Source organism: Lactuca saligna, chromosome 3 (genome assembly GCF_052625555.1).
Source record: "Lactuca saligna cultivar CGN05327 chromosome 3, ASM5262555v1, whole genome shotgun sequence".
NCBI lineage: Eukaryota > Viridiplantae > Streptophyta > Magnoliopsida > Asterales > Asteraceae > Lactuca > Lactuca saligna.
The window spans coordinates 118,985,769-119,057,857 of record NC_136419.1 but is presented as its reverse complement, the minus strand read 5'-3'; the positions used below and the strand labels follow the sequence as shown (position 1 = coordinate 119,057,857).

At 34.5% G+C, this 72,089-nt stretch overlaps 6 protein-coding genes across 6 annotated transcripts in view; 3 read left to right on the top strand and 3 right to left on the bottom strand.

The window, feature by feature from the left end:
* The window catches only part of LOC145037174 (thyroid adenoma-associated-like protein), a 9,454-nt gene extending 7,718 nt beyond the window's left edge, over nt 1-1,736 (top strand). Inside the window, exon 4 of the mRNA XM_078985767.1 lies at nt 1-1,736. This exon is cut by the window's left edge and continues 559 nt beyond it. Within this exon, the coding sequence (XP_078841893.1) occupies nt 1-1,587 (1,587 nt within the window). The 3' untranslated portion in view covers nt 1,588-1,736.
* A 3,534-nt stretch (nt 1,737-5,270) lies between these two features.
* LOC145035921 (non-specific lipid-transfer protein AP10-like) lies at nt 5,271-5,719 on the bottom strand. The gene is made up of 2 exons (XM_078984421.1): nt 5,385-5,719; nt 5,271-5,280 (listed from the first exon to the last, which is right to left on the bottom strand). Exons 1-2 carry the CDS (start codon nt 5,717-5,719, stop codon nt 5,271-5,273), a joined length of 345 nt encoding a protein of 114 aa, XP_078840547.1.
* A 20,860-nt stretch (nt 5,720-26,579) lies between these two features.
* LOC145035920 (non-specific lipid-transfer protein AP10-like) lies at nt 26,580-27,012 on the bottom strand. Its single transcript, XM_078984420.1, has 2 exons — nt 26,678-27,012; nt 26,580-26,589 (listed from the first exon to the last, which is right to left on the bottom strand). Exons 1-2 carry the CDS (start codon nt 27,010-27,012, stop codon nt 26,580-26,582), a joined length of 345 nt encoding a protein of 114 aa, XP_078840546.1.
* Nucleotides 27,013-32,185: 5,173 nt separating this feature from the next.
* Nucleotides 32,186-33,126, top strand: LOC145035919 (uncharacterized). The gene is made up of 3 exons (XM_078984419.1): nt 32,186-32,190; nt 32,414-32,711; nt 32,785-33,126. The coding sequence occupies exons 1-3, from the start codon at nt 32,186-32,188 to the stop codon at nt 33,124-33,126; spliced, it is 645 nt and encodes a 214-aa protein (XP_078840545.1).
* A 1,126-nt stretch (nt 33,127-34,252) lies between these two features.
* Nucleotides 34,253-34,874, top strand: LOC145035917 (uncharacterized). Its single transcript, XM_078984418.1, has 3 exons — nt 34,253-34,322; nt 34,408-34,655; nt 34,728-34,874. Exons 1-3 carry the CDS (start codon nt 34,253-34,255, stop codon nt 34,872-34,874), a joined length of 465 nt encoding a protein of 154 aa, XP_078840544.1.
* A 15,912-nt stretch (nt 34,875-50,786) lies between these two features.
* Nucleotides 50,787-56,177, bottom strand: LOC145037173 (uncharacterized). The gene is made up of 6 exons (XM_078985766.1): nt 55,537-56,177; nt 55,067-55,411; nt 54,328-54,968; nt 52,018-52,431; nt 51,229-51,431; nt 50,787-51,092 (listed from the first exon to the last, which is right to left on the bottom strand). Exons 1-6 carry the CDS (start codon nt 55,641-55,643, stop codon nt 50,832-50,834), a joined length of 1,971 nt encoding a protein of 656 aa, XP_078841892.1. The 5' UTR covers nt 55,644-56,177; the 3' UTR covers nt 50,787-50,831.
* Nucleotides 56,178-72,089: the final 15,912 nt, after the last annotated feature.

Below are 72,089 nucleotides of genomic sequence, written 5' to 3'. Positions count from 1 at the left end.
ATTGCGAAAACGTGCGATGGAAGCAAAAGCTTTGGCAAAATTCGTGATCTTCTTTCGAATTTATCTTCTAGAAGCTTGGATATGGAAGCTTCTTTTGGATTACCTTATTTCGATCCAACAATATCCGAATGCCGAAAACAAGCTGCCACTTCGTATTTTAATTCGATCCGACGAGAATCACAGATTCAAGATCGATTAATCCGGTGTTTTTCCGATCCATCTTACGAAGTTCGAATCGCAACGTTCAAATGGCTTCTTCTGTTTCTCAAATCATCGGAATCCAATTCCGGAATCTTGATCAAGTGGATGAATCTCCATCTCCATACGGAAATGGTGAATCTTTTGTCTTTGGAAAGGAATCACAAATGCGTTTACTACGTTTTAAAAATACTCTTCGCTTTCCACAAGTCATCTCCGGAATCACGATTCCCGGGAATCACTGATTCCGATTCCGGTTCCGTACTCCTTTTCTGGGAAAAACTAGTTTCGTTATACAAACTCACCCGACACATGAAGACCCGCGAAACGATTCTATGTTGTATGGCAGTTTGTGTAAGGCAGTTTGCTAACATGTTCATGAAGAATAACCATGAAGTGTATGATAGCATCAGCTACTATGTTGACCTGGTCAAACTACATTCAAACGCGTCAGAGCCTGTTAACATTCGGAAAGCGGTTTCCGAATCGATAATCGCATCTGGGTTACTTCAAACGGTTGACTTCATTGGTCAACATGTTGACTTTAATCGGGATCTAGACACTTCCATTATTAACATGTATGCTTCTAGAACACTTGATCTGTGGTCTGTGTGTATAAAGCTTCTAGAAGATGAGGATGTTTCTCTTAGAAGCAAATTGGCAACCGATGTTCAAAAATGTTTCACCAAGGAAACATATGGAATCCCGAGCCAAGTTGATAAAGTGATAATCTCGAGTTTTGAGTATTTGACTTCGGTTTTTGGTCAATGGGTTAACTACTTTGACTATCTTTGTGATTGGGTGTTAAGTGGTTCAGACAATGTTGTGTCACGTGGGGATCTTGTGAGACGTGTTTTTGATAAGGAGATTGATAATCATCATGAAGAGAAGTTGCTTATTTGTCAGATTTGTTGTTTGCATTTGGAGAAGCTTTCGGTGTCCGGAGGTTTGGATTTGTTATATGAATGGCGGAGGAGATTCTTGCGGCGGTTTATGGTGGTTTCCGGCGACCTTGGCGGGAAGCAGGCGGTGAAGTGGATTGGCGGTTTGGGTAACCATAAAGATGCGTTTTTGCCGGTTTATTCGAATCTTCTTGGTGTTTACGCTTTGTCACGGTGTATTTTCAAGTCAAAGTCAAACAACATCGGTTCCGATTCCAATTCCAATTCCAATTCCGATTCCGGTTCCGGTTTTAGTTTGTCAGAAATGGTTGATCTTGGAGATGCAATTAAACCGTTCCTTGGTAACCCTCTCATTCATAACTTGTTTTTATCTGTTGTTAGACTATATGAGGAATCATCGGGTGAAAATGCTGGTTGTTTGACCGCTGAGTTGACCGGGGATGAAGCTGGGTGGGATCGTTTCGATCCTTATTTTCTTCTTAGGTAAGAAAATTTATATAATTTATGGGATTTGTTTCTATGCATTGCATAATTTGATCCGGTTTTGCAATTAAAAAGTAACGAGAGAAAAATGGTTGTAAAAGTGGAACGTTTTAAGAAAGAAAAATCCGACAGATTTTATTCTCATGTTTTTAATTTTTTATCAAAGTTTGGTTGAATAATATATTACCAAAGCACATACTATACACCCAAAGATATAGAGAGAAAAGTACACCTATAATCACCAATGAGCTAAAACACTAATTAACAATAAAGTCAAAAAACATTTTGGAAGATGAGACTTGTTTAGGAACTTTGGACAAATCATGACTTGAAATAGAGATGTGTATGGATCCCATCCTTACTTAATGAAATATGGAAATATATATTGTAGTAACTCATGTATAATGAGAGTTTGATACCCAAATAACCCAACTAATTAACCATGATTCACATTTTACATAATACGAAGTGAGACCCCAAATCAAACCAATAGCACACACAAAATGACACCTTTTAAGAATATAACTTTGACAATGGACATTATTTCACTTTTGACTTTTTATACAAAGTCATCACTGATCTAAATCTGAAAAATGAAAAGCAAAACAGAAATTAGTAATAACAAAAACATTAAATAATCACAAAACAAAACACAAAATCAGAAATTAATAATAACAAAACCAATAAAACCAGATGCTGGGAAGCAACCAAGCGGGTTTAAACTTAAGCAATCAATCCAAAGGAGCGATCGTGGAAAAAACACAGATAAATTTTGGTAATGGTAAAGCTGTAAAGGGATAAGGGAGAAGGAGAACTGAAATATTATATCACTTTGATATCTTTTTGTAGGGGTGAGCAAAAACCGAACCGCAAACCATAAAAACCGAAAAAACCATATAAACCGAAACCGAAAAACCAAAACCGAAATGAAAACCGATGGTGCGGTTTTTAGTTTTGCAAAAACCGAAAATACTCGGTGCGGTGCGGTTTCTAGTCTCGCAAAAACCGCAAAAAACCGAACCGCACCGCATATATATATATATATATATATATATATATATATATATATATATATATATATATATATATATATATATATATATATATATATATATATATATTAAGTGTTGATATTTGTAACAACCAAAAAACTTATGACAATTAAAATTTCTATAAACGTAAATATCTATCTTATCTATCGGAGGATGATTGTATATTTTTAAGCATACATTCAGTGGTATTTACAATAACAAATAATGTTTATGATATTTTTTTTAACATTTAAATATGAAGAGTATTAGTGATATAGTATCATTTTTATGAATACATTAATTGATATTATCGTATGTACTTGTGAAACAAATATTATATTAAATTCGCATTATATTGAAGTATTAGAAACATGTTGAATGAGTGGTTAAGTAATTTGAATTTAAACCAATAGGTTGTGATATAGATTTATCTCCAATAAATGATTACCACTCCTCATTTGAGTCAAAGTAACTCGCTGAGTTACTTGAGGTTTAGTAAAAAGGCAAAATTAGAAAAAAAACCGAACCACAAAAAACCGCAATGAAAAACCGCATAAAAAAGAACGGTACTGTTTCTAAATTTCAAAAAACCGAAGTTGCGGTTTTCGGTTCGGTTTTGATCAAAAACCGCCCCAAACCGCACCATGCTCACCCCTATCTTTTTGTTAGCTTACCACTGTTAACAACGGCGACTCAAACAATTTAGGGGCTCTAAACGAATAAAAAATTTGGGGCCTTTTAGCCTTTACTATACTTTATTTAGTCTGTAAGTCAATCCATGCTCTTGACTCGTATTTTCTCTTGAATATGATTATTAGTTATTTGATTAATAAAAACAATGAATAGTCACCACCACACCTACAAATGAATAAATTGTAAAGTTGAAGTAATGGATTATGGATTAATAGAAATACCCGTTGGCTTGAGAATAGATGATATATAATGGAAAACTCGAATTCGATCAAACCTTGATTCTATATTCTATAATAGAAAAAATATAAAAGTAAAGATTTATTTATTTATTTTTTATATATATTTTTTATTTTTAATTTTTGGTTTAAACTTGCAGTTTTTAATTAAAATGAGAACTCAAACTTATAGGATTATAGTAATTACAGTCAATTCAGTAAACACAAAAACACAAGACGTAAACAAATTAAGGCATCAAGTAAAAACATATTAAGGTATCATGTAAGTTGTAATACCTTGTAATTATGCTAGAAACCTTTAACATTCTATAATATTCCTAAAAAAATGAGTGGAAATACCAACTCAAAAATCAAAAATCAAAAATCAAACAGAAAAATCCGAGAATAGAAGGCATAAAGTGAAAACAAAAATGAATAATGGAAAAATCTGCAATTAACCCTAATAGATACGAGAAGAGAAGATACCTTGAATCATCAGAGTCTTTAGAGAAGTCAAGAATAGATAAGAAAGAAGAACATAAGGCATAAGCTATCAGCTCTACAGGAATCACCGAATCAGACAACCTTTCTTTCACTCTTCAACAGTTCAAGAACGAGATTGGAGATATCTACTAGAATCGAGAACAAAGAACTAGTCAATCAAAGGTTTAAAGTACAAGCCCAGGAGAATGGAGAAGGAAGGAAGAAGAACAGAAGTGTAATCGTCGTTTTAATTTGAGATGTGTGATGTATGAGCAAATGCAAAAACGAGAAGAGAAGTTGAGAATGTATGGAATATTGGAATAATCGACATTAGCGGATTAGGGTTAAGTGTGGTTCTTTACAAAATGGGACCCTAAGCCCTAACTTATATTTTCAATACATTAATACGACATAAATTACAAGTGTAGGTTCAAGCGACAAAAGAAAAGAAGTAGATTATCTTATAGGTGCCATGTTGTTTAGACTTTAGAAGATGTCTTTTGGAGGTTTGATGTAGTTTATATCAACACTCGAATATGCCAACTGCTTGGTTGGTATAATTATGGCATGCATGATAATATTATATTACTTCGATATCTTTTCGTTATTATGAAAGTACACCATTTTGTATAAATGATGGATTGAAATGAGTTTTTATTTTTTTGTTTTTGTGTATTTTTATATTCATGTTGCTATCCAAGCCATGGTTAAGTGAACTAGGTGTCTAAGGATATGAAGTTCAGACTCAACATATTTGCTTTCATCTTCATCTTCAAGTTCTAAAGCCACGTCTTCATCTAATACATATCAACATATGCGTGTAACACTCGCATTTTGTCATCATACAATACAATGCGTCTTCATCTAACATACTATACATTTGCATTATATTACACAATATGATTTTAAAAAATGAATATCTAACGATATGTATATCATGTGTGATGTTATTTATCTCGTTGTATTTTTTTTTATTTTTACTTTAGATTAACCTTTCAGATTTAATGTATTCTCTTAGTCTTCAATTATTTTAAATAAAAAGGTGTAAGATGATAAACGTGACAGAAATATACGACAATTTTATTTAACAAGGCAAGGCCATAGAGGGCATGACCTAGCCTATATGTAGACACAATACAAGACTCAACACAACATATAAAACAAAACAAAGAAACAACTACACACGTTTATTTATTCCGGCGGCGATACACCATGCACACCACGTCGTAGCTCCTCCATTATTTATTATTCATGTAACCACCACCTCAAGGAATGCTGCATGCACCATTAATTAAAGAAATCCAGTCACAAAATTATTCATACATTAACCATCAAACCAATTAAACAAACATTATTCCACGCAAGTATCCAAAACTCACCTGTTACAGTTGACGTTAGGATTGATGGGAATGGTGGTGGAGATACCACACTTGCTCGGCAGACTAGAGGCGGTATCCTGTCTAACCTTGAACTGTCCGGCGGCGCTTTTGGCACAATTGCAAGCTGTTCGCCTGTCAGATTGGCTGTGGGTGGCACCCTGAATCTTCCTGGCGCCATCACAACATTGCTTCGGTGGTGAGCCTCCTGATTGCAGGTACCCTAAACATGGGCTGATCATGTTAGCAAGGTCACCGCAACTAATGGCTTCGGTTTGGTGCACCATGAGTAGAGCCATGGCGATCATTGCCAACATTGCTACAGCTGCTCTTTTCATATTTGGTCTTTTGCTTTGTGTGTTGTGTTGTGTTGTTTTGTGTTGGTGATGGGGTGGGGTGGGGTGGGGTGGGATTGGGTGGGTGATTTATAGTACGAGGTGATCGGTGATGTTGGGGATATTGGATGTCATCTTTGTGGGTGTATTTGGGCACGTAGGAAGTAAATATGACAAGTGTCTTTAGATTCAAATGTTCATCAAGTATGGTTTCTAAAAGTAGCAAGTTTGATTCGACTAGACGATATATCTTTGAACTTAGTTTTATCCATCATCATATTGCTTGATTTTCTTATATCATGTATTCATGGTGGTTGTGAAGATCATTAATTAAATGGGGTAAAATAATCGAGTTAAAACTTAATTAAAACTAGGCTTTGTAAGTTAATATTTGGTTTGGAACCGAAAACATAGCCATAAACGCATTGGAAGTTGGAACCGGCTATATTGGGTCTTCTTGTTAGTCATAGAGTGACGAGTCTAGAACGTAAAATTAAATGATTCGTTATTTAAATGAAATTGATATATATATAAAAAAAAATACTATTTGTGGTTAGGGGTCGTATAAGCAAAAAATAAAATTAAAGTTTTTACAATTATTCGAAACAAAGTCTTAAATATTGATATAATTTCACAATTGTATCGTTACTAAAACTCTCCTAATCTAAAAAAAAACCGGTTAAAAATTAAACCGGTTTTTAAAATAAACGTATTTCGGTTAAAACCGACGTTTGTGCACCTCTACCTTGGATAGATTATTATTATAATATGAAATATGAACTTTAAAAATTTTAATTTATTCATATGTTTTGTTTCCAAAAGATTTAAGATACTTCATTATCTTTAATTTTAAAAAAAAAGATAGGTCAAGTGACCTACCTTGACAATTCATAAACTCGCTTTGTTATAAAAGTACTGGTCATCGTTTATAGAGTTTTTTTTAACAAATTGGGTTTCGATTCTTTTAAAAACTGTTTGAATATGAAAACCGAATTGATTTTTATTAAAAACTTAAAATATACTAAATATCAAATGTTATAGTTGATTATATTTTCAAAATAGAAAATCTCAAGTTTATATTTGCTTCACTGGCTTGTTTAAAACCAAAGCACATCTAAACTATAATTTAATCGGTCTCATGTGAGATAAGAATAGTTTATGGTGATCATACTATTTAATATTATTTGTTTCCGGTCTAGTTTCCGCGAAACTAGTCCTGTAGTCCATATGCACACTTGTAAGTATACACATAATGACAAGTGTCTTTAGACTCAAATATTCATCGAATTTGGTTTCTAAAAGTAGTAAGTTAGATCCCATTAAACGGCACACCTTTGAACTAACCAGTTTCATCACATTGCTTGACTTTCTTAGATCTACGTATTCATGGTTGTTGTGAAGATCATAATTAAGCTGAAATCTACTATTATATTTTTATTTTATTTTCAAAAAGAAACTTCTAATTTCTTTTCGTGCAAACAATTTGAAACCGGTAAATATTTGTAAAATAATCATTATAACTGATTAGTGCTGGTTTTCAGGATTAAATTGCAAAAAAAAAGCATAATTTTTTGGTTAATAAAGTTAAAGTTTAATAACTTTTTTTTGGAGATTTTATATTTATACATACTAAATTTATTTGAAGAAAACTTATATTTACTTATTAAACAACTTAAAGTAAAGATACCGACATCCCTTTGACTAATATATATATATATATATATATATATATATATATATATATATATATATATATATATATATATATATATATATATATATATATATATATATATATATTAAAAAACACAATAACAATAACCTATATAAATTTGGGATTTTTTTGTGATCATTACTATAGCCATAAACGTATCACGTGAATACAATTCATAAATAGAGCTTCATTATGTATGTGGCCTAAAACAATCATTACCACAAATCAACAAAAATCAAAAATCATATTAATTGTATTTTGCATGTGTTTTATAACTATTGTAGCTCTTTTATTAATACAAGAGCTTCAATAGTTATAAAAACAAATGATAAATATAATGTAATCCTGAAATTTCCAGGTATCATATTTGAGAAATTCATGTTCCTTCGCAGAGCAACTCGACGAGTTGTATGCCCAACTCGGCGAGTGCAGTCGTTTTGGGCCATGTGGGTTTAGTGACCAACTCGGCGAGTAGAGAGACCAACTCAGTGAGTTGGAGCTGCTTGGAGAAACCCTAATTTTTCGGGTTTGTGTCCTATTTAAAGGGCCTTAAGCCCTCATTTCCGCCTCCCATATCTCAAGAGAGCCCTGTGAGAAACCCTAGATCGGTTCCATCCATTGTGAGAGAGAAAGAGACTATTTTGGGTGTTCTTATGCAAATTTGGAGAGCATCTTGGCTTGGTGCAAGGAGGGACGTTTGGATCCAGAGATTCTTCAGTGGTTAGCTTCTGTTGGAGGTAAAAGATGCTAACTTGATCATCATTTGTGTATATCTTGGTTTGGGGAAGTTTTTAGGTGTTTCTCCCATCCACCTTGTGTTATTGAGTCCCTTGAGCATATCTTGAGGTTGAAACCTAAGATCTGGACCTTGTGAGGTCCAAAGAGTCCAAAGGTCCCAACTTTATTCAGCCATAGTAGAGCTTTTGAGTGAAAAACCCTTAATGGATCATGTTTTTGGCATTTCAAGCCCTAAGTGCTATTCATGGACGTAAAGATTGTGGCTTTATGTGATATTCGAGCATTGGGAGGTTAGATCTAGAGTTTGGGGTTTCTTCTGCCTTAAAAACATCTGAATGAGAAAAGAGTTTGAAAGGACTCAACGAGTCAATGAGCTAACTCGATGAGCCGGTTAGGGTTTATCCCGACGAGTCTGAGCTTGCTGTAGCTCAGCGAGTTGAGTTGGTTTTCATGAGGCTTCTGAGGAAACAAGGGGACTTGATGAGTTGCTTTGATGCACTCGATGAGTTGGGTCAACATGCACTGTTGAGTCGAGTTGTGTCACAACTAGCTATTTTGGCTAAGAAATTCTATCTAGGTATGATCAACTCTCGATGTACCTTGTAATTCAAAGTTTGATGTTATGCATGTTATTCAATTCAAAAACAACTATTCGAATCAAAACTCACTCGTGAAGCCCAAAAATTTAATACAATACATTTCATACACTCAACTGTGGGTTTGCAACCCTAATGTCTTGGTTCAAACTTTGATTTGGGCTAGGATCCTCTTATTGGGCCTAATGGACTAGTAAACTCACAACTTGATTCTTTTGGGATAAGAATCTTCATTTGGGACTTTATTGGATCCAAATTCATTAAACTATAACATTTTGGGCCATATTGGGCCTAAAATGGCTCACATTGTTTTATGGACCTTATGGGCCGAAAACCCATGTCCTTTGTCATTTTTGGGCCACAAATGTAAATTTTCGGTCTTAATGCGCCTAAAGTGTCATTTTTACTAAAAATATGCCTTAATTGTAAATTTTCGGCTTAATGGGCCAAGAATGTAATTTTTACAAAAAGTGGGCCTGTTATATCATTTTGGTAAATACTTAAGCTAAAACAAACAATATAATAACAAATTGGCTAATTACGTCATTCTCACTTTTACTGGACATTGTATACCCATTTTCATGTTATTGGGCCTTCGGGGTCCATTTGCTTATTAGGCCTTATACTTTCATTACATGTTATTGGACCATAGTGACCCATTTACATGCCTAATAGGCCCTGTATACTCATTACATGTTTCTTGGGCCTTGTTAACCCATCTACATGTTCGACGAACATTGTATACTCATTTCATGCTTATTGGGCCTCATTTATTCATGTACATATACATTGGGCTTTGTAACTAAATTTCATACACGATATCATTATTTAAAAACATTAAATAGTGTGTTACAATAAGGTTCTTGTGAGACATTTCATTTGTTCGCACCTATTTAGTGTACAACCGTAGCCTGTAGTTGAATTGGATGCTTATTGGTCCACTAGGCCCAATAAGGAACTCCTAGTCCAATATGGACTCCAACCGGGATTCTTAGGATTTTCAGGTTCTTTGATGAATATAATTGATAAATCTAAACGAGCATTGAGTGAGATTTACTTAAAGTGCATATTTTACAATATTTGAATGGTTACATTGGACTAGAATTTCTTAGCTAAATGCTAGTTGTGACATGATAGGTTTGTTACTATACCTAACGGCTAGTCAACCTGATATTATGTTTGTTGTGTCAATTCTGCTAGTTACCAATCAAATCCCAGGGAACCACATCTTACAGCTATCAAAACCATTTTTCGTTATCTTAAAGGCACAATTTCGTTAGGATTGTGGTATCCTTCGAAAACATGATTTTTCATTCAAGCATTTTCCGATGCAGACTTGGGAGGTAGTCAACTTAATCATAAATGCACAAGTGGAGGATGTCATCTTTTGGATAGGAAGCTTGTTAGCTGGCAATCAAAAAAGCAAACTTGTGTTTCGATTTCCATAGCAGAAGCAGAATATGTTGTTGCTACTGCTTGCACTTCTCAAATCATATGGATTAAAAGCCAAATACGTGATTATGCAATCACCATGCAGAAAATTTCGTTGTATTGTGCTTTACAAAGTGAAATTCACATCTGCCATAATCCAGTGCAACATTCGAAGACAAAACACATTGCACATCGTGACCAATTTATCAAAGATCATGTTGAGGAAGACAACATTGATGTTCATTTTGTGAAAACTACTGATCAACTGGCTGATATTTTCACAAAACCGTTGGACGAGAAAACTTTTCTAAGGATTTTATCGGGATTAGGAATGCTTAATGCGAATGCTATTCCAAATCTTACTTCGTCATAAAGTCAAGTTGTGTCGACAAATTGCTAATTCATTCAGAGGTTATTGTTCATATTCAGTGCTTTGATACGCTTCGCATTCGGCATTCCTCTGAACGATTCCACACACACTTCGTTAGTTGATTTTTAACAATGATGTCGACACATCACATCTTTACGCTTTGTTAGTATGACCTTTATACTTCGTTTTACATTTCGTCTATTTAAGTACAATTTTTGTTTCAAAATCAAAAACACTAAAAAGATTTTCTTTTGTTTTGTCTTTTCAATTAAAAAATCTAAAACACCAAAAAAATTTCTTTTGTTTGTCTTTTCAATTCAAAAATCAAAAATATCAAGAAGATTTTCTTATTTTTGTTATTTTCATTAAAAAAATCAAAAAGTTAAAAATATTTTGTGTTTTGTTTGGTTAACTCTATTTGTGAAGTATGCTAGCGAAGATCTCTGATGATTCACGCTTTGGAGCTTTAGGGAAAGGTATTGTTTCAATACGTTGCACTAGTTAGGTATCCCTAGAAGCTTGCTGCAGCATGCCAACCTAAGCCTCCATGACTCAATGTGTTTCAAAGCCTTAATGGATTTCTCATCACGAGAATTTCTTCCCAATCAGACTATATTCACATTAGTCTTTGAGCTACCTTACCATCCTCAAATGAGTTAAGAGTTTCCTGAATGGTCCAATAATATCATAGGCATTTTCGATTATCTAACCAATATTTTTCATCGAATATTCTTACACGATCACACACAATGACACATACCCAAGACATCTCTAGTCCAAATCAACCAGGTTATATGTATGTAAACAATCTGTGTTTATGATTTGGATTCATGAGCCCGTGATGAAGATGAAAGCCAATATTTCGAAACATTTAAGGAATTGATGGAGAACTTTTTTGCTAGAATGTAACAAAATTTGTTTCAGTACCTCACTTTGATATTCAATATCATATTCTTTCTTTTTGCGTGTTCTTGCTAAAATGTTCGTAACCCACGATATTTTTTACCCAAGAAAATGTAGGACTAACTTTTTTGAAATATGATTTTCGTCTGAATATTAGTTCGATACTTCGTTACTTGAAATATTTTTCCAAGCATACTTATCACTAACTACACTAGTCAAATAGGTAATTTCGTTTATAATTTCTCATACTTATATTGAGTTGTGATATGTAATACAAATTTTTGTCCACCCGCGACGTTTTATAAAAAGAAGCCCTTCGATACTTCTCTATAAGTATTCGATTGTAGTTGATGGGAAACCACAGAAGCTGTTCGACATCTCTCTTGATGTTGCGCAAAGTGATCTTTGCCCAGGATCTAACTGCCTTTATGTCAAATTACATTTGACATCACATAACCAAAATTTTCTTATATTTGTTTCTTATCTTATTCATTGGCACACATTTGCACCCATAAAATCCTTGAGGTTCTGAGTAATATCAACTCAGGCTGAAGATTTCACAAGTCTGGCATATGACTTCGCTTTTAAACCTCAAAGTGAAAGTGCCCAACCTCCATGCCGAAGGGTTACTGACGGTTCTTATCTTATTGAGGGCAATCGAACAGACTGATTAATGTGATGTTTTGGTTACCATGCGCCTTTCAAGGAAAAAGTGATCATCACTTTTCAGACGTGGCTACTTTTACGGCTACTGGTCCGGTTTTCAAGGTGACATGTGGCTTGCATTTAATACTTAAACCACTTCAAATTCAAATTGGGGTTTACGTATAAAAGGGTTTTGGGTTATCTCTTTCCAACTTTACACGATCAAATTTTCCCCAATATTTTATTACACAATATGTTATGTTCTTCAAAATTCTTACAAACCCTAACAATGGTGGCCACTCATGACCATGTTGATCCTTCCCAAACAACAGACGATGTTACTTCTCAACCTTTAATGAAGATTCAAAGCACTAATTATCGAGTTCAACCGGATGCTACCCAGTATCCTGACGAATTGAAGATGCGTATATTTCCTTTGAACCACTCTATTTTATCTACAACAATGTCGACATATTTTTCTCTACCGATGACATGGTTGTCTCTTGCTGGTTCTACTGCAGTATTCAACAAGACAATCAAGGTGGTTATCTTTCAATTAACTATTGAGAAGAAGTTCACGTTAATAAAGAAGTTGTTTGCTTCATATGTTCAATGAAATGGGTTATCAACCAACATTAACAAAGATAAGTGATTTCAAGAAATCTTCTTTGCTTTGCATCTGGAATTTTTTGTTTGGTATTTTTCTTCGATGTCTGGCGGGTCGAACTGTTGGATTATAAAAGGAAAATTTGGAAATTTATGCCGTAATAGCAGGGATTTATTATGATTTACAGGTGGATTATGTGACACAATTGTGGGAAGAATTTGTGAAAAACATTAGTAACACAAATGTAGTGAATGGAATTTCTTGTGCTCGTTACTGGAGTTTAATCTTGCAGTATGCGTATGAAAAGGAAGGTATTGCTCTTCCTGATGATGAACCTAAGGCCAAATTTGCTCTGTATCATCATCCAAAGGCGGTGGAGGATAATTCGACTGAGTTTCCATCAATTACATGCATTCGTGATGCTATGCTTTGAAAAGTTGATCCTACAAATCCTATTTTGCTGGCTTATCTTACAACTATCAATCCTTCAATGAAACTGGCATATTGTTATCAAAATCTGTTGGTGGTCCATTGAAGAAGAGTAAAGGCTCTAAGAAAGAAGTCAAGGCAAGTCCTTTGAAGCCTAGGTCCTGAGGAAGTTGAGAAAGTTTTTCTCGTCTCTCCAAAGAAAGTTACCAAGAAAGTTACTAAGCCAATTGTCAAAGATATGTCTATTCCAGCCAATGAAACCATGCCTTCGAAGTCTGGGGGTACTTAAGAAGTTAAAGAAAATGGCTCATCAACCTTGTCATTCACCTGAACATAATGATTCCCGCTCAAAGGAGATTCATAAGCCTCAAATCACTAGTAAGGGAGTTATTTTTCGTGAGATTCCAGCTCATGTTTCTCCTGCTTCTAAGAAGCGAAGAGCTCAGGACATAGTGATGAAGATTCATAAGAAGAAGAAGAAGATTATTGATTCTCGGGATGAGGTAGTTCCTGAGATTGATTTTGAAAAATCTCCTTCTCCATGACAGGATGATAATTTGGGCTTTCCATTATCGTCGAGGGGCTCTCTAATCAAGTCTAATATAGAGAATATTGGAGGTCCAGGTGGCTCTGTGAAAACATCTAATGTGGACACAACCACTAATCAAGGTGATCCTTCGAAAGTATCCACTCCTGAAAAGACTACTATCACACGACCCGAAGTTTCGCATACCAAATTAGTTTCTGAGGAGGTTCGGACTTCAATCATCATTGCGAACATATCTAATATAGATGCAAATGTTAACATGGATGATGGAGTGTTGATGAACGAAACCCAAGGTACTTCTACTATTATCATATCAATTTCCTTCAAAATATCTACCATTAATACCGATACTTCTCTACCACCAATCAATTCCACTATTTTCACCACATTGCCTCAGCCCACACATTCTCTGAATTTTGATAATATCATCAATCATCCAATTACTTCTTTATTCCCATCACAATCCACAGAAGGTCACAAATCTGTTCCAGAGGATGATACTGATGGGTTTTGAGCATTCTAACACTTCCTAAGTGTACATGCAACCCTAATAACCTTGGATCTATGTTTGTCTAATTATCATGCAAAGTTGATTTCCAAGGCTATGATCCTATCTAGCATACATGGGGAACAATTTTAACTTAAATAATAGATAGAACTACATACCTTGTTGTTGTAGGTGTTCCTTGAAACCTTGTGAGCCTAGCACTCCAACTGTGATGCCTCAAATGCTTCACACAACACCAAATGCTATGGAGTAGACTTGGAGAGAATGTATAACACTCAAAATCGGCTCTAGCCCTCTTGTTTCTTGTCTAACCGATTTTGGGGAGAACACATGAGCTTTATATAGTGTTGACACATCTAGGGTTACACCCTAATGTGTCATGACTCTTCATTTCCATGACCCATGGGTTTGTAACTCCCATGGAGCCTCCATGGACCATCCAATGGGTATAACCCATCTTGATTATCCATGGAGTCTCTTAGCCCACTATATAAGTTATGGATGATTTACATAATCAATCCATACATTTAATTAGTTGTCTTTTGATCACTTAATTAATTCTAAATTAACTCTTGATCAAACTAATTAAATAATATTATTAATATATTAGAACTTATAATATATTAATAAACCATATGTGTTATTTCTCTCATTTAGTTTATCCAATTGCATGGTGCCATGCAACCCAAATGGACCATGCCGGGTCGTGTCAAGTATTTACCAGAAATAGTTATGGACTTAGACACCTTATCCAACAGTCTCCTACTTGGATAAGTCTAATAACTATAACTGCAATACTTCAGGAACCGATCGGCAATCGTATCTCTTTCAAGGTCTCTCGGAACTGAGAAGATGATGGTACGCCATTTCAGATAAGGGATCATATAATCCTCTGTTCTAGATATCCGCCGGAAAAACACGTGGAACATGGTCTTGCTTATTGTCCAGTAGTTTGTTTCCCGATTTCTGATTTGTTTGACAAAGAACTTAATTGAACACATCAACTTAGTTTTGACCGGGCTCGGTACATAGGTCAAAACAAAATCATCGAGGGGCCCAGATATCAGCCTCTAATCCAAGAAGGAGCATATAAACTTCGACTCATATGCTTGTTCTACTACTTGTTAAATTACACACAAACGCACGTTTTATAACATCGAGTTACCAATGCGGTTTCGCACGTTCAATGCGTAACTAACTCATAGTTAACAAGTCATATCTCTAGGTTTGAAGACTTATATGATATTACCGTCTCACGATCACTCGAGACAAATTCCATGAAGTGATGCCAACGAGCGTGGGTTGAATCCAATACTCAGAACTTATGAGAACTCATGAGTGTTGAGGCCATGTCCAACATCTTAGATCTCTACAACCAACTCATGACAGTCTTATTTCATATCTACTTCCAACATATGACCGACTGTGGATAATTTGAATAATATGTAAAAGAACATAAATATTCTGGAAGCCAAAACATGCAAAAGAAATAATAGTAAATGATTGACAAGTGATAGCTACACTTTACTCATAAATAAACACAACTTTTATTCATCATCAAATATCAATTACATTTTACAAATTTCAAAATTGTCTAACTACTAAAACTAATATCATCCTTCAACCCTGTGCATGCTGGAGATGCTTAACCCTACCCAGTCCCTTCGTGAGGGGATCTGCCGGGTTCTCATCCGATGATACTCTCTTTGCCACGAGAAGTCCTTTTTCTATACGATGTCTGATGAAATGATATTTTCTGTCGATGTGTCTGGATCTCCCATGATCCCTTGGTTCCTTTGATAAGGCAACTGCACTTTCACTATCATAGAAAATCTCTATAGGTTCCGATATAGCTGGTACAACTCCAAGGTCTCCAATGAAGTTCTTTAGCCACATAGCCTCTTTTTCCGCCTCGCTTGCCGCTATATACTCTGATTCACAAGTTGAATCAGCCACTGTCTCCTGCTTGGAACTTTTCCAAGAGACTGCTCCTCCATTTAAGGTAAAGACCTAGCCTGACTGAGAGCGGAAATTATCCCTATCAGTCTGGAAGCTAGCATCACTAGACCCTACAACTCTCAAGTCATCACTCCCACCAAGGGTAAGGACCCAGTCCTTAGTCCTCCGCAGGTACTTGAGAATATTCTTTACCACTATCCAGTGAGCCTTTCCAGGATTCCCCTGATACCTGCTAACCATGCTTAAAGCAAAGGCTACATCAGGACGAGTACAGGTCATAGCATACATGATCGAGCCTACTGCCGAAGCATAGGGTATCCGACTCATTTCTGCTATCTCATCCTCAGTACTCGGGCTCTGAGTCTTACTCAGTCTAGTGTTACTATGGATGGGTAACTCTCCTTTCTTGGAATCTTGCATGCTGAATGTCTTCAACACCTTGTCCAAGTAGGTACTTTGACTAAGTCCAATTAGTCTTTTACTCTGGTTTCTTAAGATCCTTATCCCTAGAATATAAGCAGCTTCTCCTAGGTCCTTCATAGCAAAACTCTTCCCAAGCCAAGACTTAACTTCCTTCAGAGTTGGGATGTCATTTCCTCTGAGTAGTATGTCATCCACATACAGTACCAAAAAGCTAACTATACTCCCACTAGCCTTGACATATACACATGATTCATCTTCACTCCCAGAGAAGCCAAACTCTTTGACCTTCTCATTAAATCAAAGATTCCATCTGCGAGGTGCTTGCTTTAATCCATAGATGGATTTCTCAAGCTTACACACTCTATTAGGGTACCCAGAGCTGACAAAACCCTCTGGCTGATTCATGTAAACATCCTCAGCCAACTTTCCATTAAGGAAAGCGGTTTTAACATCCATTTTCCATATTTCATAGTCATGAAATGCAGCTATGGCTAACAGTACCCTAATAGACTTAATCTTGGCTACTGGAGAAAAGGTCTCATCATAATCCACTCCAGGAGTTTGAGAGAAGCCCTTTGCAACCAGTCGTGCCTTATAAGTGTGTACATTATCATCCATGTCGGTCTTCTTCTTGAAGATCCATTTGCACCCTATAGTCTTACGACCTGGCACATTGTCAACCAAGTTCCAAACTTGATTGTCATACATGGATTGTATCTCGCTATCCATTGCCTCTTTCCATTTAGCAGACTCAGGGCCTTCCATGGCTTCCACATAGCTGTTAGGTTCATCTAGACCTACTAGTCTTTCATCACTAATAAGTGTCTCACCTTCCGCAGTAATATGGAAACCATAGTAATGCTCAGGTACATTCCTAACCCTTGTGGAATGCCTCAGAGGTACAACTGGAGGTATAGTTGGGTCAACAGGAGATTCCTCCTCTAGTTAACTGCTAGGGTTTAAGGTTCCTTCACCACTTGACTCTTGAAGTTCTTCAAGGTCAATTAGCCTCCTACTGTCTCCTTGTCTTATGAACTCTCTCTCTCTCTCTCTCTCTCGCTCTCTCTCTCTCTCTCTCAAGACAACCCTCCTTGCTACAAAGACCACATTCTCACTAGGTCTGTAGAAGAGGTAACCAAAGGATTTTTGTGGGTAGCCGATGAAAATACACTTCTCGCTTCGAGGTTCAAGCTTGTCATGAGTCTCGCGTCTCACGAAAGCCTCGCAACCCCAAACCTTGATGTGGGCTAGATTAGGAACTTTTCCAGTCCACATCTCATGAGGTGTTTTGGCAACCTTCTTTGTAAGGACCAGATTAAGGATATGGGTGGCAGTCTCTAAGGCATACCCCCAAAATGAGATTGGTAGCGTAGCTCGACTCATCATGGAACGAACCATGTATAACAAGGTTCGATTACGCCTCTCAGCTACACCATTCAACTGTGGTGTCCTGGGTGGTGTCAATTGTGAGACAATCCCACATTCCCTTAGATAGTCGAGAAACTCAATAATAAGATACTCACCACCACGATCGGATCGAAGCATCTTAATGTTCCTGCCCAATTGATTCTCGACTTCTTGTTTAAACTCTTTAAACCTTTCAAAAGTCTCTGACTTATGCTTGATTAAGTAGACATATCCATATCTACTATAATCATCTGTAAAAGTCACATAATAACGATTAGCATCCCTTGTGGCATGTTTGAAGGGTCCACACACATCCGTGTGTATAAGGTCCAACAAAACTTCACCCCTCTCACAAGAACTAGTGAAGGGTGACTTTGTCATTTTACCAAGTAAGCATGATTCGCAACTATCATCTGACTTTAGGTCAAATGACTCCAAGACTCCATCCTTTTGGAGTTGGCCTATGCGTTTCTTGCTTACATGTCCAAGACGACAATGCCATAATGATGCTTTATCCAAATTATTATTATTAGTAGAATCAACACACAATACATTATTTCCTAAGTTATCTATAACAGACACAACTTCATACACACCATCACAAGGTAATGCTTTAAAATAAAACACATTATTAAAGAAAGCATTTATTCCACCAAGTTTCATTATCAAAAGAAAAGGTAAAACCTTGTTTATACAAAGCATGAAAGGAAATAACATTTCTTGCCATTTCTGGAGAATAACAACATTTATTCAAATCTAAAGTACATCCACTACTAAGCAATAAAGTATAAACTCCAATCTTGGTGACAGGTGAAACTTTCCTATTCGCCATGATCAAGTTTATCTTTCCATGCTCCACATTCTCGCTTCTTCTTAGTCCCTGCAATTCAGAACAAATATGAATACCGCAACCGGTATCAAGGACCCAAGAGTTAGAATAGAGTGAATTATTAGATGAGATAGTGTAAGTACCTGCATGGTTGGGTTTAACCTTCCCATCCTTCACGTCTTGCTGGTACTTTGGGTAGTTACGCTTCCAATGCGCCTTTTCGTGGCAGTAGAAGCATTCAGCCTCTTTGGGATCAGAAGAAGGTATAACAAAACCTTTCTTGGTTCCGCTAGAAGAGGAGCCATCAAGGGTCTTACCCTTGGTACCCTTAGAAGGGTTCTTTCTCTTCTTCCCTCTACCTTTCCCGATTGCCAGAATAGCTGCCGAGTTTGGAGTAGTAGCAGGAGTGGTCACAACCGACTTTCCTTTAAGACCTGATTCTACGATATTTAGGAGTCCCTGAAGGTTGCTAAGTGTAACTTCCTCCTTATTCATGTGGTATGTCATGCGGAATTGATCATAACACGAAGGTAAGGAGTGCAAAACAATAACTATTGCTAACTCCTCAGGGAAGTTCACATTCAACTTCATCAATCTATCCACATACCTTTGCATTTTCTGCATGTGGTTTGTGATGGGTTCGCCATCTTTCATATGGGTTGTGATCATAGAGGAGATGATTTCATATCGCTCTTGACGAGCACTCTGATGGTAGCGGTCATTGAAATCTTGGTGCATCTAAAAAGAATAGTAGTCCTCATAGAACTTTTGGAATTCGACTGTCATGGTGGCCATCATGATGCATGCCACTTTGGTAGCATCTCTTTCATGTGCCTCATATTCAGCAAACTCCTCAGGAGTAGCGGTTGGCTCAGGCACCTTGAGCTCCTTATCAAGAACATATTCCTTGTTCTCATAACGAGTGACCATCCTGATGTTTCTGATCCAGTCAGTAAAGTTGGATCCATCAAAGATGACTCTCCCACAAAGGTTCATGAGAAAGAAGGAGCCAATAGGGTTTGAGCCAGGAGTAACCTTGTTGGAAGACATCTAAAAGGAAGAAAGTAAGTTTAGTTTAGATATAGGGATAGTCCTTAATAAAACACCCAAATGTAGTATTAAGGCTAGGATCCAATCACAATTTATTTTAACCTAGAAGAGGGATGCTGTAATCCAAGTTATAACATATTTGAAAGGTAGGTGAATGACGATTCACTAATTTCCACCATGAAAACGAAATATGAATTATTAGGTTTTATTTGGCTTTTAGAAATTCCTAGATTCTTTGAGATTCATTGAACTTTTCAATGGCATGTTTCAATCTCGACTGTGCCCTTCATGTTTTGTGACTGGGATACCGAGGATCACAAAACAAGGTGTGAAGTAACCATGAAAATTACTTGGTACCCTTAATGTTTTTCACTTAATCGTTGTGCCGGTAAACCACACGCGCTCCTTCCGACCTCATGAAAAACCTTAAGTCACCCTTTGCCTTCCTTGTTAAGTGCAAGTTAGTGTGCCGATAAACCACACACGCTCCACCAACGACTTAAACAAGGTGCAAAGTGTAATTTCATGGATTAGAACCTTATTCACATTTTTCCTAAAGTAACTAAGATTGGGAATTTATAAAACATTTAGTTACTTTATAATAATCATTATACTTTTAATGATAATTTATGAGTCCTTGTCTTACCCGTTCGGCTAACGAACCTCCACCAGTCAAGCAAGTGGTGGGTGAGAGTAGACACCCATTAAGTTGACATTTTATAGGCAACAACCTTATACCCACCTTATAGACCGGCTTCGTGAAGGAGGCGTACTAGCGGTAAGACGACTTTGTTCTTATACATACATATATATATATATATATATATATATATATATATATATATATATATATATATATATATATAATTATTAAATCATAATACTATAAGTATAAGGGTTGAATTTTAATTTTTTAAAATTCTAAGGGTTGGAACTAAAGTTTTAATCAAGACTTTACTTATTCTAAAACTTGAGGGAAAGTTTTGTAAACTTTCAAAACTTTTCATTTCTTGTAACTTATGAGTTTATTAGGGTATTTAAAAATGAAGACTCTTCATTTTATAACCCATGAGTTCTTTTAATGGTTTTAAAGCAAAGTGACTTTTGGTTTTCCATAACTTGAGGACAAGTTATGGACTCCATTAAAACACATAAAAATCATGAATTAATCTACCACACAGGTTACAAATAATTCATATGATCATCTAAACATCATAAGATCAAGAACATGAATATGAATACTTTCATGAATCAAAAATTACACTTAAAAACTTGTAATTTTTATAACATGTTGTTGTAAATGGATTAGCATAAACATTACACCATCTAAAACATGTTTACACAAACCAAAACAATTTTGGGTAATGTTTCTAGTCTATTTCCAGCAACTAAAATCGAAATTCTGAAACTGAAGCTTCTACTCGTCCAATGCATGAACTGACTCGGCGAGTAGCTTGCATTTGGTCATGGACTCGTCGAGTCCCCCCATGGACTCGGCGAGTTCATACGGGCAGAAAGCAGAAAACTCGATTTTTTCAAGTAGTTTGCACAAAAATCAAACAAGCAAGCCTAGGCTCTGATACCACTGATGGGTTTTGAGCATTCTAACACTTCCTAATTGTACATGCAACCCTAATAACCTTGGATATATGTTGTCTAGTTATCATGCAAAGTTGATTTCCAAGGCTATGATCCTATCTAGCATACATGGGGAACAATTTTAACTTAAATAATAAATAGAACTACATACCTTGTCGTTGTAGGTGTTCCTTGAAACCTTGTGAACCTAGCACCCCAAGTGTGATGCCTCAAATGCTTCACACAACACCAAATGCTATGGAGTAGACTTGGAGAGAATGTATAACACTCAAATCGGCTCTAGCCCTCTTGTTTCTTGTCTAACCACTTTTAGGGAGAACACATGAGCTTTATATAGTGTTGACACATCTAGGGTTACACCCTAATGTGTCATGAATCTTCATTTCTATGACCCATGGGTTTGTAACTCCCATGGAGCCTCCATGGACCATCCAATGGGTATAACCCATCTTGATTATCCATGGAGCCTCTTAGCCCACTATATAAGTTATGAATGATTTACATAATCAATCCATACATTTAATTAGTTGTCTTTTGATCACTTAATTAATTCTAAATTAATCCTTGATCAAACTAATTAAATAATATTATTAATATATTAGAACTTATAATATATTAATAAACCATATGTGTTATTTCTCTCATTTAGTTTATCCAATTGCATGGTGCCATGCAACCCAAATGGACCATGCCGGGTCGGGTCAAGTATTTACCAGAAATAGTTATGAACTTAGACACCTTATCCAACAGATACTACAAAAGATGGTGAGTTTATGGGATCTTTTGCAGAAATCCAATTTGATTCAGAGGAGGAGAATATTCCTGATCATATGTTAATGTCTGGGAAACAATTCAAGATTCTCAACAGGAAGCTTAACTCTTTATTGCAGCTTCAAGCTGATGCAGGGGGGTCAAACTTATGTTTCTGGAATTGAAGTGGACGTAATGCTCAAGGCTCAAGAGCTTTGTCTGAGAAATCGATTGGATCAAATGGACTGGAATAATGAGTCATGTGTTAAAGCTCAGACTTCATATTTCAATCATGAGCTCAAGGAATTAAAATTCGTGGTAAAAGAAAGGCATATTTTGTTTATTCAAGATGTCAAAAAGGTTTGTGAAGATGTTAACCTGAAGATTGAGGAACTGAGGGTTGATATGGCAAAGGAAGTTGCAGCTCTTACTCATGATTATTCTTCTCTCCACACCAAATTAGATATAATCTCTGATGTTGTTACGAATGTGGTTAAGTGATATCATTTGTTACTTCCTATGGTTGATAAGAAGGTTGAACTTGATGTTCAGAGTTTTAATAAAATTGAAGAGCTACCAGGTAATCTCCAGGACTTAGTTTCGAAGTCTGGTTCTTCATCATCATCGTTACTTACTCCTGAGTTTTTAACTCAAAAGTTTCGATTGTTGGAGTCTATAATTCACACTGAATTAGCTCCACTTGTGAAGCTGATTAGTTTGATGCCAATGGATGCCCCACGTGTTCACACAGGGGTGCAAGGGGGAGAAAAGGTTGGTGTTGGCATGAGTTTGAAAGCTGACATGGGAGGAAGTGGTTTAGGGAAAGATGAAGGTGATGTAAAAGTAGTTGGGAAGGTTATGTCAACCCAAATATCTACTTCATTACCAAAAACCACTATTCCAACTTTGTCAACAACAAAAACAACAAAGCCCTTAACCAAAGGGGTTGTAATTGGTTCTGGTGTTGGTGGTTCAAGTTCGTTGAAGCCACCTCCATCGACAGAAGAGATGAAAAATAAAGGGAAGGGTATCTCTTCAAAACCAACTGCAGAAGAGAAAAAGGATGCTATTGAAAAAGAAATTGAAAAGCAAAGACATATAAAACATTCTTCGTCAAAGAGATAATGACCCTCTTGGTCTTGATAAGTGTGATCCTTCGAAACACTTCTGCTATGAAAACATTGAAGCCTTGGTTGTAACTGGGGAAACGCATGATTTTGAGAAAATTTCCAAGAAGAGTTATGCCATAGAAAATACTAATTTCAATCAATTGGATTTTCCAATCAACAAGATGATGTTCATAGCTATTCAATATCAGATTGCTGATAAATTCGAAGACAAAGAAGAATATAAAAGAATGAAGATTCGATTCCATGCAGTTCTTGGAAAAAGGGAAGAAGAGATCTGGTTATTGGTCAAGATAGTTCGAGTTCTCAACATTTCCAAAGACATTTTGTTCGAGGGTGTGTTGCAGAATTATCGCTTTCAAGATAGTTCGAGTTCTCAACATTTCCAAAGACATTTCAGTTGCTGACTTCCCTTTAATGAATCTTCATGATTTGATTTGTGTTGCAAGAACTTTGAAGGGAATCGATGTCTCAAAGCTTCAGTTAACAAGCAAAGAAGATTTGTTAATTAGATTTGCTCACATTAAGTTCTTAATTGACAATTTCTATGAGTATCTTGCTTTAACTGATGTCGAATTAGCCTTGGCGATTGGCAAACAGATCACAGTGCCCCAATCTATATTGAAAAGTCAAGCTAGTTTGAAGAGCTATGAAGATGGGGAGATTTGTTTAAAGCCTCTTGGGATTGTGTTTGTTGGAAAGAACAAGAAGGGGAATACTATGAAGTGTTTGTTTCAAGCCTGTGATGTTGAGAGATATACCACATCTCATTGTCCAAACCTTATTGTTCAAATAAATAGTTGTGCAAAGAACAATGAATGTGACAGAGCTGAAATGCGCAAGGTGGTAAACCCATATGCTGAAATTCGAAGGGTGATACATCAAGCAGCTCAGATGCTGATGACTTAGATTCGACACTTCTCACAAAGGGGGAGAATGTTAAGGTCGAAAGTTGTTGTGAGGTGTTGAAATCTTTCTGAGTCCGTATTAGTTTCGAATCATGTTTGTTTATTTATTATAAGGGCAGTGTTAGTGTCGAAACTGTAATGTTTAGTCCCTTATATTTTTTGTACGCTTTTGTTATCCCTATAAATATGGGATGGGTACTAGAGTAAGAGTAGTTCTTGGAGTCTTCGACTTGTACTCTCTATTTTTCTTTCTGTATCTTGCAAAACATAAGCGAGCTATACAGATCATATTTACATCTCATGTTCATAATTCATCATATACTCTGATCTAGTTTCATATACTCGATTGATTACAACTACACCTATCGTGGCGCTTATGCCGGAATGGCTATGCCCATGACTGTTTCGTGTCGTCGGTATAGGCTATGTCTATACTGACGATATGTCGTCGATATAGGCTTCATAGGTTAAAAAACGTTGTCTGCACAGGGGTAGATTGGGTAGATTCCTGTAGTGTAGTGCAATGTGCATACCTTGGTTCGAACCTAATTAATATGTTTTTTTTCTTTTATCAACTTGTATCGGATACTATGTAGTAAATAGTGGCGCTATAGTGGTTAGCGGGGATAAAGAAACGTTATTTCAAAATAGCGGTTTAGAATAGGTGATACTATTAGCGCCACGATTTACCGCTATTTAACGCAATTATGGTCACCGCTATAGCAGCGCTATAACCGCTATTTGAATAAATCCTATTTTTGGGATATTTTATATAATAAACTTGTTTTTTTTGTGTGTCATTACATTGAATAAAATTGTCTTCTCTTAGCACAAACCAAAACTTTTGTATCATTCCATTGAATAAAATTGTAATTTTATGACTATCATGACTTCCATTGAAACCATATATGTGTTGTATTGTTAATTGTGTTGATACTACATTATGATTAGCTATCAAATAATTTAATCATTTTATTTACTAACTGTAATTGTTTTAAAGTATGTTAAATAGAAAGTATTGCATATGTCTTCTTGTTGATTGTGTTAAAGTATGATTAACTGTGACATTGGTAACCTGTCTGTAAAATATGATTAACTAATTATAATATGTGAAGTATGATTAACTAAATATGATTTAGTGATTAACATATATATATATATATATATATATATATATATATATATATATATATATATATATATATATATATATATATCACCACTATATACCGTGCCATGAGAACCGCGATTTCAAATAACGCCCAGTAACCTCTATTATATTTTTGACTGCCATAACCCGTTAGATTGGATATAGGGATGGCAATGGGAACGGGTATACCGGATTTCGTGTTCCCCATCCCCATACCCGAATCCTCATCCCCATCCCCATACCCGACCCCATCCCGTTGGGGATTAAAAATCTATCCCCATCCCATCCCCAATGGGTAATCGGAGATTTTTCCTCGTTACAAAGTTTTGAACTTTTATGAAAAATAACTTATAACTATATATTAACCAACAAAACAAAAACTAACATAACTAATATAAAACACTATAATCACTGAATGTCTTCAAACACGAACATTAATATTCAAGGTAACAAATAAAATCATTTTTTGCAAAAAAAGATATAAATTTTTTTCCCAAAACTATACGTTTGATCGTTAAAGACCTTACTTTGTCTACTGAAAATTTGCTTATGCATTATTAAAAATAAAAGCATAAGTAATAGTGTAATACAGTAATACTATATATATATATATATATATATATATATATATATATATATATATATATATATATATATATATATATCGGGTACCCATCGGAGCCGGTTTCGGGTACGCGTATGGGTACCCGACAGATAGAACCATCCCCATCCTTGCTTTTTATATTCGGGTAATACCTATCTCCGTTCCCATCCCCGGTCAACTCGGGGATTTACCGGGTCAACTCGGGTTAGGGTTTCGGGTACCCATCGGGTGCGGGTTTTTTTTGCCATCTCTAATTGGATATGAATGAATATATAATAAAATAACGAGTTGGGTTAGGTTAGATTTTAGACGATTGAATGATCCTAATTCGTGTATGTCCTCTTTTTAGAAAGTATGGTTAGAACTGCTGAAAAAAGAAAATGTATTCACTATTCATAGAAAGCAAGGGCTAGCGGAACCATATATAGTACACACGTACCAGACTCTCTACCACATAACAAACAAAATAAAGAAAACGGCTACTCGTTTATTTATTCCGGCGGCGATACACCACACCATGTCGTAGCTCCTCCATTATTATTCATGTAAAGCAACCAATATCCACCAGCTCAAGGAATCCTTCACCATTAAAGAAATCCAGTCAGTGAACCATGAATTATCAAAATAATTAAACGAACATTCCAAGAACATAAGTATTCGAACTCACCTGTTACAGTCGACGCTAGGATTGATTGGAATGGTGCTAGAGATACCACACTTTCCTGGAAGGCTAGTGGCGGTATCCTGCCTAACCTTGAACTGTCCGGCGGCACTCTTGGCACAATTGCAAGCGGTTCGCCTGTCAGCTTGGCTCTGGGTGGCTCCCTGAAGTCGCCTGGCGCCATCACAACATTCCTTCGTTGGTCTTCCACCTGATTGCAGGTAGCCTACACATGGTCGGAGCATGGTAACAAGGTCACCGCAATTAATGGCTTCAGTTTGGTGCACCATGAGTAGAGCCATGGCTATCATTGCCAACATTGCTACAGTTGCTCTTTTCATATTTGATCTTTTGCTTTGTGTGTTGTGTTGTGTTGTTTTGTGTTGGTGATGGGGTGTGGTGGGGTGGGTTATTTATAGTGGGAGGTGGTGATCGGTGATGATAGGAAATCTGAAGTCATTTTGTAGGCGTATTAGGGCACGTACGAAGTAAATATGACAAGTGTCCTTGGACTCGAATCTTCTTGATTTTTGGTTTCTAAAAGTAGCAAGTATATTCGATTAGACGATATACTTTTAAACTTAGTTTCATAAATTTGCTTGACTTTCTCGTATCACGTATTCCTGGTGGTTGTGAACTTCGTAAATTAAATGTCGAAACGAGGAAGGATGTTGGGATAATCCAGATAATTGGGACAATTTTGTACTACGGGTATTTTAGAAAAGTTTCCATTTATTTAAGTTTTTTTATTGGAATAGGATTTTAATCGGTTTAATATTAATAGGGAGATGTTTTATGTTTTTAATTAAGTGTTAAAGTCTTTTCCAACAATAAAATTGGAGAACACGTAAATTTTTAGAAAAGTCTTCCTTACCTTGTTCTTTCACGATTTTGTTGATTTTTAGAAAATTGTAGAAATGTCTCATTATATTTTAAGAAAATTTACATTTTAGTCCCAAGATTTTTTTGAACATAAAAGTACCGATTATTTGTAAAAACACGATAATATGTCATTTCCTGCTAAAAGAAAAAAAAATGACATTTTATTTTTGTAAATTTGAACCAAAATGACATAATCGGGACTTTTAGGTTTAAAAAAAAAAAATCTTGGGATTAAATTGCAACTTTTCCGAAAATATTATGACTTTTCTAACAATTTCCATTGATTCTCATGTAACATTTATGTCCATAACTTCTATGTCAAGTTAGTGAATCAAATGAGCTAATTATGACTAACCGCATTCTTAATGAATCAAGCTAATCGACTCTAATATTTGGCATCAGAGCAAATCTACTAATCTAGTATAAGCAATCTCAAAGTGATACGATGTCAAACAAATAACGACAAGTCATGTTTCAGAAGAACATAGTATTTAGCGTGAATATCCCAATGGATTCAATTGATAAATATAGATACATTAGGTTAAAGATAAGAACTAACAATAGATCCTAAATACTAGGATCTAATCTGTAACGCCCCGATTTTCAGGTATTGCTTAAATAAGATTTATTGGGTTAAGCTCTACTCGACGAGTTGGTTGACCTATTCGTCAAGTAGCAGCTGGATCATGAGATCGCGTGTTAAGTAACCTACTCGACGAGTCCGTATTGGGACTCGGCGAATAGGAGCTGGCAAATGAAACCCTAAATCCTGGGGTTTACACCTTTATTTAAAGGAGCCTTAGCCTCCTTTGGCCTCTTTGTAGTCTTCGAGAGCCCTTAAAACCCTAATACACGTGTTTGAGTGCCTTTGTGTGGTGTTTGAAGCTTAGAAAGAGAATATTGGAGGAAGAAAGCTAGGATGCATCCTTATTTCCCTTTTTCCCTTTTGTTGAGTTTCTAGGGCTTTTTAAGGATTTTCAAGTTGGTATGATGAGCTATGGGCTAGATCTGAGGCTGCAACTTCAGATCTAGACCCTCCTTGGATTCTAGAATCATAAAGTTACAGTTTTGGTTGTGATTAAGGTCCCTCTTGAGCATGAAGTTCCATTAAGAACTTAAAATAGACATTTAGAGCCTTTATAGCCATGCATGCACGTAAAGTTTGCAACTTTACGTGATAAACATGCCCTAGAAGCTTGGATCTATGAGTTGGAGCTGTTGCATGGCTCAAAACAAGTCTATATGGAAAAAGGACTGAATGGACTCAACGAGTCACAAGGTTGACTCGACGAGTCACATGAAGAGAGCCGTGAACTCAACGAGTTGGATGAACAACTCGACGAGTCCGATGAAGATTGCCATAAACTCGACGAGTTGAAGAACAACTCGGCGAGCCGGATGAGTTTTCTCTTGGATATGTATGAGTGTGTATCAGTCGAGTTGCAAGGACGGAACTCGACGGGTGGCCTTAAAGTTTGATCGAGAATCAAAGGAACTCAACGAGTCACCCCGATGACTCGACGAGTTGGAATGTACTTCAGGGAACTCGGTGAGTAGCCAAGGGTACTCGGCGAGTTAAGGTCAACATGGACTGTTGACCTTGACTGATAACTTTGACTTTGACCAGGGGTTGACTAGTGGGTTATGGAGTACCTTATCAGGTTAAGGACTTATGAGTATGTTGTACTATCATAATAGGTGGTGGAGCCTGTGTCAAGTGATCCGAGAGTTGGAGTTTACCTTTCGTGTCAACATCTGCGAGGTGAGTTATCCTCACTATATCGATAGGGTCTACGGCACCAAGGCCGGCCCTTTAGTTGTTATTGTTATGGTATGCTACATGTGGTTATGATATGTTAGATCGGAATCGGGGTAGACAGTATGTTATGCTCTTATGATCCATAGGGATTGGTATGTTAGTGACCTGCTAGGTCGATACTCTAGTTACAGGAGAATTCTACGATTGATGATCAGTGTGACAGATATGTTTGATGTTTGTATATGCCTATATATAATATTATGCGCACATGGTTATTTGCTTGTGGTTGGGTTGAGGTAGTCCTGCTTTGTGCGGAAGGCCAATATACCCTATGAGCGGTCTGGGGAGACTATAGGCCCACGTGGCGGACCAGACATGCCGAAGGCTCGGGATAGATTCAGACAGACTGTAGGCCCATAGGGCGTCCAGTCAAGCCGATGGCCCATTATGCATGTTGATTGATTGATTATTACAGATATGGTATTGCCAGTGTGGTATTGGTATTTTGGGGGTAGCTCACTAAGCCATCGGGCTTACAGTTTTCAGTTTATTATTTCAGGTACTTCAAGAGATCATAGAAAGGCGAATGCGTAACCGTACCGCTCCTCGTCCTTATGTTATGATTTTTGGGACACTCTGATGGAAAATGATTTGAAAACATTTTGTAAACAATGCTATTTGACTTTTATTTATGATTGAAAAAGTTTAAATTTGGCGTAAAATTTATGGATGTTACATAATCTATACAACATATCTTATCAATGACTTTGAACTAACTTATCATATATGTTTACATTCCCCCTCGATTTTAACCGTGACAAGGTTAAGATTGTTTCTTAAACGATTTAACATATCATGTGTAGTTGGCTTCGTGAATCCGTCTACAAGTTAGTCATTAGAAGAAATGAATTGAACATCTAAAGCACCCATCGCCACCTTCTCTGTTACAAAATGGAAATATACTTCGATATGTTGGTTCTTGCGTGAAAGACAAGATTTGCAGTTAGATATGTAGCTCCCAAGTTGTCACACCAAAGCACAGGAGGTCGTGGCTGATCAATCCACAATTCATTGAGTAATGATTGTATCCATGTTGCCTCCACTGTACCATTAGCTAAAGCCTTGTATTCCAACTATGTACTGGACCTCGAAACAGTAGGTTGCTTTCTTGAGCTCCATGAAATTAGATTTGGACCCAAGAAAAAAAAAACAAAAGCTCCACTTAATCTTCAGTAGTCTAAGGTCCTGTTTGTTTTTGTCTTACTGGACCCAGTCAGCGATTTGGGCTGACTCGGTCAGACGAAACCCGTTTGGTGAATAGCTTTCTCAATCAGAAGCATCTGGCTCATAAGGTTCTCGGTCAGACCATAAAACATCGATGACTCAAAAAATTACCTTCATGTCCTTTCCATTCTTGCTTCCTATCGTGACCTAATAGAGAGACAACAAGGAAATTGGCCGCCATCGAATCTCTCCATCGTCACTGTCCCTCTGTAGTCCGACTACCAACCACAGACCTTCCCTCCGTTCGAGCTAGGAATGGCAATGGGGCGGGTTCGGGGCGGGGCATGGATTCCCAAACCCGCCCCGATAACTTTCGGGTATCTTATCGGGGCGCCCCATTGGGTTTCGGGTTTCCCCGTCGGGTTTCGGGTATCTTATCGGGTTTACAACAACTAATAACGAAATCTTTATTCTCTTTTAGGGTACCCCAATGTCTTATAAAATATACATGTTCTAGCAACTCTTTTAAATTAAAAACATGATGCGTCACTTTAATAAAATAAACTGGACGTTATATAAAAAATTATTTGATTTAAGTTTTGTTTAATACATCAAAACACATAAAAATGATCATTAACACCAGATTGTTAATAACTAAAAAAATTGTCCACGATAAGTATTTTATATTTGAACGTGTACAATTAACGGCAAAATTTTTTGAACATATTATATATATATATATATATATATATATATATATATATATATATATAATCGGGGCGGGGCGGGTCGGGGCGAGGATAACCCACTCTCTGCCCCGAACCCGATAACGACCTGTTACCTGACCCGAAATGATCGGGTTTCGGGTTTCCCCGTCGGGTTCGGGTTTTTTTGTCATCCCTAGTTCGAGCTTTAATGAGAAACACATCAAAACAGGTTCGATCCTCGGCTTTTTCTGTGAAAATAGGTACTTCGATCATATGATTTGTGAAATCAGAAATCCAAAATTGGTTATGAAATCAGCAAATCATCTTTGTTTAAATGCTATGAAATTATTTGTTTAATGCTATAAAATCAAAAATTATTCTTGTTCTAATGCTATGAGATCAGAATTTCCTGAAATGTTATGAAATCTGATTTTTTTTCTTTTTTTGTTTAATGCTATGAAATCAAAAATTATTCTTGTTCTAATGCTGTGAATTTCATTTTTGTGTTGTTTATAAGCTGTGAAATTGAAAGTTATAAGCTGTGAAATTGAAAATTATTCGTGTTTTAATCCTGTAATGTTATGAAATCTATTATGAAATCTGATTGTTTTTGTTGTTTATAAGTTGTGAAATTGAAAGTTATAAGCTGTGAAATTGAAAGTTATGATGACAATGTTGGTTTGGAACAATATCTAAAATTTTTTCTTGTTATAAGCTGTGAAATATGAAAGCTATTGGCAATGCTGTGTTTTTTTTTGTTTATAAGATGTGAAATCTGAAAGCTATTGGCAATGCTGTGATTCTTTTTATAAGCTGTGAAATCTGAAAGCTATTGGCAATGCTGTGATTTTTTTTATAAGCTGTGAAATCTGAAAGCTATTGGCAATGCTGTGATTTTTTTATTTATTTATTATAAGCTGTGAAATCTAAAAGCTATTGACAATGCTGTGATTTTTTTTGTCTATAAGCTATGACATCTGGAATGTTTTTTTATGTATAGGCAATGTTGTGATTTTTTTTTGTTTATAAGCTATGAAAGTTGTTTTTTTTTTTTTTGTTTATAAGCTATGTTGACCTTAATTCTTCTATTATTATTTAGGATGATGTTGATTCATTGGTAGAAGTTATGATAAAAGTTATGATAAATTACTTTAAATATTAATGTTTTAGGATGTTGGTTTGGACCGAAAGTGAGGACAAAATTTTTCTTGATGCATGTATCAATGAACTAACCACTAATGGTCGTGAGGGTTCTGGGCTTAAGGCTAGTTCATGGAAGACAGTACGCGAAAAATTGATAAACGAACACGGTAAAGAGGTTGATCAGAAGCAAATGAGAAACCACTTTGACTACTACAAATCAAAATATGTTGCTTGGATGAAACTGAAAAACAAAACCGGCAATATATATGATCCTATAAAAAATAAATTTAATCTGACCGATGAACAATGGAAGGAAGAGGGGAAGGTAATATTTTTATAACAAATACTATTATGATTATTTTTATAAAAATACTAATAATCATAAAAATTGTAAACAGTTGAACAAGTACGTGTTGTCATTGAAAACTAGACCCATGTTGTTTCTTGATCTTTGCACACAACTATTTGAAGAATCGACCTCAAACGAATTTCAAAGTTGGGGGCCATCTTCTACAGTCCTTCGTCCTGTAGGAGAATTTAGTGCCCATGATTTTGATGATGATGTTCCAATGGAAACCTCAACACAACACGTAGGTGTAAGTGAAGAATCTTTGGGACGTTCAAAAAATACAGAAGTTGGTGGAAACAAAAGAGTTGGTGTGAAAAAAAGAGATGCAAGGGCATTAGAAGTTGAAGAGGAGATTGTCAAGCTTGCAAGGTCGTTAGTGGAAAAAAAATGAAAGAATTGAAAAAAGTGAAATGGATAAGGATGTTGATACGTGTATGGAGAAATTGAACAAAATGGAATGGGGAGAAGAAGATGAAAGATACAAGACCGCTCTTTTGCTATTTGGTGAAAGTGCTGATGTTCAAAAAGTTTGGTTACAACTTTCGGATACTAGTTGTGAGTCGTGGGTGATGGGTGTGGATAGGAAGTATGGTTACCTTTGATAGGTGCGGGTAGAAAAGTTTGGTTACTAGTTTTTTTGTTACATGACTTTTTGTTATCTGCATGACTTTTGGATCCTATGTTTGATGACTTTTTTGGATGTTACTTTGGATGATGTTTACTGGTTTTTTGTTATATGACTTTTGTTGCTTGGGATGATATGTTATTGAATATTGAATATGCCTTTTGTTACTTTGGATGATGTTTACTAATTTTTTTGGTGCATGATTTTGTTTTTAGTTTAACATGTTACCTAATTGTTTGTAACAGGTCAAGTATGGTTTCTGATGGTGAAGTTGTAGCTTTTCTTTTACTTGTGTTTTATTGGTTGAGGTCAAATCGGCGCAGACTAATCAGAATCCATAGAATTAGAGATAACGATTCAAGCGGGTATGCGTATACGCAAGATTTGATGTACGGAGACCCTACACAATGTTTTGATATGATGCGTCTTAAACAAGAGGCATTTGCATTGTTATGCAACCATTTTACCCAAAAAAATTTGGTTGCAAGCTAGTAGGACAATTAGCATTGAAGAGAAGATGGCGATGTTCTTACATGTTATAGGACATAATGAACGTTTTCGTGCGGGTAAGGGAAGATTTCATCACCCCACACAAACGATTCATCAATGTTTTCACGAGGTCCTAACTGCAATGATGTGTTTTGCAAAAGAAATTATAGTACCAACAACTCCTAATCCAACAATACATAACTCGGAACGACATAGACGGTTAAAAAATATTTTTTTCGGAGCAATAGGTGCATTAGATATAACTCTTGTACATGCGGTTGTACCCATTGATCAACAATGTCGTTATAGGGGAAGAGGAAAAGGAGAATGTTTTCAAAATGTAATAGGAATTTGTGATTTTGATATGATATTCACCTTTGTTTGGGCTGGATGGGAAGGTATAATGCATGATTCAAGAGTTTTGAAAGAAGTTGCATTCAATTTGACTTCTAGATTTCCATTTCCTCCACCAGGTTTGTAATCTTTATATAATTTTTATTATCTATCTTCTTTATATAATATGTGTCATTATATAATATGTTTCACATTCATTTGTAGATAATTATTACCTTTGTGATGCCGCATATACAAACACTCGTGGGTTTATGGCGCCATACCGCAATACTAGGTATTGGTTAGCCGATTTTCGAAGAGGCAGACCTTTAACTAGAGAAGAAAGGTTCAATTATGCTCATGCACAACTTAGAAATGTTATTGAGTGTGCTTATGGTGTATTGAAGGCGAGATTCCCAATCTTAAAACAAATGGCCCCTTATCCTTTTACAGTGCAAAGAAATATAGTCATTGTTTGTGTCGCGGTCCATAATTTTATAAGGAAGTACAATATAGAAAATTACTTGTTTAGAAATTTTGAGTAGGACACTATGGTTACTCCTAAAGTCCAAGGTAGGGGAATTGATAGAGAAAACATACAAGGCATAGAATGGGGTCCAGAAGCTATTGAATATATGCGTGTTTTGCGTGATCAAATTGCAAATCAATTAATCTCACCTACTTTACGTTAAATTATTATGTTATTTTAAATTTCTTAATGTTTTTTTTTTGGATATTAAATGATTTATGTTTAATTTACATTTTGTATGACATTTTTTATTTGTGTGTAATTTACATTTTGTATGACAATATGTATGTTTTTATAATTATTCAACAACTTAATCCATTTATATATATAACAGAAGGGTAAAATTGTCATTTTCATCACTCAGCACATTCAGTCAGATGTACAATCAAACAACAGGATTTCTTACTCAGTCAGGATTTCTTACCCAGACAGACATTTCCCAGTCAGCACTTTCTCAGCCAGCAACTATCAAACGGGACCTAAATAACCCGCCTAGTCAGCATCTGTAAATACACTCAACTGTGTTGAAGAGGATCTTTGTATACGAAGCCCAGTTGATATGGTATTTTTGATGTATCTCAAAATTTGTTTCACAACTTCCATGTGTACAGTCGTGGGTCGAGCCAGATATTGACATACTTTATTGACATAAAAAGAGATATTTGGCATCGTCAATGTAAGATACTGTAGACCTCCCACCATACTTCTATACTTGAATGTATCATTGTCATTTAGTGTAGTTTCATATTCAAGAGCAAGATTATCAGATACAGACATAGGGGTTGAAATGCCTTTACAATTCATCATATTAAAATGATTAAGTAGATCTGTCGCATACTTATGTTGCGTCAATACAATGCCCCCTGAATTGTGAACCACTTCAATCTGCAAAAAATAATTCAGTCGACCCAGATCTTTGATTGGGAAAGAAGTGGATAAGGCTCACACGAGTTGATCAACTACGTATTGTGTCGCACCCCCGAACCAGACGACAGAAACATCCGGGGGCTTGTGTATGACAACCCGATATTTCAAGACAATATGATGGAACGCAAGTCAAATATAGGTAGAAATTTAACTTTCCTAAAATCTTATTTGTGTTAAATAAAGTAGTAGGAATCGTATCAAGGTTTTCATACATATAAAGAACCCTAGAATCCGAGTTATAACGAAGAAGTTATGACCAACCGAAGATTCTCGGCAAAACCGGCAACACTGATAGACGTAAAACGCGAAGTTTCAATACAATAGTTTTTAGCCTTAGATATCTAAATGAAAGTTTTAGATAGCATTAAACCGTAAACGTACATAAAAAGAACGTCTGAATCTGACTTCGTATGAGGAAGTTGTGATTTTTGAAGTTTACTAAATAATTAAAATATAAATTTAATTAAAATCTGATATTATCCGAAGGAGGAGTCATCGGACCAATCTAGGTTACGCCCAGCGTACCCTCGTACACCCAGCTTACTCGGATGCTAGGCTCCAGCTCATCCACATCGCTCTAATGCTTCGACCGAGGATGCGGTCATGCCTGACGTTGCGTACGCCCCGCGTACTCTCGTACGCCCAGCGTACGCGAGGCTTTCAGCCACTATAAAAAGGATACGAGGGTGCCGACCATTTTTGCTCATTTCTTTCCTTTCTCGCGCTAAAGCTCTGAGTTTCAACCCTCGGTGCCATCCCAAAGTCCCGGTTTTCATATCCAAGTTTGGAAGGAAGTTTTACGCTCCCGAGATTCCCAAGAATCCTGAGAAATCTGCTTTCTCGAGTAGAAGTTCTGCTTGGTTTTCGTCTTGCTTTCTTCAATCAATCAAATGAGTTCATACCCCTATAACTACGTTTTCAAATGTTTTGTAAATGCTTTTATACACTTTTAAGAGGGGAATACAAGTAAACACACAACTAAAATCGTGTGAAACATCGATCTTTTGCTATACTTTTCATACTGTTGTTTTAACTATCTTATGAAGTTATTATTATGCAAAATACCTCACAACACAACTTTACCCTCTTGGGATACAATATGTTTTATAAATAGAAATATGTTTTATTTATACGTTTGCATACTATATCATATCAAGGGTAACCATTTCGACTATAACATGATGCTTTTACAAGAAAACTCAACTCATCATCACGTCTTTGTAACACGGTAGAAAAGGAAATCATTTCATACAAACCATTTTTCATCATATTACTCGTGAACTCGTTGTTAGCAATCATGTGGTGTCATATGGCTTTGTTTGTACCAAACAAAAGTCCCCACCTATAACCAGAGTCTCTTGGAGGGAGAGCGTGACAAGTGTGTATAGATCTATATGGGACTGAAAACTCCGCACCCCGACTGTTAGCTACAGTCCGTCATTAGGGGTGACAAATGTCAACATTAGGTACTGCGTCTAGTATGGTTATGAGGAACTCACAACACGCGGAAACAATGACTCATGAATGTAGTAATACATAACTCAATCATGCTTGGGGGTAATAACTATATTCTAGGGTATTATCAGCATAATCAAAAACTCAGGATAAACACTTCCACAACTAGTTTTACTTAACAATAAAACTATACATCTTCTTTTTAGCATGTCATAATTGCTTACAGGTTACGGTCTTGGTAATTTGAGACTGCATTTCACATTTAGGAAAATATAGGATTTTCCTGGTTCATATACATTCATTTTGTACAATACCGATTTACAACATCATTCTTTTGAGCATGTCATAGTTGCTTACAGCTTACGGTCTTGGTCATTTGAGACTTCATTTCACTTTTAGGAAAATAAGGGATTTTCCTGGTTCAAGTACATACAATTTATACAACAATCATTCATATTCATTTCATACACTCATAAGAAAATATCGGATTTTTTGGAAAACACACGCGCACTTTCGAATGGCATACATTTCCTCAAAACACTACTTATGAACTCACCAACTTAAATGTTGACACTTTTTCTTTGAAATAACTTGTATTCTCAGGAAACCGCTAAACCAGGTAGCAACTACTTTTGAAGACTAACGCGTTGGCGTTAGTAACATATTTTGGGTCACCATAATGTATTTGATTTCTTTTGCAAACATGTAACACATACAATCCTGTAAACCTTTCAAATATATTTATATTATGGTGGTGTGTACTTTCTTTACTATTCAATTGTTATGATACTTGACATGACGTCCTCCGCCCCTGAACGTTTCCTCCGTTCTCGGTTTTGGGGTGTGACAGATTGGTATCAGAGCATTGTTTATAGTGAAGTAAGTATATCAAAACCATTTTTGATATACAACTATAAACACAACTGGGCAAAAACACTCTGAGTAAGAGTCATACTTTTAAAATTAAATTTATTTAGTTTTTGTAAAGTAGGCATGCATTCATTTCATATTAATAACAGGTTCAGTGTCATAATTAAAACAATATAGAAGTATTATAGATGAGTTGTGCAATACAGGTATGCCTTGGGATATGTAATCGGGACTGGGATAAATATAGCCTGATCAACTATATTTATCCAAGAGCCGAACTGTGTATGCCAGGGGATAGCTACAATGGACAACAAGTCTAAAACTTACCAAACTTATAAACTTTAGAATCAAACATAACATTTAGAATACTATAGGAGTATTTTATGCATACAATAGTTTAACTTTGATGTCAACCTTATGTGCCTTAGTTCTAGATAATCCTTATCTCCCTATTCTCGTACAAACACAGTGGCTGGACTCAATCGCCACGACAACCTGTACCTTCCGAACGAAGGCAATGTTGGAGGGTTTGAAGAAGAACCCGAGAATGATCATCCAATCCCTTAGAATGATCACCATGCTGAAAACCTTTTGGATGTTCATAACTCCGAACCTGAGGTTGAGAACCTACCCCCGGTAGCTCCATTTCTAAATCCTAACCCTCGCCCCGCTTTTCATGGCCCGACGCCTCCTTGGGTAGAATGCTTGGAAACATGGAGCGAAGAGTAAGATCAACCTATGCCGTTTCATGGAGACCGAAGCTTCTACAACGTAAATGAAGGGAGCTCAGCAGACAGAGTTCTACAAATCCTAATCTGTAGAGTTTCCCGAAATGAAATTCAGGGCATGATGGCTCTCCAATGTATCAAAGAGGTTAATACCAATGAAAGAATGCATACCATTCGCACCAATTGCCTTGATCACAAGTGAGAGATCTGATAGAAACCATGAGACCCTGCTGCAAGCACTAGCTGAAACCCGAGCCGAAGTCATAGGCTCCAAGTACGCCAGAGGGTGTACGAGAGATACCTGCTTGATATGGAACGTCAACTAACCGAACTAAGGGTTCACCATAGGGGTGACCATCGCCAGTAAGAGATACCGTGTTCCTGTCTATGTTCTCTGTAGTACTTTCTATGTAATTACCTTGTACTGTAAGTACTTTTATTTAAGTCTTTATGCTGTCGAAGACTTTTCTACTCCAAATATGATGTAAGACTTGCAACAAGGTCAATTTCCCAAACCTATTACGTCTTAAACATCAATGATATCGACAGTCGGCTAACTTTCGTGTCAATCTTTTTTCAAATGCTTTCATTGGAGTCTATCTAAAACCCCATCTAGTCAAGTTATTGGACTATGATAATTTAACTCCGGGATCATTTCCAAGTTTCTCTCAAAGGTTGGATCATGTTATCCACCAACCAATAATACCCTGGTTTGGAAGATAAGCATTTTGAGACCATTCTATTAATTTACTTCTACTCCATACTAGGACTGCATCATAGGGATGTAGGTCACACCTTCGTGAACATACTCCTATTCCGTACTGGGACTGCATCATAGGGATGTAGGTCAAACCTTCGAGAACATACTTCTATTATTTACACGAACAATCAAACTACGTCTAGGTTCAACCATACTCGCTCACAAATTCATTTTTCTTTCCGTGTAACAGAATCACGTCGTCGAAGAAAAACGATCAACCCATCAACCAAACACCAACTCTTTAGATTGATGCAACTACCTTTCAAGCTGCAGTCTCGGCTGCCGTGTCAGCTGTTCTGACCCACCTTAACGCTAACAACGCAAATGCTAGCGGGATTGTTAACGATAATTCTAATCCAAGTAACAATCAAGTACCTCAACAAGCAACAAACTACCACGACATCCCGAATCCCAAGCCCAAGAATAACAAACAAAAGTTATGGGCAAAAGCTAAAGGCAAATCACCCCAAGGGGCGAGCAAAAGACAACAAACTGTGGCAGCCTTCGCGGCCACGACTTTTGTACCTCCTACTACCACCTCTTCTAGTATCCCAATTATCCCTAACCCGGCCATACAGTATGCTGGCAACCTCCCAAAGTGCAAAAAATGCAACTATCACCATCATGGGCCTTGTCGGACAATGCAGTGCTTAAACTGTAAGACTCGGATCCAACACATTACTTAACCCACCAATGTCGGAATCTCTCGAATGTGTCATCTATGTGGCATAATGGGACACTTCAAGAGGGACTGTCCAACAGAGGAGAACGACGGTGAATTCGGAGAAGTTTGACCTCTTAATGGAGAGAGGCAATGAAGGACCCTACTATAGTATAGGTTCACTTCCAATCATCAGTATTATGTATGTTTTTAAAACACGTTTAAAACTAGTGCAATTCGAGTCTTATATTTTACGAGATCCCGTTAGTTAAGGGACCCTCGTGCTGCGTATACTTTCCTTTTATAGTATACTCTGTTCACAACAGTACTCCTGTAGTTGCTCTAAAGTACTATAACTCTGTTACCCAAACAGACATTTCCCAGTCAACACTTTCTCAGCCAGCAACTATCAAACGGGACCTAAATAACCAGCCTAGTCAGCATCTGTAAATACATTCAACTATGTTGAAGAGGATCTTTATATACGAAGCCCAGTTGATATGGTATTTTTGATGTATCTCAAAATTCGCTTCACAGCTTCCATGTGTACAACCGTGGGTCGAGCCAGATATTGACATTCTTTATTGACATAAAAAGAGATATTTGGCATCGTCAATGTAAGATACTGCAGACCTCCCACCATACTTCTATACTTGAATGTATCATTGTCATTTAGTGTAGTCGCATAGTCAAGAGCAAGCTTATCAGATACAGACATAGGGGTTGAAATGCCTTTACAATTCATCGTATTAAAATGATTAAGTAGATCTGTCGCATACTTATGTTGCGTCAACACAATGGCCCCTGAATTGTGAACCACTTCGATCTCCAAAAAATAATTCAGTCGACCCAGATGTTTGATTGGGAAAGAAGTGGATAAGGCTCAAACGAGTTGATCACTATGTATTGTGTCACACCCCTAACCAGACGGCGGAAACGTCCAGGGGCTTGTGTGTGACAACCTGATATTTCGAGACAATATGATGGAACGCAAGTAAAATATAGGTAAAAATTTAACATTCCTAAAATCTTATTTGTGTTAAATTAAGTAGTAGGAATCGTATCAAGGTTGTCATACATATAAAGAACCCTAGAATCCGAGTTATAACGAAGAAGTTATGACCAACCGAAGATTCTCGGCAAAACCGGCAACACTGATAGACGTAAAACGTGAAGTTTCAATACAATAATTTTTAGCCTTAGATATCTAAATGAATGTTTTAGATATCATTAAACCGTAAACGTACATAAAAAGAACGTCCGAATCTGACTTCGTATGAGCAAATTGTGATTTTTGAATTTTACTAAATAATTAAAATATAAATTTAATTAAAATCCGGTATTATCCGAAGGAGGAGTCATCGGACCAATCTAGGTTACGCCCAGCATACCCTCGTACGCCCAGCTTACTCGGATCCTAGGCTCCAGCTCGTCCACGTCGCTCCAATGCTTCGACCGAGGATGCGGTCATGCCTAACGTTGCGTACGCCCAGCGTACGCGAGGCTTTCAGCCACTATAAAAAGGATACGAGGGTGCCGGCCATTTTTGCTCATTTCCTTCCTTTCTCGCGCTGAAGCTCTGAGTTTCAACCCTCGGAGCCATCCCAAAGTCCCGGTTTTCATATCCAAGTTTGAAAGGAAGTTTTACGCTCCCGAGAATCCCGAGAAATCCGCTTTCTTGAGTAGAAGTTCTGCTCGGTTTTCGTCTCGCTTTCTTCAATCAATCAAGTGAGTTCATACCCCTATAACTACATTTTCAAATGTTTTGTAAATGTTTTTATACACTTTTAAGGGGGGGGGGGGATACAAGTAAACGCACGACTAAAATCATGTGAAACATCGATCTTTTGCTATACTTTTCATACTATTGTTTTAACTATCTTATGAAGTTATTATCATGCAAAATACCTCACAACACAACTTTACCCTCTTGGGATACAATATCTTTTATAAATAGAAATATGTTTTATTTATACGTTTGCATACTATATTATATCAAGGGTAACCATTTCGACTATAACATGATGCTTTTACAAGAAAACTCAACTCATCATCACGTCTTTGTAACACGGTAGAAAAGGAAATCATTTCATACAAACCATTTTTCATCATATTACTCGTGAACTCGTTGTTAGCAATCATGTGGTGTCATATGGCTTTGTTTGTACCAAACGAAAGTCCCCACCTATAACCAGAGTCTCTTGGAGGGAGAGTGTGACAAGTGTGTATAGATCTATACGGGGAAGACAACTCCGCACCCTGACTGTTAGCTACAGTCCGTCATTAGGGGTGACAAATGTCAACATTAGGTACTACGTCTAGTATGGTTATGAGGAACTCAGAACACGCGGAAACAATGACTTATGCACGTAGTAATACATAACTCAATAATGCTTGGGGGTAATAATTATATTCTAGGGTATTATCAGCATAATCAAAAACTCAGGATAAACACTTCCACAACTAGTTTTACTTAACAATAAAACTATACATCTTCTTTTTAGCATGTCATAATTGCTTACAGTTTACGGTCTTGGTAATTTGAGACTGCATTTCACATTTAGGAAAATATAGGATTTTCCTGGTTCATATACATTCATTTTGTACAATAACGATTTACAACATCATTCTTTTGAGCATGTCATAGTTGCTTATAGCTTACGGTTTGTCATTTGAGACTGCATTTCACTTTTAGGAAAATAAGGGATTTTCCTGGTTCAAGTACATACAATTTATACAACAATCATTCATATTCATTTCATACACTAATAAGAAAATATCGGATTTTCTGGAAAACACACACGCACTTTCGAATGGCATACATTTCCTCAAAACACTACTTATGAACTCACCAACTTAAATGTTGACACTTTTTCTTTGAAATAACTTGTATTCTCAGGAAACCGCTAAACCACGTAGCAACTACTTTTGAGGACTAACGTGCTGGCGTTAGTAACATATTTTGGGTCACCATATTGTATTTGATTTCTTTTGCAAACATGTAACACATATAATCATGTAAACCTTTCAAATATATTTATATTATGGTGGTGTGTACTTTCTTTACTATTCGATTGTTATGATACTTGACATGACGTCCTCCGCCCCCGAACATTTCCGCCGTTCTCGGTTTTAGGGTGTGACATTGTGCGTGACTTCATCTTGAAATATCATTACAGTGTATATAATTGAAACATAACATCATCATCATCATCATCACACATGTAATATAACAACATACATTGTTTACATCGAGTATTGTGTTTGAATATTACATGCCAAAATAGTAAGAGTATGATGAAACAAAATATCACACAATATCTATTAGTTTGTTTCGTTCATCCTGCTTCAACGGTTTCCTGAGAATACAAGTTATTTTGAAAACGGTCAACATAAAAATGTTGGTGAGTTCATAAGCATGATTGTGAAAATGATTTGTATAACTTTGAAAAACGACCAGAAAATCCGATATTTTCTGAAAACTGTTTAGTGTGTTTGTGTTAGATCTTGTATTAATGCATGTATGTTATTGTTTATTTGACTAAAAAGGTAAAGAGAATATAGAGAGAATGTAAGAGCATGTAAAGAGAATGTTCCAAGACAACCTGATGTTGCCTGTAAAGAAAAAAGGTCTTCCGTAAACTTCATAACGTTAATTCCTTTAAGTGAACCGTCATAACCATACTAAATAATGACAATTTCACCTATCTTGGCATCGTTGGACACCGGTTTTGACTTTGATTATAAGGGTTTCGTCACCCTAGACTGAGTTAGTGTAATTGTAGCGAACAGCTCAGGTGTGGGGTGTCATCCCCATATAGATCTATACACAAATCCCCGTTCTCCCTCCAAGAGACTCTGGTTATAACTACAGGCTACGATCGTACACTTAATAGGTGCCAACCGACAAAACTCATAGATCCTTAATCGAATTCACGCGAAGAAAAAGGTATAAACTCTTTCCAGGCCCAATGATCCATGTAAGTGAACCACTAAGGCATCGCTAAACATGTAAATCAGTTCAGGACCCAACTGGAATGAGATTATATAACATGGGCCTGAAATATATATGAAAGGACACTTAGGCCCATTTCACATGTAAAGTATTTACAGGCCCAAATAGCACACAAATAGTATCCAAGGTCCGTCGCACATGTTAATGGGTCAATGAGACCCAATAAACATATACAGGACCTCTCACACATAACAATGGGCCACTAAGACCCAATAACCTAGAAAATGATCAAATTAAATCCATTTGTTGGTTTATCATTGGTTTTGGTTCAAGTATTTACTAAAATAGCATAAAAAGAAGAATGCATATAAAACCCATTCCCAGGCCCAATAAACGTGTAAGTGGACCACTAAGGCCCACTATACGTGTCTATTATTTCCAGGCTCAAAGGAATATGAATGTCTATCCTAAGCCCAATATGCATGTAAAAGGACAATAAGGCCCACTAAACATGTATATTATTTCCAAGCCCGATAAGGATATGAATATCGTTTATAACCCGTTTGCTATTGTTTTGTTTATTGTAGCTTGATTATTTACAAAGTTGATATAAAAGCCCACTTTTTGTAAAAATGATGTTCTTGGCCCAATAAGCCAAAAATTTACAATTAATGCCCAATTTTTGTAAGGATAACACTTTGGTGTCCATTTTGTTCAAAACTTGTGTTGATGACTAGTTTGTGGTTAAAATAACATTTTAAAACCATTTTGTCAAAAATATCATTTTTGGCTTGGTTTTTTGTGAAAATACACATTTTTCTGGTTTTTGGCTTTTCTGACCTAGTTTTTAGAAAATTCATCGTAATTCGAAATTTGGATCCATAAATTCTAGAAGTTTGGAAATTTTGTCTACTTTGTTCACAATTTTTGTCATAATTTTTTATGGCCTCAAACTAGTGTGAAATTACTCATCTTCACAGGTTGGTCCGAAATTATTTCAAATATGATAGGCAATTTTGTAAAATTCGCCAAAAATTGTAGAAAAATCGTATGTAAACGTGAGAGTAGTCATTTTAAAAATATAAATATGAACTTTATCCATGTAAAACAGTTTTGAAAAAAATACTTCCATTAAGAGGGTCAAAACATTCCGAGATTGGACCAAAACTTTCCTGTCAAGGGCTGTTTTATGAGTTTAATTTATAGATCTTACAACACAACACTCATTTTTGCTATTTAAAGTGTATAAATCTCAGATCTACTAGTTTAAATGTATTATATGTGATAAAAAAAAATACTTTTCTCAAGGTTTTTATGAAGATCCAAGTGATAAACTTCAAGTTCTTAACATATTTTTAGATTAATGAAGAAATCAACACATAATCACCAAATAATTCATGGAAAATGCACATAGTCATGCATATACACATAGATCTACACAAATCAACTTGTATTCTTCCCCAAAAACAAGGGGGTATGAACTCACCTTGGGGTGATAGATCGGTTTTGATGAAGAAGTGGAAGAAGATTTTTGATCCTAGCAACTCTCTTGAGTAGATCTTGAACTTAGATGGTTCTAAGAACATGATCCACAAAATATGGGTGTAAGAGGAGATTTTTGAAGAGATCAAGAAGTTAATCCATGGATCTAAGAAAGACTTACCCAAGATTGATGGTCTTTAGTGAAGATCTTCTTGAAACACCTAGAGATCTCGTAAATTTGGATGGAAGGAAGGAGGATCTTCTTGAGTGTTTTGAGAGAGTTTTCTTGAAATATTTTTGAGAGAATGAGGGTGGTGTGAGGTGTTTTAGTCGTGAATAAGAAGAAGGGAGGAGATAGAGGGAGTATGGTGATGTGCATGGAGATCCACCATGCAATAAAGAGGTGGCAAGTGCACAATTTATCTTGTTTTCATTTTTTTTTTGTCTAATAAGCATAATGGGCCTAAAATTTGGGCTTAAGAGAAAGGAATTGAGGGAATTTGGGCCTTCTCTTAACTTGATCAAATTTATGAAGCCTAATAATAGATTTTCGGCCCATTGGGCCTTTAAGAAGGTTCACGACCCAAAATGGTAAGAAAAGGAATGGATTTATGGCCCATTAAGGTTAATTAAATCATTTATGAAACATCATGGTCCATTGGAGGTAGAATGAATCATTCTAGGACCAAATCGCCCAAAATGTTATAGATTGATGAATTGATGATTTATTGGTCCCTTAGACCCAATAAGAGAATCCTAGTCCATAATGAACTTGAGCCGGGATTTCTAGGGTTTCCAACCCTTATTTGAACATATGTGATGTATTTTAATGAGAATAGAGTATGGTATTCACTTAGAGTACAAGTTATTACACTAGGCGAATGATTGCATGAAAGTAGAATTTCCTAGCAAAATGCCAGTTGTGACATATTGAGAGGATCCAACAATTACAATGTCATCTACATAATGTTGGATCTATATGCCCAAGAATCATTATTGAGTGACATTGCAAATAACATATGATCCTATAGGATCACACCTTAATCAAGTTGGTACTTATTGAATATTTATTATATATTTGATATTAATAAATAAATTCAACTCTTGTCTTTAATTAGAAAAAAATTATTGTTCTATGAAAACAATTTTGTAAGAAGTAGAAAAATAGCCTTTATATGATAAGGTATTATAAAATATGTCATGTACAAAGTTTTGGATACTTTAGTTAACCATGATTAATTCAAGGACTTACTCTACCATGGTTAAAGGACAAAAGAAACATTTTTATATTAAAAAGGCCATATAGCCGAAATTGTGTAAGAAGCATGGAGGTTGCTTGTCAACCTCCATGATCATGTCCCCCATGCCTCTCTTTATAGCCCATACTTTTGAATATAATATTCAAAAGACCATACTTTGATGAGTTTATAAATAGAGGGTCTTATGCATGAAGATATCACAAGTTTTTGGGCTAAGTTATCTTCTCTTTTCTTTTCTCTCAAAACCGTGAGCTAGTGAAGAGCTTGGAGCTCTTTCCTCTTTTGAAGACATTACAAGCTTTTGGTGTTTACTTTGGGTCTTTGTTTTAGTGATTAATTGTTTAAGTACTTAAGGCTACAAGAACAAAGTTTACAAGAAGAAATCTAGCAATTTTGGTACCTCATTCTTGTTGGTGGATTACTTACAGAGAAGATCAAACTTCTTGTTCTTGCCATCTACTTCAACACCCCAAATCCAAGAGGTTCCAAAGGCTACAAAGGTTGTATTTTCTAAACACCCTATGGTTTTATAATATCATTTTCATCTCTTTAAAAGGATCCTTGATGGTTTGTTTTGTTGCTAGACTCAAAATTTATAAGAAAATTTTAAAGCTTTCGTTGCCGCTTTTTATGAAAAACTATGTATTTTATGCAACAAAAACCATTCAGTGGTATCAGAGCCATCTTTTAAATGTTAGAATGATTCTTATGTTATAATAATCTTTGGTTTTTGGAAAACAAGCATGGATTTCTTTTTGGCTAAAGAAATGTTCATATTTGTTTTCTTTGACAACTTGTTGTTAAAAGTGTTTATTTTTATATAACCATTTTTCATATATTTTGGTTATATAAAAGTTGCCTTAGAAAAAACAAAGAGTTGTTTGTTGATATGTTTGTATAAACCAGCCATTAGGACATTTGTGGTTGGTATTTATTTATTCATATGATGATTAGATAAATAGGTATTATTTGTTCATTTTACATGTAACAAATTAGTTTTAGACTAGTTGTATTTTATTTTTTATATAATGTAACAAGATGGAGCATAAAGTTCTTATGAAGACATGAAACCTCTTGAAGACCTTGAAGTGTCATAATATGTCCTTTAGGACATGATTTAATATTTGTTGTGATGACTCACAATAAATATTACTAGAAAATGACTTTGTTTATACATTTTAAATGCATTGTGATGTTTATTTTTGTTATTATAAGATGTTGTATGTATGATAAATTTGTTTGTCATGCTAAAAACATTTTTACAAAAATAACATCAAACTTGGGGTTTAGAGTATTATATAAAAGTTTCAACATAAGATGTCAAAATTGAGTTTTTTCGTTAAAAAGAGCTTTTGAGTTTTAAACTCTAAAGTAGCCAAACTTTTGACATATAAAAGGTTTAAAATATTTATTTTTAAACTTAATCTAAACTCCATAACTTAATAATAAAATGATGTTTTATTAACAAAGTTAGAAACCGGTTCTAATCCGTATAACGTCGAATTAAAATTAAATATAAATTTTAACCAGTAAAATTTTATATGAAATAAGTTCAAGTTTATTATTTTTGGAAGGGTATATACACTAAAGTCCCAATATTTTCATTGATTTGACAAGAAAGTCCTAAACTATATTTTTTTACAGTAAAATCCAAATTACCAGCGGTTTTTGACACTTTTACCCTTTTTTTAGGTTAGCTGGTAATTAGGATTTTTTTGTCAAAAAAATAAAGTTTAGAACTTTCTTGTTAAATCGTCAACTATGACTTTACTATCAAAACAATAAAATTTAGGATTTTCTTGTCAAATCGTTGAAAATATTGGGACTTTAGTGTATATATCCATTTTTTTTGTTAGAAGTTGAATGGTATGATATTCTTTAAGCATAATAGTTATTGAAACCTTCTCTAGTCAGTTAGATCCTATTGAAATCTTTAATGTTTGCTTTTTGTTAAATCGTTTTTTTAATCTCAACAAAACGATATTGAAAAAAATGAAAATAATCAAGAAAAAAAGAAAGAAATAGCCAGAGTTGTGTTGGCTTTTTGTGTTTGTATAATCTGTTCCCACTTTTTAGTTCAAGATTTGGCGGTGAAGCAAGAATAAAGTTTTACAAGTTTTTTCACCCTTTCTCGTTCTCTCTTTTGCATATGTTTCTCCTTATCGTGATTGTGTTAGGGTAAAGATGATGATTGTAAGAAAAACAATGGTGTTGCAACAAAAGTCATAATTAAAAGTTCGTGGGTTACGAAATACACTAAAACCCCAATATTTTCAACGATTTGACAAGAATGTCCTAAACTTTATTTTTTTGGCAGTAAAGTTTTAATTGACGATTTGACAAGAAAGTCCTAAAACTTATTTTTTTGACAAAAAATTCATAATTACAGGCTAACCAGAAAAAAAGAGTAAAAGTGTCAAAAATTGCCGGTAATTTGAACTTTACTGTCAAAAAAGTAAAATTTAAGATTTTCTTGTCAAATCGATGAAAATATTGAGAGTTTAGTGTATATATCTTGCTTCAAAACCTAGTAAATGTTGTTATGTAATTTGTTTGTTTGTCTAGTTTCTTGCTAGCTTCCTTTTTCAAATAAATTTTTGTAGTTCGAAAAAAAAAATGTTAATATTAATAAATTAACCAAAATACTAAGCGTTGCCCAAATTTTAGTTTCTTTGTTTTAGTTGATTGTTTTGTATTGGTTGAGAACATAGTACATTAGTATCCATTATTAGTTTTGTGATCCGATTATTTTTCATATCCTTTGTTGGTTTGTCACTTCGGGACTATGAATGTTTCGTCGTACTAAATTCCAACAACCGGTATCATAACTACGATTTTGAATCAGGTACAAACAAGTCGTATCAGAGTTACGGTTTTGAGTCTAATCTCAACAAGTGGTAGGTAGGATCGTTTGTTTCTTCTGTTTTGAAAATGATGAATGTTACAAATTTTTTGTTAAGGTGGATAATATACTTTATGGAGTTCCTTAAACTTGCTAAGCTACCCATTGTTCATGGGATTTCATTGTAAACTGAACTCTTTTTTAGCTCCATGCCATTGTTATTACTTTTGTTGTGAGTATTATAGATTTTTTGTGTCCGAATGCCTTTGGATGATCCATAATATTTTGTAGGTACTACGTACTTTCTGAGTTTTTACTTTTCGGAGTGTTGGGATAACAAGATATACTCATTTGTTTGTGGAAAGAACTCATTTGAAGTTTGGAAGCTTTGTCTCGATTCTCGTCTTCTAGTTCTTTAATACTTAATGTCGCAGTCCAACTATCCTGTATTTAATGTTGCTAAGAGAGGGTATAAGACTTTAAGTTTAGGTGGAATCAACTTGAAGATCAATGGATGTGTTTAAGCATTTGATATAGTAATGTCTTTAGCCATCTGTATTTTCAGATAGACCCTTATTTGAATAAGGTACAAGCACCATTAATGAGTTATGAGTGCATTCGGGAACATATTATATGCCATGGTATAACCATATAAAGACCAATTTATAATGTTTTTGATGCATTTGTAATACTTTAAAAGTATTTATGGGTGTTTGCATGGAACTTAATTTTGAAGATTCATATCCAATGATATGCGGATAATTTGATCTATCTATCACCATGTTTTTTCATTTATGTTGCTAAAAAAAGATTGATTCCACAAGTTTTTCAAGTTTATCTATAAACATTTTAGGCATTTGGTTATGTGTTAAATAACTCATCAAATTGTGTTCAAAGTGAAACATTGCTAACATCTCTAGGTTCGGTGGAAATGGTTCGTTTATTTTCACAACCTTTTTTTTTTTTTTTTTTTTTTTTTTTTTTTTTTTTTTCATAAACTAATACCCATTGTTGTGATTTCGAAGGAAGCTTCAATTTATTAAGTGTTAAAAAAACCGCTAACACGATGAGAGAAGCAAAAGTAACAATATTAATACCAAAAACATTGACTGAAAATGCACAAAAAATAAAAATAATAAAACAAAATACACCATCAAGGGTGTTAGGATTAGGCCAAAAAATTAGCAAGGAAATAGCAAAAATGAAGGTTCTACATGAATCTTCCTGTTCACAAAACTAACTTTACTTAGTTTATTATGACACCATATTAATTGATCACTTGTTAATCTAGACATTTGTAGCACTCTCGACACTAATTTCATATCTACTTGACAAAAGAAGTAAAGCACTTGATCTTCAATCTCTTCTTCTTCTTTACATCTTCTCAACTTCTTTAGTATGCAATTCCCACTTCTCAATTGTTCTTTTAGCTTTCTTTCCTTCTACAAATTCAAAAACAAATAATAAAATGTCAAAAAGATTGGAATTTCATGTGGGTTTTCATTCTTTCATTACAACAAATCATTAAATTGTTCGTTAAAAAGTTTGTTTCAAAGTAAAAAATGGCAAAAATCTAACCTTATGCAAATCTTTCTGGAGATCAGTGAAAAGTTGGGAATCCTCGGGTTTTTGAAACTCTATGGGGGTTTGTCTTTTATATTTGTCAACACGAACAAATCGCCAAAATATTCGTATTGATTCTTCGAGAATTTCAACAAGTGTGTCACTTGTAATATCATAGAACACCTCATTTTTCGCCTTCTTGTTTTTCGAATGATCTTCTGCAAGTAATTCATGAGAAAAAGAAGTTAAATTCCAAATTTTGTGAAAAGTTGTTTGTCAAATGTTTTTGGAAGAAACGGAATCTTTCAAGAATTAGGTTTTATACTTTTTAATTATTTCAATATATATAGGATGAGGGTATTTTGGTCTTTTGACAGAGTGGAAAAAAAATTCCCTCCACCCATCCCTAGAAATAGTGAAATCCATCAAATTTGGAATATGATGGGATTGAATTCCGTCGATTCGGGAACCGAACACACCATGGAATGAAATCTTGAATTCGAATTCCGGCGGGTACCACCGGAATCCATGAACCAAGCACCCCATGGAATGGAATCCGAGATTCCAGTTCCGTCGGATTCCATGATAATCGACAAACCGTATACACCATGGAATGGAATCTCGAATTCCGATTCCTAGGGATCCCGTCAAAATCCATGAACCATACACTCTGTGTAATGGAATCTTGAATCTTGAATTCCAATTCCAATTCCGATTCCATATACACCATGGAATGGAATCTCGAATTCCGATTCCGTCATATTCCGTCCAATCAACAAACTAACAACGCCCTTATTTTCTCACCTCTAATCACAGGAACTTGTAGAAGATTACGAAAAACGCATCGATTCTTGACATAATTTTGGATTCTTGGACCTTGAAACGATTCATCTTCAACGAATCTTTGGATCAACACTTGAAATTGTTGGAATTCATCCGCAATGTCGTTAAAACGCCGAATCCCATGAGGGTCGGATTCCCATATTTCCAAAGCCTTTTCATATTGCCAATGAAGGATTTCCCAAGACAAACACATTTGACCAACATACACAACTTCTAAATCACTTTGTAGTTCTTTGATAAATTTAATTGTTGGGTCATTCTCATGTTTCTTTCCTTTTGTTGTTGTGAAGCTTTGGTTAAGAAGTGTTGTGATTTCGGGAACCAAAGACTTTGAGCTTGAAGATGACTCAAGAGGATCTTTTAAATGTAAAAAACCTGTAAATTATATGGATGAAATATCAAAATCTATGAGTTAAATGTAAAAAGAAATCGCAATGTACTTTAATTTATTTGTTTATTATAGCATTCTATTTACATTTCTTCTTATTAGCAATGTCATCCCCATATAAATTATTATAACAATCTCATCCAAATATAAAGTAAATTTTCATTGCTATAAATGGATAGATTAATACAATGAAAGAAATGGAGATATGATGCTATTAGATTGTGTTTTCAAAGTAAATAGTGTGATTTCAAGAATTATAATCGATAATCAATTTATTAACGTGGGAGATTGGAAACTTTATATCTATCTTAATTTTACATTTATCTCAATTGTCATTTTTAATGTGAATTTTGGTAGTAAAAAACATGACAATATTTATTTAGGTAAAATGTCGTAATATACGTACATCAATCAGGGTACCAAACAAGATTTTGTGGGATCCCTAATGAGTGCTATAAAAGAAAACAATTATTATAACATTCAAAAGTAGCTTTCTTGACAATTACAAGACCGAAAATATATTTTTTTAAAATAAATATCAAACAAGAAACTAAAAACCCATTACTAAAATTCACTTCGGTAAAGCCGGTACCAATAAAGATTTTAAATAAAGAAATATAATTATAGTAGGTAACGAATTTAAATAGTGTTTTGAAATATTCAAGAAAAACCTTGTAGGTATGATTTTTCTATACTTTATATTAATTTATTAGCTTTCACAAGATTACACAAAAAGGGTCAAAATTTGCACATTATTATATTCATGTTGTCATATTAAAATAAACAAATAACGCGATTTCAAGAAAAGGCAAACACATTACATAACATGAGTGCATATCCATTAAGATTGCAAGAATATATTTAGTGCTTTTAATTGTATATTATCTTGTCCCCCACCTTATTAATCAAATAGTGGAGCATGCCTTTTGTGAATTTATTCAAGGGTTTTTTTTACCAAGTAGAAATAAAAATATTAAAAATATCCATACTATAAACTTTTTCTCAAGATATACATGCGAAGAGAATGTACGCTATGTTAACAATCATTTTTATGCATGTAACTATTCACTATGCTACTTTTTTTCTTCAATAAAGTCGGTTACCTAAAGTTTTTTACATTACAGTTTGATAAATTAAAAAAAAAAAAAAACAATAAAAAAAAAAACAAAAACAAAAATCCTCCTGTTGTTCCCCACCTCCAAAAGATACCTTTTTTTCTATTCCATAAGTCATCATTCTTAAACCTTGAAAACTGAAAAGTTTCACAGTTTTTGTGTTTCTCTTTAAACCCCACCTAACCAGATAAAATGGGTCCCTTTATAATTTTCATTTTCTTTTTGTAATTATTTATCATGAAAGATTGTGTGCAACGCTAGGCAACAACACATAATGCATTTTCTAAATACCCTTCAAGTTTTCATTTATTAGTTTTTTACTTCACCAAAAATTAGGGTTACCTTTACTTAATTTAAAAAGAAAACGAGGCATACCCATAACTTTATGTACTTAATAAAATACTTATGAGACCCAAAACTACAATTTAAATATAACTTCATCTATATTATTTCATCATTTAAATAATCAGATTTTGATAAACTAACAAGAGTTGTAGTTATTTATTTCTATTCATAAAAATATATCGTACCCAAACAAAACTTAATAAAAAAAATTAAAAACAACAAATAGGTTGGATTTGCTTTTAAAATATATATATTACAACTTGAAGTCACAATAATTAGTTTTCATTGTTTTGGTTAATAATGAATTGATTATTATTCTTATTTACTAATTATTACGGATAAAAATAATCAAATTAGCAAAAGTAATAGCATAGTAGGGAAGTAAATACTAAAAATAGAAGAAAAAGGTAAAAGTAATATTACCTATAGCGTACATTTTCTGGTAATTGAAGATGTCGAATTTACGCATTCTTTCTCTATAACTCTTGTAAAACTTATGAACTTCACTCATCTTCCCTCCATTTTGATACACTTCTTCAATCTTCCATGGCTTCAATTCCTCCATTATCTTTGGAGGCGATTCTGATTCCTCAAAAATTGTCGGAAGTCCTGTAGCTTTGACCTTTTTGATCTCCATTTTTAATTGCTCAATCAATTCCTGATGTTCCCATAAAGATTCCAACTTGTTTGTCGTATCATTCGATGCGCTTTTCTCATGTTCATTCCCCTTTACATTTCTTGATTTTGTACTAAAATCATTCTCGGATAAAAACTCGGGTTTTGACAAGTTTTTTTGTTCTTTTTCATCAAATTGTAATTCAAAGTCTAGATCTGACAAGAACCCATTATCGAAATGTAGATCATTTGTGGGCGAATCAAGATTTCTTGAACTGATTGAACTTTCGTTATGAAGTTTTTCTTCTATGGAAGTATCGATTTCTTCTTGCTCCTTTTCTTCCTCAATCTTTTGTTCATTTGAAGTTTCAACCATCGATTCATCGTTCACTCCTTGATCTTCGAAATCATCTTTTGTTTGATCTTCTTTATCTGACACATGGTAGGACCTAGATGGAAATAAAATTTGCAATCTAATAAGAATATAAATAAATAAAAAAAAAAGAACATTTTTATTCTATTGTAGAAGTAATACGTAGTTACATACCCATCGTCCGAATTTGTATCAATTTTAGAAACTTCCATTGAAATCTCGATTGGATCAATGCATTCAGGTAAGGGTTCTACGAAATTAAGCAAATGAGAGAAATCTTTCTGGTTTTTACTGAATTCTTCAAAGGTAGGGAATTTAAAGGTAAATGAGAACTCAGGGGCTTCTTCTTCGTCTTCTTTTTCATCAACATCATCATTTTCTATACTTAAAAACTGTAAAAGTTCCTGTTTTTCTTCAAATTCCATGTTCGATTCAGTTACCTTTAAACTCGCTTCAATGGCTTCTGTTGATACGATCCGCAAATCATTTGATACACCCTTTGAAGAACCGCTAGTGATTCTGTAATTTGAAATACAAAAAAAGATGAACACAATCAAACTTTACATCATATGATAAGACGCAATTTCATTTGTTTTGTTTTGGTTTTGAATATAGAGAAAGTAAACGAAATATACAAATAATACCTTGTGAAGTAACGAATCAGGTGAAGCAAATAGGTGGCGACAGAAGACCAGAAACCCAACACGAAAAGAATCAATTTTGGGTATAAAAACTCAAGAACTGAATCCATGGTTGTAAAATCGAAGAGGGTAATTTCGTTTAGGAAAAAAAAAATTGTTCCATTTAATCACAACCGGTGAATTCGAACTGAAGCGAGAAAACAGAGGAAACAAAGACGTAACAGCAGCAAAAGGGGATAATGAAATTCATGACACATTTGACAAAAACCATATTATCGAATGGACTAATCAACCGTAAAAGAGGATGAAAATGACGACTGTGAAAATTCAAAAAGGGTTTTCAGAAAGATTAAAACGCAATTGAAATCTGACCTAATTCGAGAGAAAAGAAAGCAAAATTCCAAGGGGGGAGAGATGGGTACGTGGCAGCGAACTTGACTTTGTTCATCGTAATGGTTGCTTGGATAGCTTGAACTGTTCTCGGGTCGGGTTTTCGGAGGTTGAAGGTCATGGAGAAAATGGCTAACAGTTACGCTTAAATGAAGGAATGAGAATGTGTGGTTTGGGTATTGGGAATTTGACCAAGGAACACGAAGGCATTGGAGGGTAGGGAATAGAGGGGGGGCGCCAATCACACGCTTTAGCTTGGGTCTAAGATTCAAACGCAGCTACAAGTTCAAACATTTAATATTATTTATGTCATTGTTAGAGGATCGAAATTAATGTAAAATTAAGTTACATAAATGGTCACTCTAGTATTGGGAATAGGCAACTTTAGTCCAAAAACAATTGCTACAATGTCATGCCCTTTAAGGGGTATAGTCACATCCAATCCATCGAAAAAATGATTGTCCCTCAACGTCATGTCAGCTACACTACAAACCTACTACCAAACCGCTAGCTCTCGGAAATGATTATCATTCTACATATTTTTTTTTATTTTTCTTTTTTTTATTTGACATTATTAGATTAAATTAAAAAAGCAATTCAAATGAAACACAAATTAAATTAAAAGATATTACATTAATTTTAAAACACATAAATTTAAATCCTAAAATACTTGAAAGAACATTACAAAAATCCTAAGTTACCTATTTATCCTAAATTACTTAAAAAACACACAACATACCAACTAAAACATAAATATTAGAACCTATTCTTCATATTTAGCACGGACATGTTGTTGGATTTTCAAAAATGTTGCGAGATTTTCCAGGTCGAGATCCGGTAAGAGCAATTTTTTGTGACGAGCTTTCTCCGTTGATTTGTATTTTTTTTTCTAGAAAACTTAGAGTTTTATCTATGGATTTCACAAGCTCGTCGTCGCTAGTCGCGGTTGCTTTTCCACTTGAAGACGCCGACCGTTTTGCTTTGTCCATTCCTGGTGGTCGATGGAGTTGGACTTCCGGTGGACCATCTCCATCGGCAACATCGACGTCATCATTGAGGTCAAGCCCAAAGCTCACGTCCGAATCAGAAGTTCTTGGTCTTTTATTGGAGTCGGTGGTCGAGTTCGAATGCGATGTCTCCAGATTAAGGACTCATTTTGGACCGTTACGGCAAACTTCCAATATTTTTTGGTGACCAAATGGTTTACTATTGTTGGTAACTTTGAATTGGTAGCACACGGTTGATAAAATGTTGAAATTGTTGGAACCACTTTTATGCACATTTTTTAGATTTTCAAATATGTCATTAAACTTTGTGCAAACTGAGCGAAGATTACGCCATTTTTCGTTGACCGTGTTATATGACCGATCCGTTTGCCTTCCAAGTTGCGCATGAAAGTGATCCAAAACACGATTCCAAAATCTTTCTCCGGATTACGCGTTGTCTCTTCTCGAGTCACAGGATATGAAAATCCAAGCTTTTGCTAAAGCTTCTTCCTTTTCTTTGTTCCAAGCCACGAATTTCTTTTTCCCATTTGCTTTTGGTTGCCTTCTTTGATATGGTTGTGGTGTTTCGTGGACCCATTCATCGTCGTTGTCCAGGTTCACAGTTTGGGATTGAGATAATGGGACTTGAGATGATTGTTTTGGAGATTGTGGGTAGAGAAGTTTATTGTTAAAAACCTTGGAATTTGGGTTGAATGAATTGTTGTTGTGGTCATTGTTGTTAGAAGAATTGTAGGTTGTATGGAAGGTTAGTGAATAGAGATTGTTGTTGGATTAGAGAGTTCAACAAGTGCATGTATGTTTGATAATCATTTGGAGTGTTTGGGGTGTTTATAGTTTTTGGAATGGATGGGGTATTTTGGTTTAGGTCCATTTTTTGAAGAAAATATGAAGAAAGTAGAACTTTTTTTGTTTTGAAAGTGTAATATGAACATAAAGTGTGTAGTGTGTGTGTATATATATATATATATATATATATATATATATATATATATATATATATAGGGAAAAGGGAATATACATTACAGCCCCACCTAAGCTTAGGTACTAAACCTCTTGAAAATACATTGTTTTACTATATAAAGATTACGGTTAATGGATTCACGATTAATACTTCAAGATGTAAATTCAAGATCGACACAATAGGGTTTAGGGTTTAGGGTTTAGATTTAGGGTTTAGGGTTTAGGTTTAGGTTTAGGTTTAGGTTTAGGGTTTAGGGTTTCAGGTTTAGATTTAGGGTTTAGTGTTTAGGTTTAGGGTATAGGGTTTAGGGTTTAGATTTAGGGTTTAGGGTTTAGGTTTAGGGTTTAGGGTTTAAATTTAGGGTTTAGTAATGTTCAGTTGGGTCAAGTAATTAACAATAATTGAGGAAAGAAAACAGGGATGGTAAAACGATAATGAAAGGGAGAAACGTTGTGGAGGATGATATATTTATCAAGTGAAACCAAACCGGGTATATCTAGCATGTTAAAACGACATATTTTAGAAGTTTAGTACCTAAGCTTAGGTGGGGTTGTAATGTATACTCCCTATCTCCATATATATATATATATATATATATATATATATATATATATATATATATATATATATATATATATATATATAAGATGTAGATGTTATTTATGTAACATCCATAAAATTTTGAAAATTTTAAAGCTTTTACTTGAATCCAAATATCATCATTGTTTATAAATTGTTTTCAAAATGAGTTCAACATCAAAGAAATCCCAAAATCGTGAAATAAAAACATGAGGAGGTGCATGATCACGTCTTCTTATTCCCCTGATTCTCAGAAGTACCTGAAACGTAATCCAAAACGGTAAGCCCAAAGCTTAGTGAGTTTCCCCCAAAATACCAACACAATACAATAACCAGAATAATATCACAAATAGCATGCATTCAGAGCCTTCAGTCTGATTGGAACGCCCCACTGGCCTACAGTCTATTCGGTACGCTCACATAACCTTCAGCATGAATGGTACGCAACATCATGCCTTCAGTCTATCTGGGACGTTCTCCGGCCTTCGGCCTAACTGGTACGTCCCACTAGCCTTCAGTCTATTCGGGACTCCCTGGGTCTGTTGGCCTTTAGCACAAAGCAGGTCCGCCTCAACCCAACCACACAAAACATGTCAAAAAATACATAACAATAAAACACATAACCAGTCAACACAAAAACGAGCAGATATTACATATCACTAAGCATAGCAGCATCCTAATACAAGGATACATATCTAACAGATCACAACAATACTCAATCATGAAATAATCAAGAAATCAATCCAAAAGGGTCAGTTTTGGTGCCTTCGACCCAACAAGTACAGTGAGGAACACTCACCTCACAAGAAGTGCTGAACTGGTAGAATCCAACTCCAAAACTCAGCTCCGGACTCAAATTCCTACAACCACCATGTGACCAAACCCATCAAAACCCCAAAATACCAAAAATGTCCCCAAGAGTCAAACTTGGTCAACCATGGTCAAAGTCAAAGTCAACAGTCAAGGTCAATAGTCCATGTTGACCCACCTCGTCGAGTGCACCTACTAACTCATCGAATTCCTTCAGTATTTAGAGAATTGGGAAAACCCTAGCCAACTCGTCGAGTTGGCTGAACAACTCGTCAAGTTTTACCCTCCTACTCATTCAGTCCTTTTCATCAAGTCCAACGTTTCAAGATGTCGATCTAGCACCCAAGAGCTAGAAAGTCACGTAAAGTTGCCAACTTTACGTTCATGCATGCCCCAAAGAGGCTCTAACTCTCAAGGAAAACTTAATAAGGGATCTTAAGCATGAAAGAAGCCTAAAACTCAATAAAGCCTTCAACTTTAATCTAAAAGAGGCCACCAAACATCTAGATCTAAAGTGATAACTTCATGAAATACTTAATCCAAGAACAAACCCAAAAATGAGGAAAATATGTCAATATACTTCCAAGGAAGAGATCTAAGTAATAAATAAGCAAGTTTTCAAATTTTTACCTCAAAATAGTAGCTAAACTCAAGGAGATTCTGGATATATAGCTTTCCCTTCAAGCTAGGCACCACCAACTTCAAGCTCTTTCAAAAATGATACAAAAAGAAACAAATTTTAAGCTCATACACTCAACTCTGGGTAAGATGCACAAATAGGGTTTTTGGATAGAGGAGGCGATTATGGAGGCCACCCAAATGGTATAAGGCCTTTAAATAGGCTGTAACACACTAAAAATTAGGGTTTCATAATCAGCCACCAACTCGTTGAGTTTTCCTCTCCAACTCATCGAGTTGGTCCAAAAAGGTCTGTAACCTAAAAACTTCCAACACGTCGTCGAGTTGAGGCCATCAACTCAACAAGTTCCAAGGAAAAATTGCCTTTTTAATAAAATTTCTCATACCTGGGAATCAGGATGTTACAATTTACATTTAAAATTTTGAAATTTATTTTGACGTCATTAAACAATCGAAAAAAGATTGTTCAGTTTCTCTCTCTTCTCATAATTTGATGTCTTCGTCCGTGGATGGGTCTACGCCACAACATACCTACACGCACCTAGTATGGTGTTCATATGTAGGTGGCCTTGCCACGTCACCTCTACACGTAGAAAAGTTTGTCCATACCACAAAACCTTATAGTTTACACTTATCACATCGATGGTACTTAATATCATTAGAAATCGATGATGATTGATTTAAATAGTATGGGTCGAAAATCGGGCCATCGTGTCATTTTTTTGTCTGACACGACACAACATGACAAGGTTTACGATGTTGTGTTTTTTTAACTAACACGAAAACAAACCGGTTAAGGGCATCCACAATGCATTAAACTTATTAGAGTTAAATGGATTGACACATCATCTCTACATTAATTTTCATATAATGCATTGAACTAAATAGAGTTCAATATAGTTTAAAGGCTTCCTTATTTCCATTGAAGAGTTCAATGGCCATTGAACTCTATATCCATTGAATGCCAACATGGTATTCCATAATGATAGAGTTTAATCCATTAAGTGTCAATTAGGCATGCTACCTCATTGAACTCTCTCATTGAACTATGCACTGTGGATGCTCTAAACAACGACAAACACGACACGACACGACAAAGATAAAATAAAATAAATTTTATTTTACTTAATTAATACTTAATCATATATAACTCGGCAAACAGGAAAAAAATGACAGACAAATGCTAAATCCATAGGGGGCCCCGAGGGAGGGGCAAAGTGGGCAGCAGCATAAGGCTCAAACTTTTTTTGGACATAAATTTTCTTTTATTATATTATATATGTATGTGTGTGTTTGTGTGTGTGTGTGTGTGTATATATATATATATATATATATATATATATATATATATAATGATAAGGCCCTTTTTATGGCTCGTCCAAGACATTTGAGGATACTTAAACCCTTAGGACCGGCCATGGGCCTAAATCGTATCAATTTCATTTCGAATTTTGAACACAAACACGTCACAACGTCTTGTTTTTTACACTAGACAAGAACACAAATTCAAATTTTATTTTCGTCAAATTTCGTTTCGTGTCGTATATTTTTTTTGTTGTGTCATCAGTTGTCACATCTAGTAAAAAGACATTTATATCTTTGTTTTATTATTTTATAATTGGGTAAATAGTACAGAAGACACTAAGTTTACATAAAAATTATAATCTGACACTGTGTTTTTTTTGTCTAAAATTTGACATTATGTTTTCTAATTTTTTACAATTAGGACCACTTGACTATTCAACCCGGTTACCTGCTGACGTGACATGATAACATGTCAGTTTTGATGATGTGATATGCTGACATGAAATGCTGATGGTCAAAATTAAAATTTTTTCCCACAAAAAAGACTAAGTTTTTTTTTCCGATTTTGACATTAAGTTAAATTTTTTCTTTCAATTTTGACACTCTGTTTTTTGTTCCAAATTGAACATTATTTTTCCAATTTCGTTCAATATTGACAATTTTCCATTTGAAACTATACAAAATATTTTTTCAATACATTTTAAACCGTATAAGTATATATTTTTCATTTAAAAACCATATTTTTATATAAATACAAGTTTTTTTTTTTTTTTTTTTTTTTTTTTTTTTTTTTTTTTTTAATATTCAAACCACAATTTTATGTATAAATATGTATTAGTTATATAAAAACCGTATTTAATATTAAATACGTAACATTAAAACGAGTTTTAAGGTTTGGAGGCTTGTAGTCGATCAAGGCGGAAATGTCAAGTTTGCAACCTGTGAAATTTTTACATTTTATTTGAAGCTAATGGTTAGTTTGGTTCTAATTATACAACTAATGCTTATTCATACATTATGTTTAGAATGTAAATGAATAAAAAAACTTATATTTAAATAAAAATGTTGTTTTTAAACGAAAAAAATATATTTATACATTTAAAATGTAATAAAAACTATATTTATACGGTTACAAATGGAAAATGGTTAAAATCGAACAAAATTAGAAAAATTATGTTGGATTTGGAAATAAAAAACAAATTGTCAAAAAAAAATTAGTATCAAAATCGAAAAAAATTAAAAACTTAGTGTCTTTTTTGGAAAAAAAAAAATCAATTTTAAAACGTCAGCATGCCATGTCATCATGTCACGTTAGTAAATAACCCGGTTGACCGGTGAAATAGTCAGAATTATAACAAATTGGAAAACATAATTTTAAATTTTAGAAAAAAAAAGGCAGTGTCAAATTAAAATTTTTGTATAGACTTAGTGTATTTTAGGTTATTTACATTTTATAATTTAGTTATGTGATATTATTATTTAGAGAAAAATGTAAATTTGATGTCTATAATAAGTTATTTTTATGGTTTTGATCCTTACGAATCTAAAATTGCAAATTATGTTCTTTCAACATATTACTATAGTGGTTTTGGTCCTTTGGTTTTATCATTCATTTGATTTGTCTCTTAAATTTTATAAAATAAGGATCTTACCCCCTTTTTAATTTATAAATTAATTTATTTAACTATTATGAAAATAACTCTCTCTCTCTCTCTCTCTCTCTCTATATATATATATATATATATATATATATATATATATATATATATATATATATATATATATATATATATATATTATTTGGAAAACAAAAAACCCTAAAAATCATAAAAATGCATTAAAAAATACTTAGAGATTACAAAACTTTTTTTTGAATTGTTATTTATGAAAAATCGCAGGTACTTTTATAAAATCGTTGAAAAAAAATAAGTCATTTTTTAAAACTTTTTTTTTAGCGAAATTAAAGTAAAAGTAGTGATTTTGCTATATAAAAAGTTAAAAAGAAGATTTAGGTTCTCTAAGTATTTTTTTATGTATTTTTATGATTTTTAGGGTTTTTTTAGAATTTTTTGTTTTTTATAAAACCTAAATTTCTTTTTTCTCTATCTCCGTGAATCATCTTTCAAATTAATTATCTAATGATTCATTTTGTTTGTCCGCGAAAAAAATATGACCAAAAACTTCTTACCTTCCTACCAAAAGTTTCTTTCTTATTTGATCTTGACTCTCTCTCTCTCTCTCTACATATATATATATATATATATATATATATATATATATATATATATATATATATATATATATATATATATATATATATATATATATATATATAGAGAGAGAGAGAGAGAGAGAGTCAAGATCAAATAAGAAAGAAAGTTTTGGTAGGAAGGTAAGAAGTTTTTGGTCTACATATTTTTTTCGCGGACAAACAAAATGAATCATTAGATGATTAATTTGAAAGATGATTCACAAGAAAAAAATTCTCAAAAAAAACATCTCGATGATTCATTTATATAATGATTTTGTTGTTATTCACTAAAATTGTCATAAAAGTGGATTTTTTTTTAATTTATTTAAAAATGAATCATATAGATGTTTTTTTGAGAATTTTTTCTTGTGAAACATCTTACAAATGAATTATCTAGTGATTCATGTTTTTTGTTCGTCAAAAAAATATGTAGAAAAAAAAACATTTTACATTCCTACCAAAAAAAATTTGTTACCGGATATATATATATATATATATATATATAAACAAATACTGAACTTTCGAATTGTGAGGAGATGTAATGTACCTAAAAGTACATCTCCTAAAGCATGTTGTACAACTACTTTAATGCATAAAGTTTAATTTTAATCTTCCAACTTTGTATACTCGTATTGTAAAATTTTATTTTTATCCTTTTACTTTTAAAAATATATTTTAACCCCTCCACTGTCAACTTTGTAAAATGTCAATTTTGCTTATTCGTTTTCTAAACTTTCGTGCTTATCTTCCGTCCCCGTAATATATATATATATATATATATATATATATATATATATATATATATATATATATATATATATATATATATATATAGTTTTGCATCATCTACTTTTCTAATACGCAAAAAAAAAAAAATTAAAAATCCACCACAACTTGCTTACTCAATTGAGAGAATGTCACAATAGCTAATAATACAACTGTGAATGCACAATGTATACGTATGTCAATACGTAAAGTACAACTTTAATCCTTAAATTTTGTATAATCCGTCTCACTTTTACCCTTTCATTTTTAAACTTTCGTATTTTTTCTCATGTCCGTGTAGTATATATAGTGGGTGTTTGGGATAACTTTAAAAAAAAAAATTATTAGCTTTTTAGCTTTTTAAAAAGCTAATAAGTTATTTAAAAAGTGGTTTTTAAAATAGCTTTTTGGATAGGAAAAAGTAAAGCTTTCAAAAAGCTGGAAAACCCTAGCTTTTTAACCATTTTACTCTTGAAAAAACAACTTTTCGCATCGAAACACTATTTAAAACCAACTTTTCCTAAAAGTCATAAGCTAATAAGCACTTTTCTTAAAAATCACTTTTCACTTAAAAAAAGCTAACCCAAATATACTCATAATATGATTTTTCATCCTCAACTTTTCTAATACGCAATAAAAACACGTAAAAACATATGGCAACACGCGAGCTCAATTACTAATGTGTGTGTGTATATATAGAGGTTCAAATGTTTCTCGTATCTAGTTTTGTATTAAAATGCACCAATAAGAATTTTGTTCAGTTATTTATTATGTCGTGTCAAATTAATTATGCATGTATTTAGTCTTTATTATTATCGGTTTGTGCATGTCCATATGTCATTATGGTGTTAGGGTTAGATTATAAATATAATGTGCATGTATCGTTTTAGGGGTAATGTTTTTGGTAACCCTACGTATCTTTACAGAGAAGTTCTTATAGAACTATTCTAAGATATTGATAATAAAGTATTCAACAGTACTCATTCAATCACATTCAATCTTTGTTCTTATTGTTTGATTTAACTAAACTATTTTGAATCTATCGGTCATTATTTTATTGTTTCTACATCTCTTAAATTTTATAAAATTATAATTTTATTTTATAAAAATATCAAGTTTTTATAAAATATGCACCTTATCTTAATTTTCATTCACAAAACCTTGATTTTTTGCTTAGAAAATAAGGTTAAATACTAATGACTTAAATTTTATTTCCTATTGGTTATATTTTACTAATTTGAGTTATTTTAAATTGATATTATGAAGTCCATACCAAATTTTATGGATTTTTAGGTGTTAAAGTTTTTAAATTTGAGATTTTAAGGTTTTTAGGGTTTTTAGGGTCTTGAGATTTAATAAATATTTGGATATCAAAATAAATTAAATTATTCGAGATTTTAATTAATGTTAGAGTTTCATAACTCTTTTCTAGTTCAAAATAATGTTTGTAATTTATTTTTATCGATTTATTGGCATTCTATGTAGTGCTTTCTAGATTCAAGCGAAATTGATGAATCAAGTATACTAGTCCTAGTTTTCATCTTTGACTTAAGTTTCTATGAGACTTTGACCTAATTTCTACTTGTAGGTCATGTGCATGATGTGTGTATATGATTCATGAAAAGGTGTTCAAGTCAAAGAATAACCTGAATATGGATAGTCATTATAGTTAAATATTTGTAGACTTCACATACCAGTGTGAAATCTAAGTACACTATCCTTCGATTCTACTTGTTTTCAAGTTTCTATTAGGTTATAACTTAACTTCTAGTTACTAAGTCGAATTTTGACTCGAATTTAGAACTGACTCGAATTTTGACGGTTGTCACACATATTGATAGGATGAGAGTATTGGGTGTCGAAGTCTCGGGGAAGTTGGATGTGACTGGGTTCTTCAATCACTTCTTGAGTCATATAGCGGGTTCATTAAGGACTACTATGTGACAGACCACGACATGACCGTTATTGATCTTACCTATTTGCTTGTTGCTGCTGAACCAACAATGATTTAGCGCACTGGAAAAGAAAATTTGATTGGAAGATCTACTCCCAAAACTTTAATGGACATTGACAGTGGAGACATTGGAAGTCCAGAAAAGATTTCTCTTTCAAAGGGAAAGAGAAAGGCTAAGTCTGAGATTGTCCTGTGTACCATTCCTAGAGATTTTATATGTTTTTATTGCCAAGAGAAGGGCATTTGGTTGCGAAGCTTCCCTGACTACCTCAAAGATCTGAGAAAAGGAAGAATCGAAAAGTTTGACTCTACTTCAGGTAAGTCCACTATCTAAACTTTGTTAAGTTCCTAATTGATGATTCTTAATACATGGTGTGACTAGGTTGCATTTTGATGTTTTGTTGGATCATGCAAAAGGAAGGAAGCTTAAAAGAAGAGTATGCTGAATCTGATCGGGAAGATGGATTTCAATCGCATGGTTCAAAGATCGGATTTTTGAGCTGCTGCTTAGGAGTTATGATAGATTGCAAGGAAATATGTAATAACATAGTTTTCTTTTTTAATTGCATTGTAAGGAAAATTTTCCCGCATTTTATGAATAAACAATTTTTTTTAATCTTATATCTCCTTACAATGGCATTTGTGAAAAACTGATGTTTTTATGTTTCTATGTTAGCAATATGAATTTGATTCTTTCTTTTGTGGTAGTGTCGAGAATTAACCAAATAAGGAAAAAATTCCCATCACCCAAGTTTTAGTTGGATAGAAACTTGGAATTATGCAAGTTGTATTGTATGATGAATGATAATTTTCATTTTTGGTAAATTAAGACAAACTCCTTGTTCACATGTATATGTGAGTCAAGTGAAGGACTAAGGGATCGAGTACACATTCTTGTGCACTGGTCAAGGTCCGCCACAAAGAACGATAAGACTATTCATCACGATTTACTAAAGTTTAGTAAATATGGTTATACTTACAAGTTTAAGTATAATTATGAAACATTGGAAAAGTTTCAATGTATGGCAGAACGAATAAGAAGAATCAAACTAGGCAGAAAGATAAAAGTTTCTCCAATCTGAAAAGATGGGAGATTACTTAAGTATCGTGTTATATGATCATCTTAATGATTATGGAAAACCATATCACAACTTATCCTCTAAGGACATCTTAGTGCATTCGTATGGCTAAGAAGAGGAATCATGAATTGTTGAAATGGTTAAATCAAAAGGTGAATCATACTTCGTTCCAAAATCATGTCTTAGAGTCATGCTCCAATATTGTAATTTGAGGGCCATCATCTTAAGGAAGGTTTAAAACACTTATCAAATGTATGGTAAAATTTTTCTACTCTTGTACATTTGAAATTGGTAAGTTGTGATGTTTTGGCTAAAACAAAGACCAACTAAGACCAATTGTGTGAAGTGTTTATCTTGATAAGTATCCGCACTGACTCTTGAATATTTGTTTCTCAAGGAATGATTCTTGACAAGAGAATCTTATACGTTAGGAGGTCAGTGGGAGTCTTAAAGATCTTGACATATTTCAAGAACTAATCAAGAATAAAACCTATTGTTTATCACTAGCACATGGCTTGAAGTTTGGAACCTATCATGTTGATATATGCTTATTTATGTGCCCATTCTAGTTAAAGTTGACTACGTATGTGAGTTATATGAGTTCTCAATTGTATGCATAACAACTTGGAAGAAATTGTAGGCCCTTGTGCCGCCAGGTGGCAAGAAATTAAGATTGAACAAGTTCAGTCCATATGAGTTTGAATTTGTCACTAACCTTGTCTTGTGATTATGGTTTTGACAAATTCACATGGATAGGAACACATACACTATAAAATCTAAGTGTCATAAGGTTTCTCTCCGATTCATGAAAATGATGGTGAGGAAACGCTTCCATTAAGTAGATTTTAAGGAGATAGCAATTGTGATATTTGCATTTTCAAATTCGATTATGATTACGGCATCCCTTTTCATAATTCGAATTGCAAAATAATGAAAAAAGGGTCTAAACATTAGAGACTTGTTGTTGTAACTTCTTAAATTGTTTAGACACACATGTGAGTTATCTAAGGAAAGGCGTATGAGTTTGAGAAGCCTAGATAAAGTCTTATCAAAGCATCTCGTGTCAGAAATCGAAACTTTGGTAATGAAAGTCAATGAAATATTGATTTCTTGAAGTCTAGCTGATTTCTGAGTACATGTCAAAGCTAGTGGGAGCATAAGTGTTATGCTAATAAGGATGTAATTGTTATGTTATGCTAGTGGGAGCATAATCAATTATGGTAAATGTTGCAAGTTAGCCATGTTAATTATAGAAAACTAAAGTTTTTATTTTTCAAGTTGCAGAGTTTGAAAAGTTGTTTTGCTATAATTAAGGGAGATGAAATTATACTTCATTTCAATTATAAAAGCTTAGATTGGGATTTTAATCACATTTAGTCAAATATATATGAATGTTATGTTGGAATGGTTCAACATAAGGAAATTCTGTATATGGAAATGTTAATTGCTTTCTCAAAATTTGATTATGATTACGACATCCTTCTTCATAATCAAAATTTTGAGAACATATGGAAAATAGAAATATTATAGCAAAAGACTGATCAAGTATCATGTCTTTATGTTAGACATTTTGAATCGTGTCCCATATGCTTCGGGTATAGGATCGATTGCATATGCTATAATATTCTCGGGTTCTAATTTTTCCAAAAGCCTAGGGCATTAAGAGGGAAAAAGGACTAGAACTGGTTATGACTAAAGTGGTTGAGGAATTGTTAAGGACAATCTAAGGTTCGCCAAGGATTGGTCGTTTAAGGATAGTTGTAAGTATAGTAATGGATGGACGATATTGACATTATTATGAATAGACATGAGTCTATTAAAAATTAATTGTTGTATGGATAATATGGAATATTTCCATATTGGGAGTTGAAGAATAGATGAGAAAGTTAGAAACTTTTATGCAAGAAGGATGTTTAAAGGAATGTACTTTGAATTTGAGACTTTATTTCCATGGAATTGTCCTGTAACAATCTCCAAATGAATATTTTGTAATATCATTGGTCAAGTCTCTATGACGTTTGGTACCTGGACATTACAAAATAATCATTGCATGATAGTTTAGAATCTAGCAGTGACAATAATTTAGAATTCTTACACTTGCAATACGGATTTGGAACTGTGAAGTGAGCATCATTGAAATGTTTTTCAATTGATATATTTCACAAAATAAGGACCACAAACAAACATAGTGTGCATGCTTGCAGCATGGCATAACTATTGCTTTAATTCAAGTATTAAGTTGATTGTTAGAAACATTATATAATGAATAATGAGTAATCAATATGACTCAAAAGTTTTTGGGCCATATAGGATTAGTATTATTCTTGTGTTTCACTTTGCATGTTTTAACTTCCAGAATAACTAGTTTATTCAAACCATCCACAGTCGATCATACTTTGGAAGTAGGTATTGATGCAAGGCTATCATGAATGGGTTTGTAGTTTGTCTGGGACAATGTGGCTGCATTGTTCATGAGTACTCCTGGAATAACATTCGAGTATTGGATAATATCTTATATTCTTGAAATGGAGACATGTGAGTTGTAGTTACGAGTCGGTTGCACATTGGTATATGTAAACACCCCAGTAACTTGGTTGTTATAAAACATATCGTTGTGTGTAATTTGATGAGTAAGTACAAGTGAGCATTTGGGTCAAAGTTTATCCGTTCCTCTTACCCCATGTGGATAAAAGCGATATCTGTGGGCCCCTCGATGATTTAGTGATGACACCCTTAAGTGCTTGGCCAAGGCTGGACTAATTTGATTTGTTCAATTAGTCGGTTGTCATAAATTGGAAATTGGGAAACAAGAAATGGACAGAGAGAATGATTATAATCCATGTCTCAATCCATATGATATCTATAATGGAGGAATATATGATACCTTATCTAATGGACACGTCATTGACTAGGTCAGAGTTCGATAACGGCTTTAAGAGCTGTGATTGTTAGTCGGGTTGGAGTCATGCTTGTAATTATAGTTATTAGACTTATCCAAGTAGGAGATTGTTGGATTAGGTGTCTAAGCCTATAACTATTATTGGTATGTACTTAACCCGAGAGTAGCATGGTCCATTTAGGTTGCATATCTCCAGGACAATTTGATAGGATAGACTTTTGAGAAGAGGTTATTTATGATTTATTAATATATTATAAGTTATAATATATTAATATGAAATCATATTATTTAATTAGTATTGATCAAGAATTAATTTGAAATTAATTTTGTGATAAAAAGAGACTAATTAAATATATGGGGACTGATTGTGTAAATAATTCATTCTTATAAAGTGGGCTTATGAACCATAGTTCCTTATGTTGGGCTAAACCCATGTGGTGACCCATGGATACTCCATGGGGGTTAAAACCCATGGAGCCTAAGGAATATGGAAAGTCATGCACATTAGGGTTTGCATGATGTAACCCTAGTTGTGTCACACTATATAAGAAGCATCATGGCTACCAAAATGGCACTAAAGTGGAATACTAGAGGGCTAGCCGATTTTGGTACAATAAGGTACTATCTCAAAAGTCTCCTTGGTCCAAAGGTGTTTTGTAATTCCATTTGAGGTGCAACACTCGGGGCACTAAGTTCTTAAAGGTACAAGGCATTCAACTACAACAAAAGGCATGTCATTTACCTTGTATTTCATGTTCTTTATACTTCATTGTATGCTAGTTAGGATGATGCTTTGGAATATTGAATGTATGCATGTATAATAGAGAAAACATAGATCCAAAGCATCTAGGGTTGCATGTACACCATAGGAGTGTTAGAATGCTCAAAACCCTTCAGGTCTCAACATTCAACTTCTAATCCTAAATAGAAAAAGAAGAAGACATTACTGGTGTCCCAAAAGGAACTCCTTGATCTTCAATAAAAGGTTGATCAAATTTTGGCAGCAGTCACTTATGCAACCCCGCAACCTACTAAAGCCCTCACTCCACAATCTCTACTTGATCGAATTTAAGTGCTGGAAACTAGAGAAAAACTTACTACATAGAGAACACTTCTACGCATAGAGGTGGGAATCAGACAACTTGATACTCAACGTACTCTGGATCAAAAGGAATTCATCTCCAAGGCAAAGGATCTTATCGAAAAGGTGAAAGAGCTCAAGAACGAACTTCAAAAAACCCTGCAATCTCAAGAAAGCAAATTAGAGCAGCTCATTAAAGAAAGTCACACTGCGTATGAATCTGGGTTTTTGGTAATTCAAGAAACAATAAAAAGGTTAAGGTGATCTTTAACTGCCAAATAAAGTGTTGATGAAATCCTTCGTTTCACTAAAGGAATTTATCAAACCCTTATTAACCCGGAGATTTCAACAAACAAGGTGGTGTGTGCCCAGATGGAAAAGAAGTTCAACACAACGTTTTAGAAGCTCAATGATTTAAATCATTTCTTTGAGTAGCAAGTGAAGGCTACTTTGTTAAAAAGGGGAAGTGATCAAAACAAAGATATAAGAATCGAAACGACTTCTGAATCAACCAAGTCAAAAAGTCATTCAGAAAGTCATTCTATCACTCCTCTTCAGGATCCACCCTACTTAGAGCACCTCAAATACCCAACTCCTCAAGGCTTGCCTTGGTAATCAACTGCTGTAACATCCGGGATTTCGGGTATGTTAGTTTGTATTTTAAATTTTGAGGATTTAAGAGGGACTCGACGAGTCGAAAGTATGACTCGCCGAGTCACGTCAAGTTGATTGCGGGTGTTTAATGAGAGGACTCGACGAGTCCAAGTATGGACTCATCGAGTAGGTGTTGAGCAGAGAAAAACCTAAATTCCGGGGTTGGAGCCTATTTAATGAAG

Coding starts and splice junctions, on each gene's coding strand:
- LOC145035921 (XM_078984421.1), bottom strand. CDS start 5,719: ATGAAAAGAGCAGCTGTAGCAATGTTGGCAATGATCGCCATGGCTCTA.
- LOC145035920 (XM_078984420.1), bottom strand. CDS start 27,012: ATGAAAAGAGCAACTGTAGCAATGTTGGCAATGATAGCCATGGCTCTA.
- LOC145035919 (XM_078984419.1), top strand. Junction 32,712..32,784: donor AATGGAAGGAAGAGGGGAAG/GTAATATTTTTA, acceptor AATTGTAAACAG/TTGAACAAGTACGTGTTGTC.
- LOC145035917 (XM_078984418.1), top strand. CDS start 34,253: ATGCATGATTCAAGAGTTTTGAAAGAAGTTGCATTCAATTTGACTTCT. Junction 34,323..34,407: donor ATTTCCATTTCCTCCACCAG/GTTTGTAATCTT, acceptor ATTCATTTGTAG/ATAATTATTACCTTTGTGAT. Junction 34,656..34,727: donor TGCAAAGAAATATAGTCATT/GTTTGTGTCGCG, acceptor AATTTTGAGTAG/GACACTATGGTTACTCCTAA.
- LOC145037173 (XM_078985766.1), bottom strand. CDS start 55,643: ATGGATTCAGTTCTTGAGTTTTTATACCCAAAATTGATTCTTTTCGTG. Junction 51,432..52,017: donor ACAAGTTCCTGTGATTAGAG/GTGAGAAAATAA, acceptor AATTACTTGCAG/AAGATCATTCGAAAAACAAG. Junction 51,093..51,228: donor TCCAGAAAGATTTGCATAAG/GTTAGATTTTTG, acceptor TTGAATTTGTAG/AAGGAAAGAAAGCTAAAAGA.